We start from the raw sequence: 72,089 nt of genomic DNA, 5'->3' as shown, positions 1-72,089 counted from the left end.
TATCTACATAAAGGGTATGGCCTTTTCCTAGATGCGGTTTCATAAAGGTTTCCACTATTGCTCCAGATTTTTCAATATCTACCTTGGTAGATGATCCGGCATAAATTATTAAATCTTGCACGAACCCTGTTTTACAGTCGCTCAAAATAAACGATTTTATACCAAATCTGCTTTTCTTTGATGGTATGTATTGCTTAAAAGAAAGCCGCCCTTTATACAAAAACAGACTTTCGTCAATGCATAGCCGTTGATGAGGCTGAAATGTTTCATTAAATGTTTTTCGTAATATTTCAACGACATTTTGTATTTTGTACAAACGATCATTAATACAAGCAACATCATCGGAGAAATGTAGCATTTGTAGTAATTTGAAATAACGGTCTCTCGTCATTCTCCAATGATATCGCTACGTAGAAGTTTATCTTTACTCCAGTACTCTGCTAAAATGATAATTTCTTGTTGCGTGTCATCAATAATGACACAGCAAGAAAACAATATAATTCGGCTAGTCCTGTTCCATCTGACATATTTATGTTATTATTATTTTTTCAAGACCAATATCGATTAGTTTCCCTCGCAATCAACCCTACGAGTTCTTCAGAAAGTAAAAGTCTAAAAACGTCTAAAATTTTTTCGGATCTATTAATATTTCTTTTAACACGTTCACGCTGGCGCGTACCACCGGTGGCCCGCACTATACTGTCTTATCAGGCGGTGCGTACCACCGTTGGTACGCATTCGATTGTGCTATTAAAAAAAGAAAATAATGAAAATTTAACGTTTATTCATTAAAAACATTTATTTTTAATAACAATTATAATTAATAACGTATTATAAACATAACTTTTGTTTAACATTAGAAAGACGGGAGTTTAGTATATACCTATATTGCCTGAAAGCAGTCAAAATGACTGCATTGTGAAAAAATAACTAATGCGCAAAGAAATTTTTTTGACAGTAATTTTTAATATATTTTATATCACTAACAGTCATATAACAAGTTATTAATAAGTATTAACAATAAAAAAAATGTATTTCTGTTCGAAAAAAAATAATTTATACAATATCTGGACATTTTAAGCAAATGAAAGTGCAAATCTTTTTAGATGTACATCTTTCGCAAACATACTTTTTATATTTTTGACAAATATTATTTGTTTTGTTATTGTGGCAAAGTCGTATTTGACAAATTTTTCGTTTGGTAGAATCTGTTTTATTTGAAGATGTTGCAGTTGATACTTGTGGGTCTTCCTATTGCGATGAATGTTTCTCTCTTTTAGTTGTGTAATCGGCGGAAAGCTGTTCTGCTAATTGAAACAGGAACTGTTTTCGTTCTATTTGTATTCCGGTCACTTCTTTTTAAAGGATCCAAGCATTTATTGCAGCCAAATCTAAAATGTTAAAAAATATTTGAAGGGACCATCTACGAGAACTAGATTTTTCACCGTATATTTTCTGGCCATTTGATCTGTCATATCAACTCCAAATTTTGTTTTATTATAAAACTGAATAGAATCTGGTGACATTTTTCTATTACTTTTATAAATTTTAACAAATTTATGCCTGGAACTTAGAACAGCCACTCTTTTCTTCGATTTGCTTTTATATATTGTAAGGACACAATTTTCTGATCTATATAGGAAAGTGGAAAAACAAGGCATGTTATCCTTCGATTGTTTAGCTGCTTTGGGTAATTCTCTTTTATTTCCTCTAATAGTTCCAACTAATGTAATTTTTTTGGCCAATAATTTCGTCGCTAGTGACATGCTCGTAAAAAGTTGTCGGTCGTGACACTTCTTCCACAGCCTGTATATGGTTCGTCAAGTTTCAGAACAACGTATTCGCTTAGAAGCATTGACGATGGTCGTTGTTCATCTTTCCCCAAGTAAGCAAAACCATTCAACACGTACTTGCTAGTAACGTCTGATGCAAGCCAGAATTTGATGCCAAATTTATTCGGTTTATTAGGCATATATTGTATAAACTTGCATCTAGCTTTTGTTGGAAATAATTGTTCGTCAACTATTATGTTTTGCCCTGGTTGATAGCAAGCTTGACTGTTTTCAATAAACTTGTCCTATATTTCCGAAACCAAGACAAATTTATTTGTTCGGATGCGTGTACTTCTTTCAGTCCCTTTGTCAAAACGAATAAATCATAGAATTTGCTTGAACTTATCTGGGGACATAGTTCTTCTGAAAAATTCAGTACCCCACTTGACTGACCATAAATTACTTAGTTTTAAATTTTTTACCTCGTAGGCTCCACGACCATATAAAATGCCAATAAATGCACGTATTTCCGGCAGTGTAGTTGTCCAATGGTAATCCAAAATTCGGCGGACTTCTTCTTCTGTGTACTTTTTTTATATGTTTAATAATATAATCATTTATTATCAACGAGAATGCACTGACAAGATTATTTGCCATAACGTTTCTTCTTGCGTAGCCTCAACAGGCCAACGCCCTGTCACACCCTTGAAAATATACGTAGATGGTAGCCTTCCGGGAATACCGCTTTCGTCAAATTTCGACCACACAGTACCATCTGCAGCTGTTTCGGTCTCCTGAGAGGTATTTTTAGGTTCTTCATCTGAACTAATTAGCACCCTACGCCTTTTCCTGGGCACATTGATGACATCTTCTTTTTCATCGTTGGTGATCGCCTCTTCATCGCTCTCTTCAGCATCAGATGTCTCACTTTGAATATGATCCGATTCATCTTCAGATGATAGTTCCCATCTCGTTGCATTTGATTTTATATCGGAATACTCTTCACCTATATCTCTTAGCTTTTCTAATAGTTCTCTTCTGTTGGACATTTCTTTTATGAACTTAAGGCGCGAAAGAAATCAACTGAACAACGTGTTAGAACGACTGGCAGTGCGTAAAGCAGGCCTGACCAAAGTCGACACGTGCGCAGCCATATCGATTACAGTATGAGATCATACACTCAGTGATCCTCCTTCTCATCTGAATTACGTTACAGCGTGTTCAAAGGGAACAAAGCGCGTGGCCAGGCCTGGCATAAAGATTCGAATAACAAGTACGAATAACAATAATAATAACTTTAGTTATTGAAATACTGCAACTTATCAAGTATATGTCGAAATCGACAATTTATCATGAACTTGTATGTTATCATGTTATTCCAATCAAGAGCCGAACTGGTCTTTTCCAAGCAGTCAAAATGACTGCTTTTCGGCAATATAGGTATAACACACATATATATACCGGAAGTGAAGGAGGGGGGCAAAAACAATGATTAATTAACCCATTTATATGTTGTAGAAAAAGTCACAAAATTATAAGAAGCTGTGTAATTATTTAATTATAAATAATTATTTTTTTAATTGAAATTCAAAAGCAGTCAAAATGACTTGCTTAGGCAATCTAGTGTTAATAACATAAATATAATAATTAAGTATTACAAATATAACTCAAATTCGATAAAATTAACATAAAAATTCAATATTATTTTATTTATAACTTCATTATTTATTGTTTTGTGTGTAGTTTGTTAAAAAATTTCAAGCAAAGTGCTGGCTGACCCTTGTAATGCCCACAATACGTCATAACTCTTGTAGTTTTGTTAGTGTCATAATCTCTGCCCTTTTTCTTGGACAATTTTTTATAGCATTCTTTGCATCGTTTACAGGACTCTTTTGCAGATCCCTCATATGATTGAAGAACATGATTATGTGATGGTATATGACGGTATATTTCTTTATTGGCCAAAAAGTAATCAATAATAACTTCCCTAAATTGTAACAAATTCATATTTTTAGTGCCCCATCTTTTATGAATATACCAGGCATTTACGAGGGAAGTTCCGCATATTAATCGTATTATTACTTTTCGGTACCATTTAATGGTTTTTCGTAAACAACTGTAATACCCCGATAGTTGATCTCATAAGTCAATACCTTTTTTTGCAATATTATAATCAAACACAGCATCGGGGTTTACTTTGCCATTTGTTTCTTGCACAAATTTACACTGGTGATTCTTTGAGGTAGTTAACATGCAAACTGGTCTTTTGTCAGTCCATTTCAGAAATTTTACACCGCTACGATTTTCGAAAGTCATAATTGCACCACGTTTTTGTTTTTGTTTTGCCTGCAGTGCTAGAAATTTTTTGTTTATTTTTACAGTACCACAAATAAATGTATTTTTTTCTAAAGGCTCTTCACCCAAAGGGGACACTTGTATAATAACTATCAATAAATATTATGCGGCCCTCAAATAATAAGCCATTTAGTAATTTCATTACTACATCATGAGAATGTGATTTTTCAATGATCGTTTCATTTTTCCCGGCATAAATTTCGATATTATAAGTGTAACAGTCAGGCAAACACAATTTGTATAATTTTACGCCATACTTAAGTCGCTTGCCCTAGGATATATTGACGAAAACCCAGACGTCCTCTCCATGGAACCATACTTTCATCGATGACAATATTATTGCCAGGTTTAACCTTTCGCGGTCAGAAAACGCCTCTCTGGCGCCACTGCTATTCGTGCCGCAGGTCGGATGGCGCCTGGGCGGCGACAACATAGGCTAGTCAAAAACAAGCCAAACTAGAACTTTTTGGACTACAATCTGATTTTTAGATCTAAGGGTAATTTGACGACGCTAAATCGAATATTGCTAATTTTTTTGCAATCTGATTTCGGCGTCTTAAGAAAAAGGGTAAAAAATGGCTTTATCTTAGAATCTAGGCATTTAATAGAAAAAAGTTTCAAACAAAAGTTGTAGAGAATTTAAAAATACATAAAAATGTTTTAAAGTTCATCTTTGTATTTGCAAAAATAAGCGAAAAAGATAGTAAAAGATAATTGTAAGAGTGGGGACAAGTCCCGCCTCTCCGTCGGTTTTTACACGCGAGCGGGCTAGGTGCGTGCGAGCGCTGTGTGTACTACTACACAAACGAAGGATCTTCGGCAATTTTCGAGTTTCTCGGTTATGAATGCGAGTAAGAGTGAGAGAAGAAACCGATATTTCTTTCTTTCTATTGTTTAGACGATAGCGAGTATTTTTTGTCTTGGCATAGATCGTTGAGTGTTCTGTATACGAGTGCGAGTGGGACAAGAAACCGATATTTCTCTCTTTCTTGATGTTTATGGCTCGCCGCTTTTTTATTTTTTGTCAAAAATAGTTAACTTTGATTAAAAGAAAAACAATAATTTATTTTAACAGAAACTATTATTATCTAGTCGCGAGTAAATTAACATCGACATAAAATTAATTAGTATAATTAATTGATATAAATTTTTTGCCTTACAAAAAATTATTTGTATATCTAATTGAATACGTATCCTTTTTAAGATGAAATTGAAAATTTAAATATTTTTCCTATTGAATTATGTATTTTATAAAAATACTCTCTATCGCATGAACAAATAGAAAGAGAGAAGTATCGTTATCTTCTCTCACTCTCACTCACACTCGTATACAGAAAGCTCAACAATCGATGGCCAAGAAAAAAATACTCTCTTTTGCATGAATAAATAGAAAGAGAGAAATATCAGTTTCTTCTCTCATTCGCACTCGCATTCATAACCAAAAAACCCAAAAATTGCCGAACATCCTTCTTTTGTGATTAGTACACACGGACGCTCGCTCGCACACTAGCCCGCTCGCGTGTAAAAACCGACGGAGAGGCGGGACTTGTCCCCACTCTTACTATTATCTTTTACCATCTTTTTTCGCTTATTTTTGCAAATACAAAGATGAACTTTAAAACGTTTTTATGTATTTTTCAATTCTCTACAACTTTTGTTTGAAACTTTTTTCTATTAAATGCCTATATTCTAAGATAAAGCCATTTTTTACCCTTTTTCTTAAGACGCCGAAATCAGATTGCAAAAAAATTAGCACCATTCGATTCAGCGTCATTAATTTACCCTTAAATCAAAAAATCAGATTGTAGCCCAAAAAAATTCTAATTTAACTATTTTTGATTTGCCTAAACGGTGTTTATGTTTGATTGCCTTATTTATAAACAATAGGAATGCCGTATAGGTATTTGAGAATGTTCCTTAACTGTTGATACCCTTTCGTATCAAGTGTCAAATAACACATCTTAACAGAGATAAGATTAGAATTAGTAAACGGTTCTTTTGAGTCTTGGACAATGTTCTTTAAATTATCATACAAAACTAAAATACAGAGATTAAAATTACATAATTATATTCTTAATGGTATAAATATAGATAAACTATCAAAATATAACAATTTTATAAGATAATTTATGTAGAAGGTAATTTTATTGTACCTATAACGGGCCCGACACATGCGCGAAAATCGCGTCGACCTGCTACTCATCCGGCCGAAAATGTCGCCGACCGCAAAAGGTTAATATGATCAGACGTTAAACTAACGTTACAGCAGCTACTATCACGCCTCGAATCAGGCTTTTTTATGTTACTACTTTTTTGCTCTACCGAATAACGATGACCCTGTGGCTTTTTGTTACCATTGTTGTGTTCCATCTGCAGGATTTGCTGCTGTAGTGCTGGAGGTTCTACACTATTAAGAACTGAAGAAGTGCCGCTGCTGGTACAGCTCTGCAAACTGTTAATGACTTCTTGTTGTTGGATGAGCTTTTTTTCTAATTGGCAAACAGTTCTTTTCTCTTTTGAAATAGCTGTTAATAAAATTTTTTTCTTCGGGCTTATCACGACTTTCTTCAGACCAACTTGATCCATTATTGACAGATGAGTATTACGTTCCACAGAATCTAAATCAGAAAACTGTTTTTTATTTACTTCATTAATTAATTAAAGTTGTATGTACAATCAATACAAGTAACTATAATTACAAAATATACAAATAAAGTACTATAACGCACACTCTTGCAAAAAATCTTTATTAGTATTTTTTTATAATAGTTATTTGGTTACTGTTTAAATATTATATCAAGATTTTATTTTCAATCTTTTACATTTTCTTAGGGCCTATTTTCAGATTTATAGAATTATGCATTAAAATATACAATTTCATAATTTACAAAATAAAAATATTATAAACAATTACTCTTATATATTTTTTCTTTTCTTTATAATATACTTCAATCTTTCAAAGTATATGAGTCTATAATTTTATTTAACCTAAAAAGACTTCTCTCGCTGCTAACCATTGTACCTGTGAAATATTTTTTCAACTTTACAACAAATAAAGTGTACATCTCACTCGGATTAATCCTGTCATGACTTCTACTTTTATTTGATATGTTTTCTTTGAAGATCATCATCGTGTCGTTAGTAGATGCAACAGTGGAATTGTATTTCCTTACCAATAGTGCATATCCCCCTACATTCATTAATTTATCCCTCGTATTCCATTTCTCATGACGAATTTTGGTAAACAGTTTTAAAAAAATCAGCTTTGATTTTTATTCATGCATTTACAATTTTTAAATTGCAGATTTCATTTACATGAAGCTTTCAACATTTCTTTACACGAGCGCAGTTTAATAGTTTATATTATAAAAAGCAAGTAACACATGTCGAAAGACAATGAATAAAGAATAAGTTTAAGGTTACAAATAAAAATATTATTACCTGAATAGCGAATGATTCGTTTTTTATCTGCTGACGGCGAGCTTAACGTAAACGAGCCCTCAATATCCTGCAAAATGTATGTAATTAATTACTTCTTCTATTTAAATAAAGTTTATATTTCAACAAGAATATTATAATTTACCGTTGCTGAATAAGATCTTTTTCACGAATGATGTTCAAAGGACTTTTGATTGCTGAAGGAAGGTTGTGGTGAACCTCTGCTGGCTGCGATAAAACGTAACTTCTCTGTTAATACAATCATTACAGTTTTACAGTGATTTCCAATTTAACATTCCTAATTATGATAAGAAATGTTATATAGTATTAATTTCACTATCGATCATGTTTAAATTAAAGCTTTTCAGATAATTACTCTTAATAAATAAGGTTCCGCTTCATGGATAACTAGTTCTGTTAAAACTAAAAGATTATTTTCTTTAAGCTGGTGTAAACTTTAACATTTCAGCAGGCTCTTCAGTTCTAATTTGTTTGAACATATTATAGTATGAATATTTGTTCGAATTCATTAAGTTGTAAACTGGCACTTGTAGCGCTACAAAATTAATATAAAATTAACAAGATTTCCTAATAACATATGTGGGGTTTTGAATTATCTAAAAGTATAGATATAAATATGTAATGGTATGAGTGTGAGAAAGGAATGAAAGAACGCATCGGGCGAGAATAAAGATAGGGACCGTTGCGTTAGGATATTTGCTTAGGATATTTGTTTAGGTTCAGGGTCACATCATCTGGACTTTGTCGCCTTCGTATAGCTACATCGAGGCCTCTTAGCCCAGTCAACGCGGGCCCACCACGGAACTTTCTTACTAACAGCTTCAAAATTTGATCTAAGGGTAAGTTGACGACGCTGAATCGAATGGTGCTAATTATAATAAAGTCAGCAACCGTGATCTTGGGGAAAAAGGGTAAAAAAGGGTAAAATATAGCCATATCTTAGAATCTAGGCATTTAATCGAAAAAAGTTGCAAACAAAAGTTGTAGAGAATTGAAAAATACATAAAAAATGTTCTATGAGTTATCTTCGTATTTTCAAAAATAAGCGCATAAAATTGGATTGAAGATGGGAACAAAATTGTAAGAGTGGGAGAAAGCAAGCTTATCCCTCCGTCGCGTTTTACACGCGAGCGAGCTAGTATGCGTGCGAGCGTCCGTGTGCACTAATACACAAACGAAGGATCTTCGGCAATCTTCGGGACTCTCGGTCTTGAATGCAAGTGAGAGTGAGAGAAGAAACCAATACTTCTCTCTTTTTATTTATCATGCGATAACGAGTATTATTGTCCTTGGGAGCGTTCTAATATTTCTCTTTTTATATTTTTTCTTTCGGTAGTAAGAATTTTACGTCTTGGCCATCGAGCGTCGTGCGTTTTGTATACGAGTGCGAGTGAGAAAGAAAACCGATATTTCTCTCTTTCTATTTTTTCTTTCGGTAGCGAGAATTTTTCGTTTTGGCCATCGTGCGTCGAGCGTTCTATATATCTATATATATCGGCGTATAAGCGCGGCACTTTTAAATCGAATCTTGATGCTTATGGCACGCCATTTCTTTATTTATTGTCAAAAATAATGAACCTTGAGTAAAAAAAAAATAATTCATTTTAACAGAAACTATTATTATTTAGTTGAGAGTAAAAATAATGAATTAATTTTGTGTCTCGCCATAAAATTAATTAGAATAATTAATTGATATAAATTCGTTGCCTCACAAAAATTTTTGTATATCAAATTGAATACGTATTCTCTTTAAGACGAAATTTAAAATTTAAATATTTTTCCTATTAAATTATGTATTTTATAAAATTTTAAATTACTGACTTTTTGTCTCGTAAAAATTTATTAGTTTATCAAATTAAATACATATTTGAAAAAGAAGAATTTTATAACCACACATAAAATTAATTCAAGATATATATGAAAGGATATTCTAAAAACGTGGAATTTATTTTTTGTCTATACATAATTTTAATTCATTTTTATTATGTTATAAGAAAACAGTAATGCATTCTGATTCATCTTCGAAGTCTTAAGAATTGTACGAAATAAATTGAGCTATTATCAATTGGGGCGTTAGCGTAAGTAGTAACGTCTTCGCTTCTCGCGCTGGGTATTTAACGTTCGATTCTTCGTGGGGGAATTATTTTTTTTATAAGTTTTTCTATCCTTAGGTTATATAAATTGTTTTTACATTTCCTAATTTCTAATTATATATAGAAAACAATTAAAATTATTACAAAAAAATTAAAAGCAATAAATTTTTTTACATCTTGCACAAATAAAGGAAGATTTATTATTAAATTACAAATTCATCCTGTAAATATCATCCTAAAAAATGTCTCGTTTCGGCACGTTAAAAATTAATTTTTGTTATTTATTGGATATTATTTAATTTATAATTAGTAACTTTATTACTCGCGTAATAATGTTGATTTCTTAATAAATTTTATATCGTTAGTGCAAAATTTGAAAAAAATCTGAGGTTGGACTCACTGACCGTCTCCTTGTTAAGGATAGAAAAACTTATAAAAAAAATAATTCCCCCACGAAGAATCGAAGGTTAAATACCCAGCGCGAGAAGCGAAGACGTTACTACTTACGCTAACGCCCCAATTGATAATAGCTCAATTTATTTCGTACAATTCTTAAGACTTCGAAGATGAATCAGAATGCATTACTGTTTTCTTATAACATAATAAAAATGAATTAAAATTATGTATAGACAAAAAATAAATTCCACGTTTTTAGAATATCCTTTCATATATATCTTGAATTAATTTTATGTGTGGTTATAAAATTCTTCTTTTTCAAATATGTATTTAATTTGATAAACTAATAAATTTTTACGAGACAAAAAGTCAGTAATTTAAAATTTTATAAAATACATAATTTAATAGGAAAAATATTTAAATTTTAAATTTCGTCTTAAAGAGAATACGTATTCAATTTGATATACAAATATTTTTGTGAGGCAAAGAATTTATATCAATTAATTATTCTAATTAATTTTATGGCGAGACACAAAATTAATTCATTATTTTTACTCTCAACTAAATAATAATAGTTTCTGTTAAAATGAATTATTTTTTTTTTACTCAAGGTTCATTATTTTTGACAATAAATAAAGAAATGGCGTGCCATAAGCATCAAGATTCGATTTAAAAGTGCCGCGCTTATACGCCGATATATATAGATATATAGAACGCTCGACGCACGATGGCCAAAACGAAAAATTCTCGCTACCGAAAGAAAAAATAGAAAGAGAGAAATATCGGTTTTCTTTCTCACTCGCACTCGTATACAAAACGCACGACGCTCGATGGCCAAGACGTAAAATTCTTACTACCGAAAGAAAAAATATAAAAAGAGAAATATTAGAACGCTCCCAAGGACAATAATACTCGTTATCGCATGATAAATAAAAAGAGAGAAGTATTGGTTTCTTCTCTCACTCTCACTTGCATTCAAGACCGAGAGTCCCGAAGATTGCCGAAGATCCTTCGTTTGTGTATTAGTGCACACGGACGCTCGCACGCATACTAGCTCGCTCGCGTGTAAAACGCGACGGAGGGATAAGCTTGCTTTCTCCCACTCTTACAATTTTGTTCCCATCTTCAATCCAATTTTATGCGCTTATTTTTGAAAATACGAAGATAACTCATAGAACATTTTTATGTATTTTTCAATTCTCTACAACTTTTGTTTGCAACTTTTTTCGATTAAATGCCTAGATTCTAAGATATGGCTATATTTTACCCTTTTTTACCCTTTTTCCCCAAGATCACGGTTGCTGACTTTATTATAATTAGCACCATTCGATTCAGCGTCATCAACTTACCCTTAGATCAAATTTTGAAGCTGTTAGTAAGAAAGTTCCGTGGTGGGCCCGCGTTGACTGGGCTATCTTGAGCGTTCTCGATTTTAAAGTGAAGAAAAGGCCGTTATTCATGATGGTGAATCATCGGGAAATTTCTAGAAGAAGCAACGAGAGACGATGGAGGGGATGTAGGGTATAAGTAGGCGACGGAAAGGACTGGTGGTGCGTTCTGTGGTAGTTTTTTGATTGAGACGACGAGGGAAAAGTGTAACGTGAGGTACGGAAGACAACGGGGAACGGCGAAGGATTACGATAGGCGACGACGAGTCGGATTCGGGTGTTCCTTGTGGTTGTTTGCGGACGTAGAGAGTTACACTTAGTATATCGTAGCATTAGTTTAGATTATAGATACTTACCATTCTATCTCTTAAAAACATTATACCTTGTTAAGTATTTATTAATAAATACTACCTTATTATTATCATTAAATATATATCACCATTATACATAAATCTTACATATATATATATATATATATATATATATATAAGAAAGAATAAAAAATATCAAAATATGGATATCAGTCCACACTAAATATAAGGGAGATATATCGAATTACTTTATGCGTCAACGACCATGGCGCGGTGATAGAACTACTTCCCGCTCGATCATTTAAGTCAAGCAGTGCTGAGTACGACTAGTACTTGGTGGATGGGTGACACCCGCTTGAGAAAAAAAAAGAGGAAGAAGAAGAGAAAAGACGACTCCATGCCGTAAATTTGAAATCGCTTTGCCGCGCATCGTAAATACCGACAAACTTCGTGGTGTCGTTTTCACTGACGCTCGGAAAAATATCATTCCCATCACATTTTCCCAAACGCGCCACAAAAAGTATAACTTCAAAAACTTTTTAAATTCCCAATAAACAAAATTATTATTAATTCTTCTCAGCAGCAAAAATGCGATTACAATTTGTCGACACGTGTTTTACTTAAATTATTTTTCAGCAAATTAAAAAGTAATAATATATTAAATATATAGGACAATTTTTTCACTTTTAAATGCCTAAAGAGTATAGTATTTATATAAAGGAACAACTTTGTTTCAAACACAATCATTACTTTGAAAACTTTTAGCGCCTAGAATTAGGCATAAAATTTATACTTTTTTACTTCAACTTTACTATACTTGTTAAATTTAATAATATAACAAATTATTGTACGAAGTAAAGGGTGGACGGAGCAATTTCATATATTATTATTAACAAAATTACTATTATTTCTTCACAGTAGCAAAAAAACGATCACAATTGGTCGTCACGTGTTTCACTTAAATTTCTTTTCAGTAGAATCACAAGTAATAATAAAAAAACAATTTGGTGCTATTTTTTAATTTTTAAACGCCTGAAGTCTACAGAATCATAATTAAATGCAAAATTTTGTTTTAAACACAAGCATTCATTTAATATTTACATGCACCTGTTGTAGGCTAAAAAATGACTCAATAATATCCATACGTTTATGTAAATGGTTGCTTTTATAATTAAACGAATTATTATACGATGCAAGTATTGAGCTGAAAAATTTCTTATATTCCCAAAAAGCACATTACCTCTTAATTTTATTAGTAGTAAAAAAGCGTTCATAATTAGTAGTTTCGTGTGTCATTTAAATTATTTTACCTGCAGCCTTACAAGTATTACTATAAAAAAAAAATTTTTTTTATAATTTTTTTACTTTTAAAGTCCTAAAAAGTATTTTATTTAAAAGCACAATTCAGTTTTAAGCAAAAGCATTACTTAGAAAACTTATTGCGTCTAGAAGTAGGACTAAATTTATACTTTTTTATTTCAACGTCATTATACTTCTTAGATTTATTAATATAACAAATTAATATACCAAGCAAAGAGTGGACTGAGCAGTTATATATATATCCCTAATAAACCAAATTACTATTGTTTCTTTTCACATTCAGTATTAAAAAAGCGATGAGAGAGATTAGGTCGTTACGTGTTTCATTTAAATTATTTTTCTTTCTGCTTTACAAGTGATTACAGATAAATGAATGAAGGGCAATTTCTTAACTTTTAAAGGCTTAAAGTGTATAGTATTTTATTTAAAAGCACAATTTATTATTATATCCATTGACATGACCAAGTCAAATATTTCAAATGTAACAGCTGTCTAACGACCTTATTCTGACTAATTTGAATGTATATAAATACTAAGATAAGAGATTAAGGCCGCTAGTGTAATTGGATAATTTGAAACATACAGTTCTTTAGAAAAGTTGATCCGGTATAAAGAAGCTACTTATTACTTGATCTTACTACGAATTCATTGAAACAGCACTCTTTATAGTACTTTTAAAATATTAAATATATTAAAAATATTAAATATAATTCTTATATATCAATTTTTTGTTGAAAATGTGGAAAAATACTTTTATTAGTTTTAGTGAAGATAATTCTTCAGTTCTTTTTGACAGCAATGATTGTATAACATCTACAAGTATAAGACAAGATATTATTATTGATAGTAGTTTCAAAGATGAATCCATTTCAATAGAATGGTGTGTATATAAGTATTAATCTTCTTCTCTCTTCTTCTTCTTCTTCTTCTTCTTCTTCTTCTTCTTCTTCTTCTTCTTCTTCTTCTTCTTCTTTGTTCCGTCATTTATCGGAACAGTAGGAGTAAGATTATACAACGGAGGATTTGGATAAGATACGCATTTACAAAGATGCCCGACCGAGGACTATGCAAAGAAATAGAGAGTATTTGTTTAGGACCTTTGGGTTTTATTGCGTCGGCATCTATTCATAGAGTATAAAGAACAAATATAGCAATCACATAAGGCATCTTATCTCGAATTCCTAGAAACTGTAACGCAGTATATTTGATCAGATATCCCCACTCCAAGGTCGCATCGGAGCCCTTTGGTGGGATGTATCGTGGAGGGGGGGGGAAGAGGGCATGTACGATCGGAATCGATCATAGCCGAAAATCGATTGTAACTAAAATACGAGATTTACTATGCGCCCACTAAATCGATAGAGAGTTACTAGTAACTAGCATCCATAACCCCACCACTCGACCGTCGAGTGAGGGCACCCTGCAGGGCACAATACGAAAGACACGCATTCTATTCAACCGCTGGACGCCTACGAGGACACTTGGAGACAAATTAATCGGAGACAACGAGCGAGAGGATCATAGAAAGACAAGGAGTTTATCTGTTAAGCGAATGTATCTTACAGATATTATAAATACGATAGAAAGACAAGGAGTTTATCTGTTAAGCGAATATATCTTACAGATATTATAAATACGATAGAGAGACGTAGAGGCGGCAATTAACGGTGAGAGATATAATTTCTATTTCTTTCAACGAGATTGACCATCAAGGTTAATCATGACGAGAAGTTGATCACGGACACAATCCGTGATCCATCGTCGTCCATTGTATTAATAACAACCAGGGTTTTTTGCCGCAAGGCTTTTTCCCTGACGAGCCAATAAAGCATTGCACTTATTGGCTCAACCACGTGTTTAATTTAATTCTAATTCACCTTTTCACCCTCCTCATAATTAAGCTTAATCCAATCGCCGGAGGACTCCATGTTGGAGGAATTTTGGCAAATACATTTTGGTGCCTCCTGTGAGGTGTGAATTTCTGATTCCTGGTTTGAGTGAAGCTGCGTATACGGAATCGCCACTGAGAAAATCTAGTTCCTGAACATACACGCTGCCACGTCGAGCTAGTCATCACAAAGGATTCGAAAAGGAGATAAGTAGATTGCATCATTTGTGCATACGTTTATGCGTATCCACTTTAAATATTATAAAATATTCTATAGGAAATTACGTCTTCGAACCCCGTAGAAGTTCGTAATTTCTAATATAAATTTTATTATTTTCTCTCATCTTTCTTACTAAATTGGTATATTAAAATCGGAAACAACTCATTCGAATCCACTTCAAATTTTAACCGAAGTAACGTATATTAATAGAATTTGAAAATCGGTTTGTTCACGGACAAAGGGCAAGAATAGTTTCGACGGTTACATCGCTCAGCAACGGTACGTTTGTTCAAACATAAGATTAGGCGACAAAGAAATCGTGACGTCAGTAGGACCCTACGTTCGGTAAACATACCACCACCCTTCACTAACTCACAGCTCAGGACCGTAACCGCGTGATCGGAAACTAGTCAAGTAAACGCGGGCCATCTCCTTCGAATCTCAGGAAAGAAGGTGGAAACTTGATATAAGGGTAAATAGACGACGCTGAATCGAATGGTGCTAATTTTTTTGAGGTGGAAAGTGCCGTTTTTGAGAAAAAGGGTAAAAAAGGGTCAAAAATAACTTTATCCTAGAATCTAGGCATTTAATCGAAAAAAGTTTCAAACAAAAGTTGTAGAGAATTGAAAAATACTAAAAAAATGTTCTATGAGTTATCTTCGTATTTTCAAAAATAAGCGCATAAAATTGGATTGAAGATGGGAAAAAAATTGTAAGAGTGGGAGAAAGCAAGCTTATCCCTCCGTCGCGTTTTACACGCGAGCGAGCTAGTGTGCGTGCGAGCGTCCGTGTGCACTAATACACAAACGAAGGATCTTCGGCAATCTTCGGGACTCTCGGTCTTGAATGCAAGTGAGAGTGAGAGAAGAAACCGATATTTCCCTTTTCTATTTGTTTAGGCGATAACGAGTATTATTGTCCTTGGGAGCGTTCTAATATTTCTCTTTTTATATTTTTTCTTTCGGTAGCAAGAATTTTACGTCTTGGCCATCGAGCGTCGAGCGTTTTGTATACGAGTGCGAGTGAGAAAGAAAACCGATATTTCTCTCTTTCTATTTTTTCATTTGGTAGCCAGAATTTTACGTCTTGGACATCGAGCGTCGAGCGTTCTATATATCTATATATATCGGCGTATAAGCGCGGCACTTTTAAATCGTATCTTGATGCTTATGGCACGCCGTTTCTTTATTTATTGTCAAAAATAATGAACCTTGAGTAAAAAAAAAATAATTCATTTTAACAGAAACTATTATTATTTAGTTGAGAGTAAAAATAATGAATTAATTTTGTGTCTCGCCATAAAATTAATTAGAATAAATAATTGATATAAATTCTTTGCCTCACAAAAATTTATTTGTATATCAAATTGAATACGTATTCTCTTTAAGACGAAATTTAAAATTTAAATATTTTTCCTATTAAATTATGTATTTTATAAAATTTTAAATTACTGACTTTTTGTCTCGTAAAAATTTATTAGTATATTTTTGTATAATATAATGAAAGCAAAGTTAGTCGCGAACGGTGTAAATAGCAATTAATTTTGATATTTCTGAAATTGTAAAGAAATTAAATGGTTTTATTTTTCCAAGTGTACTAAGTCACTTTTTTTTTAAATGAAAACTATGTTTCACTCAAGAATGGGTCGAACATTTAACGAAAATAAGATGAGACGGAGTTTTTATGAAACACAAAATCTATTTTTTTATATACATCGCTTCAAAGAGTATTCGATTTTTATTCATCGTCTTCCTGCTCATTTTCTTGAAACTCTTCGTAATTATAAACCTCGGGAGGGTCTTCTACTTTTTGAGTATTATCAAGAAATTCATTTCTTGACATATCTTCGTCATCATCGTCGTTTTCTTCTCCTGGAATCTCTGCCGTATTTTCGACTGTCTTGTCTGAAATGTTGGAGCATGATTCTCCTCCACAATATTTACAAAATTTGGTGCAAAGTAGCCCACTTCTTCGGCAGCTGCACCTTAAGGTTCTGCAATTACCTAAACAGGCACATTGTACCTAAACATAGACATGTAGGAAACATGTAAGGAAAAAGATTAAGAATTTGCGTGCTCAGAGAATGTATATGATTTTTTGTATAGTTCGTTCAAAATTCGCGAAACATTAGTCGAACGGTATAGATTTTAAAAATTCGTGAATTTTTTGAAAAATCATTGAGTCTAATTTTTGGTTCTTTATCGAATAAAGTATAACAAAGATAATGTTGGTATTCAATTTATAAGAGAAACGCTATATGGTTCACATTTAACAAAATTATAGGATTTTTTATTTTCAAGAATTAACTCATTCGACTTGTTTCACCATTAAATTATTTAATCTATTCAAATTTTTTTGAGAACCTACCATTTTTAACAAATCGTCAGGCGCTGAATCTTTACTATTCATGACGGGAGTTCACATTACGTATCTCGGTTTGCAAAAGTCTAGTGCTATGTAAGTTTTGTATGCTGTTTCTACACACTTCGAATGTGTTTTTTTGAATAATATATCTGAAGGGAATATATTCTCTTTAAACTTCGCGCGCAAAGTATGATCTACGCGCCTCTATGACGGTATATAAGGCAATGAAAAGTGATAACGTATTTAGTTTCTAAAAGTTCGTTAAAGAGAATTTAATAATTTAATACAGAGAAGAAAAGTTTGTATAAGAGAAATTATATTAATCATATTATAATAATATATATAAATAATTATATTATATATATTGAGGTAAGTTCAATTTTCACAAATTTTTTTAATATACAATTATAATAGTACTGTTAATAATAATACTGTTATAAAAAGGATACAGGACACAAAGGGAATAGAAATACTCTTTGTGTAGCGGTACATTGTTTATTTCCAACGAACTTTTCGAATCACACTTTTCGAACTTCCTTTGTGTCTCTATTTACCTGTAATGCCCTAACGTCTCTTTGTTTCTTCTTTGAAAAATTAACCGCTTTTCCCTCTCCTTATCTACGTTTGTTTAGACTCACACGACATTGTTCGAGACGTCGCGTGCTTTAAATTCATAACAACAACTTTCTCATATAGTCCTACACTAAGCACAGTTTGTGGTCTTTTAGCATTCAAACAGTAAACATTAAACATTAAAATATTCTCTTTCGAACATTTATACAGCCCAAATCAAGTATTAAAATAATTGTATCATAGTCGTCAAGACTTAAATAATAAAATAAATTGTTGACTAGTGAACTATTCATGGATGCGGACAAGGTATGCAACATATGCGATGAAGCACTGGAGTGTGCAACGTCGAAAGTCGACACCGTTGGAGAAAAAGGTCTGAGGTCATTAATTAAGAAAAGTAAAGAACTTGGCGATGGAAAATGTGAGGTTTTTAGCAGTCGTACCCCGCTTGTCGTGCATAACTCGTGCCGCAAACGGTACTTAAAGGCGACAATCAAAAGTGTGGTCGCAAGAGTAGCAAAATTGAAAGCTTCATCAACATCTTCTGCGGAAACACCTAGTACGTCAGCGAGTCTTTCTGAATCGGCTCCCACGGAAAATGAATTCAATTTCCGTGACTTGTGCTTAATATGCGCACATCCATGGAAAGCAAAGGGCAAACAAGGCTCCGTGATACAGAACGACTTTATGAAGGAAAAGATTCTCAATATAGCTGAACAGCGAGACGATGACATGAGCATTGATGTGCAACATCGATTGAAAGATGTCGATTCTGTAGTTGCTGTAGGCGCACGATATCACTTAAAATGTTACTTGCTGTTTACGAAAATACCAACCGACACGCCGAAATGTAATTTAAGATTTGAAAAAATAGAGTCTGATTTTCAATACATTGCGGAATACATACAAAATTCGCAAAAAGGAAAATTCACAACGAATGAATTACTCAATCTTCAGGGCAGCATATGTATTCCAAGAGATGTTTTATATCGAAAATTGGCGGAATTTTTCGGAGAAGATATCTACATCGATCGGCTCAAAGGCCGGGAAACAATGATATTTTATAAATGCTTCAGTGCAGCCAAGTATTGTGAAGACTGGTATCGTAATCCGCATTCCCTCACTTTCAAACAGCGAGAAGCAATTGTAAGCATGGCAGCACAGATCGTCCGAGAAGATGTCGAGAATTACGATTACGAGACCAATTCTTATCAGCCAGCTGGAAAATTTCTCAATTCAGTTCAACGAGACATTCCTCCACTTCTTCGTGTACTTATTGATCAACTTATTGCACCGAATTCGATGGAAAATGTCGACGACGATGAAGACCGATATTTCGTTCAACGAAGTGCAGTAGCCCATTCTATTGTAGCTCTCATCCGACGTTCCGGTTTCATATCGCATCTACAGCTGGCACTCGGAATTTACATTCATCGCAAATGCGGATCAAAGTTGATTATCGATATCCTTAATAAATTAGGCTACTGCGTGTCATATTATCAACTGCAACAATACGAGGCATCGATCATCATGGATCCACCGAAATTCGAACGTGAAGACGAAGTTTGTGTGCAGCATGTCTTTGATAATACTGATCACAACGTTGGAACGTTAGATGGTTACAATACGTACCACTGCTTAGGTGGAATAGCTATCTACACGCCGGAGGAGAAAATAAGCTATGAAGGTCGGACGAAAAAATTGACAAGAGCCACAAAAATATCAGCAGCAACGATAGCTTCACAGACCGTAGTGAGAACCATACCATGGACAGGACATTCAAACGGATTGGAAAATATCCAGTACGCTGACACAAAGAAACTCTTTTCCATAGATTCGCCCGTATTGCCAGCCGCATACTCGACATATCTATGGGCAAAGCACTGCAACATAGAAAATGTACCGAGTTGGAGAGGTTATATGGAGGTTTTAACGACTGATAACACTTATGATGTTTCCAAAGTTGTTTGTCTGCCTTTCATCAATCAGCCTCCTTCCAATATGAGCACTATCAACACAGCTTTACGCACCGCTCTAGTTGAGGCTCGTAAAATTAATCAGAAAACGTGTTTTGTTACATTCGACCAACCATTGTACTATAAAGCTCGTGCGATTGTTGCTGCATCACAGGATACACTGAAAGACGTTGTGGTTCGCTTAGGTGGGTTCCACTTGCTCATGTCCTACTTGGGCTCAATCGGTCACATTATGAATGGCAGCGGACTTGAAGACATCTGGGCAGTAACATACGCTCCAGCATCAGTGAAAAAGATGTTGACGGGGCATGCTTATGCTCGTGCGATGCGTGCTCATATCTTGACATTTACCGCTTTGGGAGTAATGATGATCCGAGAAGTCGAAGGTGAAATAAGTAAACAATACGATACAGACATTAAAGCTTTTTTCCAAAGTTGGGGTACAGAACCTCCGACTATCGGCGATTGTCAAGCGAAAACTTCGATTACTTCGATGACTATGGACTTGATTGCACAATTGGCTATTTTAAAAAATCGAGGACCTACAGCACAACTATGGGTGCAATACTTTGAGTGCGTCGTAATTGCGTTGCAGTTTATGGAGGCCGAACGCTCAGGCAACTGGCAATTACACCTTCAAAGTATTCGTAAAATGTTGCCAATTTTCCATGCAGCAGGCCATTTCAACTACGCTAAAAGCGCTCAAATATATCTTCAAGATATGGTCAACATAGAGCTAACAATGACCGACGATGAATACCGAAGGTTCACAACGGAGGGGTATTTTACCGTGCGAAGGTCTGACAAAGCTTGGTGCGGTGTCTGGACAGACATGACGATTGAGCAAACTTTAAACAGGTTCTTCAGTACAGATCTAAAACATGGGAGAGGTGTTACACCTAGTGTTATCACGAGATTTTTATCTGTGATGCCATCGTCCTTCTCAATTATTGAGTGCTTAGAAGATTATTGTGGCGTCGTATCATCTACGAGCGAACAACATAAAGATCTCGCCAACCATCGACTGAAACGAGATGATGATGACCTACAAAAGTTCATTTTTTGGTTAGAGGAACACCGTCCGTTTGAACCTCGAACTATTTTGTGTTCCTTGTCTACAGGGATTGTCGGTGTGGTTACTACAGATTGTCATCTAGCATTCGAGAAAGGGAAAAGAAGTATGGAATCCATGGTGGGGAAAACTGCAGCTGAAATTTCATTATCTGCAGTAACTAGTAAAGTTAAAAATCTGACGGCGGCCCAAATACAGACACATGTAAATGACGATACGTATTTAGTAGATTCGTCTGTACTCTTCAAACGAATTTTGATTCTGTTCCATGGTGATAAAGAAGAAACACGAAAAGCGTTTGAGTTTGAGCTTTCACCATATCCGTTATCTTTATTTGACGAATTTGGTCTCATGAGGAAGACATCGAAATCCGAATTGTACAAAGTTATGAAGCCATACATTTTGCAAGAACAATCTTTGATCTGTAATACAACTTTTGTCATCGATGGCGGATTCCTCCTGCACAACATCTGTTGGCCACACGGAGTATCTTTAAAAATGATATGTGAATTGTATTACTCTAATATTATCGAGAACTATGGAGAAAATACTTTAGTCGTCTTTGACGGATATACCGAAGAATACTTGGGAATAAAATCGTACGAGAGATACCGCCGAGGACAGCGGAAAATGGCACCGGATATTGAGTTGAAAGAAACCACCATTATAACTTTGAATCAAAAAAAATTTCTTTCAAATTTAAAAAACAAAATGGGACTTGTGAGGATGTTGTCAGACTATTTTCGAATGAAAGGTCTCAACATCAAAAATGCGGAAGAAGATGCGGACGCGCTAATAGTAAAGACAGCAATAGAGATTAAACAAAGTACGGGCCGCAATATTGCTGTTGTTGGAACAGACACCGACCTGCTAGTTCTGTTAATAGGCCTATCAGATGCCAGTCCTCTGTATTTTTACAAAATATCGCCATGTGGTAAGAAAAATACTTTTTATTATACAGAAGACCACGCACATATGAAGCCGTATATTTTGTTTGCCCACGCATTCGCTGGATGTGACACGACGAGTGCCATGTACGGCCATGGAAAGAAAAACCTCTTCTCCATTCTGCAAAAGAATAGCAATCTGCAAAATGCAGTAAGAATATTCTACAACGCAACGAGTACAATAGAGAGTCTGTGTGAATGTGCAGAACAAATAATTGCACATTTATACAACTTCAAAAATCCTAATCAGTCGCTCAGTGATGCTCGATACGAAAAATTTGCATCGCTGGCCGTGCACACCAGCGTGGAAATTCGCTTGGCGACTTTACCTCCAACGCAACCCGTCCTGCGAGAACACGTGAAACGAACGTTTTACCAAATCCAATCTTGGTTGGGAAATAAACTAGACGCACGGGATTGGGGCTGGAAGCGAACTGCTACAATCATGATTCCAGTCATGAATACCAAGGGTTCAGCGCCTGAAAATTTATTGAAAGTGGTAGGTTCTCAAAAAAATTTGAATAGATTAAATAATTTAATGGTGAAACAAGTCGAATGAGTTAATTCTTGAAAATAAAAAATCCTATAATTTTGTTAAATGTGAACCATATAGCGTTTCTCTTATAAATTGAATACCAACATTATCTTTGTTATACTTGATTCGATAAAGAACCAAAAATTAGACTCAATGATTTTTCAAAAAATTCACGAATTTTTAAAATCTATACCGTTCGACTAATGTTTCGCGAATTTTGAACGAACTATACAAAAAATCATATACATTCTCTGCGCACGCAAATTCTTAATCATTTTCCCTACATGTTTCCTACATGTCTATGTTTAGGTACAATGTGCCTGTTTAGGTAATTGCAGAACCTTAAGGTGCAGCTGCCGAAGAAGTGGGCTACTTTGCACCAAATTTTGTAAATATTGTGGAGGAGAATCATGCTCCAACATTTCAGACAAGACAGTCGAAAATACGGCAGAGATTCCAGGAGAAGAAAACGACGATGATGACGAAGATATGTCAAGAAATGAATTTCTTGATAATACTCAAAAAGTAGAAGACCCTCCCGAGGTTTATAATTACGAAGAGTTTCAAGAAAATGAGCAGGAAGACGATGAATAAAAATCGAATACTCTTTGAAGCGATGTATATAAAAAAATAGATTTTGTGTTTCATAAAAACTCCGTCTCATCTTATTTTCGTTAAATGTTCGACCCATTCTTGAGTGAAACATAGTTTTCATTTAAAAAAAAAGTGACTTAGTACACTTGGAAAAATAAAACCATTTAATTTCTTTACAATTTCAGAAATATCAAAATTAATTGCTATTTACACCGTTCGCGACTAACTTTGCTTTCATTATATTATACAAAAATATACTAATAAATTTTTACGAGACAAAAAGTCAGTAATTTAAAATTTTATAAAATACATAATTTAATAGGAAAAATATTTAAATTTTAAATTTCGTCTTAAAGAGAATACGTATTCAATTTGATATACAAATAAATTTTTGTGAGGCAAAGAATTTATATCAATTATTTATTCTAATTAATTTTATGGCGAGACACAAAATTAATTCATTATTTTTACTCTCAACTAAATAATAATAGTTTCTGTTAAAATGAATTATTTTTTTTTTACTCAAGGTTCATTATTTTTGACAATAAATAAAGAAACGGCGTGCCATAAGCATCAAGATACGATTTAAAAGTGCCGCGCTTATACGCCGATATATATAGATATAGAACGCTCGACGCTCGATGTCCAAGACGTAAAATTCTGGCTACCAAATGAAAAAATAGAAAGAGAGAAATATCGGTTTTCTTTCTCACTCGCACTCGTATACAAAACGCTCGACGCTCGATGGCCAAGACGTAAAATTCTTGCTACCGAAAGAAAAAATATAAAAAGAGAAATATTAGAACGCTCCCAAGGACAATAATACTCGTTATCGCCTAAACAAATAGAAAAGGGAAATATCGGTTTCTTCTCTCACTCTCACTTGCATTCAAGACCGAGAGTCCCGAAGATTGCCGAAGATCCTTCGTTTGTGTATTAGTGCACACGGACGCTCGCACGCACACTAGCTCGCTCGCGTGTAAAACGCGACGGAGGGATAAGCTTGCTTTCTCCCACTCTTACAATTTTTTTCCCATCTTCAATCCAATTTTATGCGCTTATTTTTGAAAATACGAAGATAATTTATAGAACATTTTTTTAGTATTTTTCAATTCTCTACAACTTTTGTTTGAAACTTTTTTCGATTAAATGCCTAGATTCTAAGATAAAGTTATTTTTGACCCTTTTTTACCCTTTTTCTCAAAAACGGCACTTTCCACCTCAAAAAAATTAGCACCATTCGATTCAGCGTCGTCTATTTACCCTTATATCAAGTTTCCACCTTCTTTCCTGAGATTCGAAGGAGATGGCCCGCGTTGACTGGACTAAACCCGACGCATCATAACAAAAAATTTATATATTAAAATCTTCGCACTCAACATAATTTATATTAATCCATCTTCGAAAAGTAAGATAATTAACGTCGAGACAAAATGGAATCGGTAAAACGTCTTAGACGGGAACGAAAGATTTTAAAGGGCCGATTAACTTATTTAGAAAACTTAGTCAGGAAAGAGAATTCAGAGACGGACGAATTAGTAGATCGCTATGAACGTCTTACTGAACAAATAAACGAATACGAACGATCGCATCGAGAGTGTATAGATTTAGGCCCCGAAGAGGACGAGGAATTTGACGATTTAGAAGATCTTTTTAACCGATATCATTCAATCGGATCTACAATTAAGAAAAGGAGAACATCCGCGGCTAACATTGCGAACGATAACAGCATAACGTCAAATCAGACTAGTACGACCGAACGACCGATTAAATTAAAACGAATTGAGATACCTAAATTTGATGGAAGATTAGAAAAATGGTTAGAATTTAAGAAAAGTTTTTTAACTCTGATAGACGCGCGGACCGACATATCCGATCTAGAAAAATACGCCTATCTTCGAGATGCATTGCAGGGCCGTGCACTCGAAGTGATTACACTATATTCAGGGGACGGGTCGAATTACAAACTCGCGTGGGAAGCATTATTAGAAAAATACGATAGAAAACGCGTACTGCTAGCAAGACTTCTCGACGCGATTCTGGATTTAACACACTCCGAGGATGATTCGGCAAGAGGGATTCAGAAACTCATAAGAGATACGGAGGCATATCTCAACATGATTGATTCGTTTAACGAGCCTCATGCCCTAACAGTGCGCATTATCGAGCGCCTTTTACCTCGTCGCGTTCGGGAAGAATGGGATCGACAACTTAATTCGGACGATTACCCTACTCGTAAGGAACTTTATAAATTTTTAAAGGAAATAGACCACCGATATAGTGCTTCAGAGAAGCTAACGACGGATATTAAGGACGAACCCCGCGAAAAACGTAAACATATCCAAACGAACACATTACAATCGCGAAAACGGCAGGACACTTATCTTACGCATTCGGTCCCCATTAGTACATCGCACACCTGCATCCTTTGCGAACGAGTCGAACACCCGTTGTACCGCTGTCCTAAATATAACGACATGACGATAACCAACAAATGGGAGGTAATTCGAAATTATAAAATATGTCAATACTGTTTGCGAAAGCATCGAGGTGCATGCATATCATCGAATTGTCGAATATGTCATCAACCACATCACACATCCTTACACCGAACCGATAATAAGAACATACCTTCGACGTGTGACCCCACATCTTCAAAACAGGAAACACTCGCGTCGACATCCCAACAAACCTCGAATCCACATAACTAACTCCTATAGTCCGCGTCGTCACGCTAAATACACCGAATCCACTACTTATAATCGCGACGTACTGCATTTAAAAGAGGTGATAGAACTTTGAGACAATAGATATAAACGGAATTTTTCTTAATAGTACATTACTAGTCGAGCACATCATACAGGATACATTGGTAGAGCATTTACTACGATCTCATAACGGACGGATACATACATTGAACTCAACTCGATCACATCCGGTGCAGCATCAGTATCTTTTACCATCATCCGGAACTTAAAACAGTTCGCGAAAGACGAAAGCGCCAATCACCCGTTCAAAGCCAAAATTCTAATTAGAGATTTGCACATAAATAACTTTATCACGAACATCTAACCTATTCAATCACGCCGATATATCTTCGCGAAAGAGTTACGAAACATCATATTTTGTCGGAAATCGCGAGATCGAACCAGAGAACATGTTTCTGCAGTTTTTACTATACGCGACTTTGAAAACTATAACACGGTGCAGAGGATGGATTGACCCTTTGAGTACAGAATACTTTCTCGAACAGTATAGATCTCGTTTACGATGAATAACACATTATAATATAGAAGACCATCTAGTTGATATTTCATTATCTATTCGGCATTGAATAAAACATTTTTTATTTTCAATATATATTGTTTATTCACCTGCTAGAATTTGAAATCACTGTAATTTGATAATTATAATATATTTGGATATTCACAACCAGAAATTTAAACGAATCATAAAAAGGATTATAGAATCATGGAAAGGCTTCAGTACATATTTTTACGAAATTAACATTTAACACATTGATATTGAAGAAAATAATAGTCAACCCAATATCTCATTTGTATACGATAAATCTCAAACAATTATCAACATATAATCCGATGTCATATTTTTTACGTTCAGATGGTGTATCATTCTTTCTTTGCCGTCTTCTAAAGACAACCCAAAAGAAATAATTGCCGAAAATATACGTTTGATCATAGCACTCAAAGGGTTAAGACGCATTCGTATCGGAGAGAAGACTTGACCGCGGAAAAAATAGGACGTGTATTAAAAATTAGTCCAAGACGAATAAATTTGCGCCGAAAGGGAAAGATTAACCGATTCGGGGGGAGCGGTTATCAATGAATTAGATTTGATTTCAGTTGGGGACCGATTAAGAAACGCGAAATTAACTTTCCAGAAGAAATGTCTAACATCTTTACCATTTCGCAACCTCAATGACCAATTTCATCATTTAAAATACCCACACCGATATTCGGACCACCATTTATACGATATGATAACGATATTAATTTCAACGAAATAAGTTATCAATAAAAAGATTTGTAGACTTAATCAACTCTGTTAAATGCAAACGAAAATACACAACTTCATAACAGGTAGGAGAAATATTCGACATATCAATCCTCCGCTTTCATCCCAGCTAGGATGGCTGCGGGAACTATCATTCATCTATCAAAAACCATCCCAAATAAGTCGTATAAGAACTTTGTTCACTTATGAAGAATTAATTACACGAACGATTGAAATCAAAACAATATTAAACTTACAAACCTCAACGATTCCATAACACTAACTCCAACCTATTTTTTAGTGGCAAACCATTTTCAATGATACTTAAAGTGAGACGACAGCGGGAATTTCCTGGATGCACACTCTACAACCGATAAGGAGACTCGAATCGAAACCGTGAAAACCATACGAGAAAACAATCAAGCGCAGCGATTGTTTATATTTTATTCAATAATTTTAAATGTACTCTGTTGTATATGTTAACTGCAAACTCGACACCTCAGATAAATTCATAACTATCATTCTTGTACGTACAAGACGATTAGATCGCCTGGCCAGCGATATGCAATTCTATCAAACAATCTATGACCAAACTTCGTAAACTTTAGCGTAAGACATCACGATACACTTACTCGAATAAGAATATTATTGATCGGTACCCTCTCAACGGGGGGAGTATGTACGATCGGAATCGATCATAGCCGAAAATCGATTGTAACTAAAATACGAGATTTACTATGCGCCCACTAAATCGATAGAGAGTTACTAGTAACTAGCATCCATAACCCCACCACTCGACCGTCGAGTGAGGGCACCCTGCAGGGCACAATACGAAAGACACGCATTCTATTCAACCGCTGGACGCCTACGAGGACACTTGGAGACAAATTAATCGGAGACAACGAGCGAGAGGATCATAGAAAGACAAGGAGTTTATCTGTTAAGCGAATGTATCTTACAGATATTATAAATACGATAGAAAGACAAGGAGTTTATCTGTTAAGCGAATGTATCTTACAGATATTATAAATACGATAGAGAGACGTAGAGGCGGCAATTAACGGTGAGAGATATAATTTCTATTTCTTTCAACGAGATTGACCATCAAGGTTAATCATGACGAGAAGTTGATCACGGACACAATCCGTGATCCATCGTCGTCCATTGTATTAATAACAACCAGGGTTTTTTGCCGCAAGGCTTTTTCCCTGACGAGCCAATAAAGCATTGCACTTATTGGCTCAACCACGTGTTTAATTTAATTCTAATTCACCTTTTCACCCTCCTCATAATTAAGCTTAATCCAATCGCCGGAGGACTCCATGTTGGAGGAATTTTGGCAAATACAGGGCAGTTACATTTTAGACCAAAAAGAGTTAGTTGTCCATACTCGTTAGGCGGAATCACATCCAAGTGATCCGAGCAGCATTCAATACATTACACAAATACAACTAGTCAGTAACCCGAGGTTATTGCTAGTACTAAGCATCAAAATTAGCATAGATCAGTATACAAGGCCCAAGCACCATACTGATCTCTTGAAAACGAGTATTAATAAATATTCACATTTCATTACAAGTTGAAGTGTATTATTTGGATCAACTCCTTCCGTCCTTACAACGCGGAAGTGGAAAGAGACAGCAGTCTTTTTCCTAGCAAAGTAAGAAAGCGCGTGCACGAAAGCGTGCACAGTACGGGAGTGGGAACCAGCACTACCGTACAACTGTACATTTGGTTCTGCGAGTTGGATCAATCGCATTAAATGGTCCTTCGAGCCGGATCAATCGTACATTAAATGGTCCTTCGAGCCGGATTGCTCTACGAAAGGTCGCGAACGATCAGCAAGCAAGTTCGTGAATTCAATCAACGAGAGCAGCAATAGCATCAACGCCGAGGAAGAATAGGAAAACGCAGGAAGAGGCAATACACGGTATCCAGCCACGCAGCATCAACACGAGCATCTGCCGTCGGACGGTATCGTTATCAGTAACAGGTCAGTCTCTTTTCCTTCTTAGCCTATCCTTCTCCTTCATTTAATATTGCTACTATCTCGGTACAAACATGGCTGAGCAATTAAGAGATTTACACATTAAACGGGGTCAGATTAAGGCATATATGACTAGGGCAAAGAGTCATATTGATAAACTAGCACAAACGCGTAGTACACCCCGCCTCAGGTTTCGTCGCGATGAGATCTTGGTCAAATTGCGTGAATTCGAAGAAGTGCAAACCAAAATCGAACTAATTGATGATACATCCGATCACAGTGTGGAACGTGAATCTTTTGAAGACGCGCTTTTTACAATCATCGGCAACATCGACGAATTATTGGAAGATTGGTCGAATTCAGCGCATTCCGCGTCGACGAATGCACCTTCAATCACAATTATCCGCGGGTTCTAACGGGCATATCAGGTTGCCGAAAATAGAATTACCACAATTCGGTGGATCGTACGAAGAGTGGTATTCATTTCGCGATACTTTTAAGTCACTAATACATGAAAACTCGTCGTTATCGTCGATCCAAAAGTTCCATTATCTTCGCTCGTCACTAAAAGGCGAGGCGGCGGACATAACGCGGGCATTAACGATTTCGGACGTAAATTACGAAGAAGCGTGGAAATTGCTACAAAATAGGTACGACAACAAACGTAGGATAGTGCATACTCATATAAGGGGTATCATGGATATACCTAAGATTCAAAAGGAAAATAGCGTTGCGCTGCGCCAATTAGTTGACGCTGCCTCAAAAAACACAAGGGCACTTAGTGCACTGCAAAGGCCGGTCAATCAGTCGGATGACTTACTGGTATGCACGGTGGTAGACAAGTTAGACGCGAAAACGAACGAAGAGTGGGAAAGCAAGCTTTCACCGTCGGAAGTGCCCACCTTCGCACAATTAATGGAATTTCTGACGCACCGGTGTCAGGTATTAGAAGCAATCGCAAAACCACCAATGCCGCTCGTGACGAATTACAACCGACCGAAACCGCGCCAAGCATTGTCTCGCAGGTAACTACAAACATACCCGCGTGTCCGATATGCAAGGAAAGCCACCAGCTTTACAAATGCGAAAGGTTCAGGAAGATGCCAGTTAGGAATCGCGTCTCCGAGGCAAGGAAAAAAGGGTTATGCCTTAATTGCTTGCGGTCGACGAATCATTTTGCCATCGAATGCAATGCGAGTCGGTGTAAGGTGTGCAACTGGAAACATAACACCTTACTACATACCCAGTCAGAACCGTCGCAGGATTCCACGGCCGTCGCTAACGAACGCGGTGAGTCAGACAGCGAAGCGGCGGTTGCAAACATAGGTCGCGGGTTAAAGGCAGCATCTCATCGGGAGGCGTTGCTTTTAACAGCCAAGGTTAGACGTAAATGGAAAACCAATAACCGTTCGGGCATTATTGGATTCGGGGTCCCAAGTAAACATAATAACGCGTAACTTAGCGCAGCGTCTAAGGTTGCAATCAAAGGAATTCCGAGCGCCGATCGCCGGAATTGGTCAAATGACGACACAACCGCTACATCAAATGGAGGTTGTGCTCAAGTCCAACTACAATAACTACCGGAGAAAAATAGATTGTGTGATATTAAATTCAATTACAAAAAAATTACCAGCCGTATCTATGGACGGGAATAAACTTGCGATTCCCGGTAATATAAGATTAGCGGACCCCGCATTCTACGAAAGTGCGAATATCGACGTTTTATTGGGAATAGAGGTCTATCTAGAGATCTTATGTACGGGCCAAATAAAGGCAACGCGTTCGCATCCAACGTTGCAAAAAACGCAGTTGGGATGGATGGTAGGCGGCTGTTTGCGTGATGTAAAGGGCAGCCCCAAGGAGGTAGCATGTAACATCGCTACGCAAGTACAGGATGTTGACCAGTTGGTGTCGCGGTTTTGGGAACTGGATAACGTCGCGGATGTTCATCCGTTAACAGAGCAGGAACGGTACTGCGAAGAGCATTTCAAGAGAACGTACAGACGTGACGCGGACGGTCGATTCGTGGTGCGCCTCCCCATCATAGAAGAAAAGATAGTAAGTCTCCAGGATAATAGGACCGCGGCGTTGAATCGGTTTTTCTCCCTAGAGCGCAAGTTAGCTAAAAATCCAACATTGCGAGATGCGTACTCAAGCTTTATAAAAGAATACAGGGATTTAGAGCACTTGCGGACGTTACCAGAAGATAAAGCAACTCTGCTAAGTACTTACTACATACCACATCATGCAATTTTAAACGAGAAAAGTGCAACGACAAAGTTGCGTGTGGTATTTGACGCGTCGGCCAAGTCGAAGTCAGGCATGTCGTTAAACGACGCATTGGCCATAGGACCAAATATACAGGATGATTTATTTTCGATAATAGCGAGGTTTAGAACATACGCGTACGTGATAACAGCGGACATTCAGAAAATGTATAGACAGATCCGTGTCGACGAATCGCAGGTTAGCCTACAGAAGATATTCTGGCGTGATGATGTGCGAAACCCAGTGAGCACGTGTGAGCTACTAACTCTAACGTACGGTACGGCGTCGGCGTCATTTTTGGCTACGCGGTGTCTAAAAGAGATAGCGGATTTGGAGGAGGGAAATCATCCGATAGGCGCGCAGGTCATACGACGCGATTTTTATGTGGACGACTTGCTGACCGGAGCAGATTCGATTGCAGAGATTAGAGAAATACGCGATCAGGTAAACCAGGTATTAGCCAAGGCAGGGTTTAAATTGCATAAATGGGCGGCTAATTCGGGGAAAATATTACCGCACATTCCCGAAAAGATCGATTCCAATATATATTCGGACAATGGGACGAACTTCGTTGGGGCAAATCGGGCGTTAGGAGAGTTAAGAACGCAGGTTTTCAATGATATAGCAAAGGCCAAAATTAGCGATCAACTAAGTGTTGAGGGAGTGGCCTGGCATTACATTCCGCCAGGCGCTCCAAATTTCGGTGGCTTGTGGGAAGCGGCAGTGAAGGCTGCGAAATATCACCTGAGGCGCGTGGTAGGGAATGCTTCCTTAACGTTCCAAGAGTTAAGTACCGTACTTACCCAGATAGAAGCAATATTGAACTCCCGCCCTCTATTACCTATATCCGCCGATCCTAGAGACCTAAACGCCCTTACTCCTGCACATTTCCTTATCAGAGACTCCCTGCTGTCGGTATCGGAACCGGACATAAGGGAGATAGCAATTAATAGACTATCACGGCTACAACTAATCGAGCAGCTGCGCCAGCATTTTTGGAAACGCTGGTCGAAGGAATATTTAAATCTACTCAACCAGAGGCCAGCGAGATCTATACGAACACGTGATCCACTACAGGAAGGCCACTTGGTTGTCATTCGAGATGACAATTTACCCCCACTACGATGGCTATTAGGCAGGGTAGAGCAGCTAATACCAGGCGCAGACGGAATAGTGAGGACAGCAATGATTCGAACATCTAAGGGAACCATCAAGCGGGCTGCAACAAAGCTGTGTGTTCTGCCAATAGAGCAACCGTAGGCAGTCATAAAAAGTGTTGTATTTAAATATGTTCAATGTATCTTTAAGGTGGTGCTTGGAAGCTTTGATTAGTCTTAGAATATACTGTATATAAGGTTCACTACATTCCAATCGTATGTTGAAAGGCAGGCCATTCAAGGGGGCCGGCATGTTCCGTCATTTATCGGAACAGTAGGAGTAAGATTATACAACGGAGGATTTGGATAAGATACGCATTTACAAAGATGCCCGACCGAGGACTATGCAAAGAAATAGAGAGTATTTGTTTAGGACCTTTGGGTTTTATTGCGTCGGCATCTATTCATAGAGTATAAAGAACAAATATAGCAATCACATAGGGCATCTTATCTCGAATTCCTAGAAACTGTAACGCAGTATATTTGATCAGATATCCCCACTCCAAGGTCGCATCGGAGCCCTTTGGTGGGATGTATCGTGGAGGGGGGGGGGAAGAGGGCAGTTACATTTTAGACCAAAAAGAGTTAGTTGCCCATACTCGTTAGGCGGAATCACATCCAAGTGATCCGAGCAGCATTCAATACATTACACAAATACAACTAGTCAGTAACCCGAGATTATTGCTAGTACTAAGCATCAAAGTTAGCATAGATCAGTATACAAGGCCCAAGCACCATACTGATCTCTTGAAAACGAGTATTAATAAATATTCACATTTCATTACAAGTTGAAGTGTATTATTTGGATCAACTCCTTCCGTCCTTACAACGCGGAAGTGGAAAGAGACAGCAGTCTTTTTCCTAGCAAAGTAAGAAAGTGCGTGCACGAAAGCGTGCACAGTACGGGAGTGGGAACCAGCACTACCGTACAACTGTACATTTGGTTCTGCGAGTTGGATCAATCGCATTAAATGGTCCTTCGAGCCGGATCAATCGTACATTCTTCTTCCTCTTTTTATTAGGATTTTGTCCTGTTATAATAGCTTTTTTTTTTATTACTATTTCTAGGAGCGATTTATTGTTTTTATCGAGGATAGGTTGTTAGCCACACCCCTCTAATCCTCTCCTTTTTATCTGGGCTTGGGACCAACTCTAGATGTTAACTAGACGGAGAATTTAGGCGTCAACGGCACATCGGTTTCCTCAAGCAATTCATCCATCCAACTACTAATCGTATTCAGCGCCGCTTGACTTAATGATTGAGCAAGAACTAGTGCTGTTACCGCACCATGGCCGTTGACATAAATATTAATAATAACCATTTGCGGTCGGCGACATTTTCGGCCGGGTGAGTAGCAGGTCGATGCGATTTTCGCGCATGTGTCGGGCACGTTATAGGTACAATAAAATTACCTTCTACATAAATTATCTTATAAAATTGTTATATTTTGATAGTTTATCTATATTTATACCATTAAGAATATAATTGTGTAATTTTAATCTCTGTATTTTAGTTTTGTATAATAATTTACAAAACATTGTCCAAGACTCAAAAGAACCGTTTACTAATTCTAATCTTATCTCCGTTAAGATGTGTCATTTGACACTTGATACGAAAGGGTATCAACAGTTTAGGAACATTCTCAAATACCTATACGGCATTCCTATTGTTTATAAATAACGCAATCAAACATAAATACCGTTTAGGCAAGTCAAAAATAGCTACACTAGAACTTTTTTGGGCTACAATCTGATTTTTTGATCTAAGGGTAAATTAATGACGCTGAATCGAATAGTGCTAATTTTAATAAAATCTGATACCGGGTTCTTGAGAAAAAGGGTAAAAAATTGCTTTATCTTAGAATCTAGGCATTTAATCGAAAAATGTTTTAAGCAAAAGTTGTGAAAAATTGAAAAATAAATAAAAAATGTTCTAAGGGTTATCTTCGTATCTGCAAAAATCAGCGAGAAATATTGAAAAAAAATAATTGTAAGAGTGTGCGTGCGAGCGTCCGTGTGTACTAATCACAAACGAAGGATCTTCGGCAATCTTCGGGTCTCTCGGCTATGAATGCGAGTGCGAGTAAGAGAAGAAACCGATATTTCTCTCTTTCTATTTATTCATGCAAAAGCGAGTATTTTTTTCTTAGCCATCGATTGTTGAGCGTTCTGTATACGAGTGCGAGTGAAAGTGAGAGAAGAAAACGATACTTTTCTCTTTCTATTTGTTCATGCGATAGCGAGTATTTTTATAAAATACATAATTCAATAGGAAAAATATTTAAATTTTCGATTTTGTCTTAAAAAAAATACGTATTCAATTTAATATACAAATAAATTGTTGTGAGGCAAAAAATTTATATCAATTAATTATACTAATTAATTTTATGTCGATGTTAATTTACTCGCGACTAGATAATAATAGTTTCTGTTAAAATGAATTATTGTTTTTCTTTTAATCAAAGTTCACTATTGTGGGATGCGAGCACCTCCAAGCCAAACACTTAAGTAGGCGTTCGTGAGGAAATTGGACGGTGGGCCCTGGATAGCTCAATTGGTTAAAGAGCAGTCGCCCGGAAAGCGGAAGATCCGGGTTCGAGTCCCGGTCCAGTCTGTCCAACGGCCCAATGTTTTCACGAATCCTACACTATTTTTGACAATAAGTAAAAGAACGGCGTGCCATAAGCATCAAGAAAGAGAGAAATATCGGTTTCTTGTCCCACTCGCACTAGTTATGTTACAGTGTACGAAGTATGAATTCACACACGTAAGTAATAACGAATGATTTATTTTGTTCAGGTAAGTGAGTAAATAATCAAACTAAAAGAAGTTGGTTAAAATGCTTTTACTGATTAATACGTCGTTACAGATTGAATGCCCGACAGAGAGTGATTCGTCGCCGGTACGAGAGAAGTGATGGTAAGCACCTTCCCCGTGCCCCTATCGCATTCCAATTGCACGGCCCTTTATCTCAAGCCGCCTTGCTCGGGCATCGAGGATGTTTAGTCTACCTATGATGATAAGGACGTTGACCGCTCGGCAACCAGATACCCAGAGACCGAATCATATAACTCCTCCCTGCCGAAGTTCAAGGACGTCCTCGTCCTTGACATCTGGGGTATGTTGTTTCGTATGTTGTCTCCTCCTATTCTTGCATTTATACAATAAGTAAATAAGCATAACGGATATCAGTAATAGAACTAATGCGATTGAGGTTATTGATGTATGAAATTCTAGTCCGAATGATTTATTAGGAGTTGTGAATTTTGGTGTAGTTATTGTTGGTATGACTAAGGTTTTTAGCGGTTCAAAATTCAGTTGGTGGTTCTTGATTATAAGAGATTGTAAAAGACTGACTTGCTCTATTTCCCCCAGATCCTCGTCGGATTTGTATCCTTGAATTTGTAGGTTACTCTCTCGTATCAGGTGTGTTCCTTTGATTATCGTTTCGTTGCCACCATGTCTAATCTTTTTTAGGTAGTTACTCGATATTAATGTCGAATCTCCAGACAACTTGTAAATAAGCATCAGCAACGAATCCACATACACAACGACCGACCCTGTTTCGGCCGTCGTTATCTGTCTGCATAAATATACTCCCTTATCAATGAATGGACAGTCCCTTGCAAATAGCCTTATTGTAGGTCCCATTAAAGTCTAAGGCGTAGTAATAATTTCCGTTTGATTATTATTGTTGATAGTAGCAAGTCTTTGGATCAAAGTGAATTCGATAGGGTTTAGGATAGGAATTTTAAGGGTGTATATGATATGGTCTTGGGTAAATACGATTGTTCCTTTAGTAAAGCGAAAATCTAACAAGCTATGATAATGTAACATAAGTTCTTTATAAGAATAAATTTCTAAAAGGTGTGCTCGAATATTTGACACTTGTTCATATGTGAGTATTTCCAGATCGAATAATTGTTCTGAAAAAATAAAGGATCTTTTTATTTTGCCTAACATATCGAGAAAGTGCTGTCCCTGTATAATAAGAGTGGTTATTCCTTCAAAAATATTAAATTTGATGTTTTGATCAATCAAAGCCTTTGATATGTTTGACAAACTTCCGTTAATAATTTCTGTGTTAGCGTTTATATCTTTGCCAATTTTGTATATTATACTTATTGATTTATTTAATGTTATAATATCCTCCTGTTGTTGATGATTAAGTAAATCCAGATTACTATTGATTTTTCTTAGATCTTCCGCGTCCGGGTTTCCGAAAAAATATTTAATCGCTGTGTCTAATTTCGTCTACCAAGCCTTTCTTGCTTCTTTTATTAAGGGGTGCTATCTGATCGAGATTCTAGCGTATCTCATCGCACATGATTGCCGCCTGCTTTAGTAATCCCGACTCTTTAAGTTCCCGTCTTAGGGATAGCATGTGATAATTTGTAAAGATTTGTGTGTATGTGCCTCGGAGATTGTGGATGTTTAGATTAAAATGTATATAGTGATATCCCGATATGATTCTCCTAATTCCCTGTCGGAAATCGTAGTGAGTCGAATTAATTTCTTCTTCGCCGTCACCCCTTTACGAGCATTTTCGCGAGTAGTAGAATCCGCACAATCTTCATGGTCCTGTGAATAAAAGATTTTTCTTAATTTCTTGGCACTTCTTAGATTATAACGTCGGGGCTGACCATGTACATAGCATTTTAACGCGGGGCCCTTCTGTTTGTTTACAAGCACTTTGTGATAACGAGCTGCCGTTTTGTCTCGCTGCTGTTTATGCGTTTTAATATAGATTTCCTTATTTTCTAATGTTTTATCAGAGTCGTTAGGTAAATTTTGTTTATCCATCTTCTTATTATATAAGATATTATAGAAAGGAAAAATTTCATTTTTTCGTATTTCATTATATTTTTCGATTGTGTCAGCTTCCGGTTCGATTACATGTTTATGCAACTCTTCGTATGGTCCGTATAAAAGAGCAAAAGGTGTAAAGTTTGTGGCTGAATGGATACTTTGATTATAAATTAAAATTGCCGTAGTCATATGGTTTTTGATCGCTTCTCTGGGATTTTGTTCCATTAAGATACCCAACTTTTCTTTTAAAGTGGAATGCAAACGTTCTATGGGTCCATTCGATGTATGACGATTAATGGTAGTTTGGTGGTAGTCTATTTTATGTATGTGACAAAATTCCTTGAACACAGCCGAATTAAATTCACTGCCGTTATCCGTAGTGATTTTGTCCGGAAAATTATGGTGTGAAGCGATATGTCTTAATTTATTTAAGATGGTTGTGGCGTTTCCATCCATCAAGTGATAGGCCTGAGCATATTTGGAAAATATGTCTATGATGGTTAAGAACTTTTCTTTCCCAATATGAAAAATATCCATATGTATGTGTTGTAGTGGTCTATTGGCAATTATGGGGCCATAGGACTCCGTTTCATAAGGTTTTCTTTCGTATTTATTCTCCAAGCATAATTCACATTGATTTATGAAATTTTGAATGATACGGTCCATATTTATGGTATAGAATTTTCTTTTAAAGTGAGCTATAGTTTCCTGTATGCCGTTATGGTTTTGGTTATGATACTCCTCTAGTTTTTCCACGAAGTTTTTCCGGTCTATTACAGGCGTATAGATGTTGGTTTAATCAATTTCAATCTCCCGTTGAAGTGTTCCCAATAACCTATACGTGATGGTTTCCAGATTTCCGTCCGCGAAATAAATCCCATATTGTTTATCAGTGTGGATGTTTTCCCTGAAAAATTTGAGCAACTGTGTCTCTGCGTCATTTTCATTAATTTTTACCGTGTATTGTATTTTAAGTTTATCCTTGGTCGTCTTTATTCCATAATCTCTTCCTGATTTAATTATTATACTGTAATTAAACATGTGAATGTTTTTTTCCGTTATGGGCAAAGAGAAGGCCGAGTCTTCGCCCGATGTGTAAACGGTTGCCATGTCCTCGTCCGGTGTCTCGTCCGGCGTCTCGTCCAATTCCTCCTGAGCATTGAGTTCTATCCTGCTTAAAGCATCTGCTACACTATTTTCACGACCTTTTTTATATTTGATTTCGAAGTCATATTCCTCCAACTTAATTCTCCATCGAATTAAGCGAGAATTGGGTGTTTTTAAGGACCAAAGCCAGGTAAGCGGTTTATGGTCAGTTTCGATAGTAAATCTTCTCCCGTAGATGTAGGGCCGAAAATGCCTACATGCTTCTACGATCGCTAACAGTTCCTTCTCTATGGTGGAATAATTTTGTTCTGCAGAATTTAACGTTCTCGAATAGCATGATATAAGATGCCTATCCTGAGACAACTCGGCTCCGATTCCAACATTCGATGCATCCGTAGTAATGATAAAAGGCTTCGAGAAATCCGGGTATGCTAAAACAGGTGCATTTGTAATTAACTCTTTTAATTTATTAAATGCTTCTACGTAATTCGAATTTTGACAATCTATCTGTTCGCCCTTAGTAAGCACCCTTGTGAGTGGCCTGGATATTGTGGCGTAATCTTTTATAAATTTGCGATAATATCCGGTGAGTCCCAGAAATGATTTCACCTCCCTTTGCGTTTTCGGAATGGGATATCTTACTATAGAATCGATTTTATCGGGATTTGTCTTTATCCCCTCTGATGTTATTATGTGGCCTAAAAATGGAACCTCCTTCCTTAAAAATTCACTTTTGTCTATCTGAATCTTCAACTCATATTTTCTTAATTCTTCAAATATGAGTTTCAAATGTTGTAAGTGTTCCTGTAGTGATTTCGAAAATATTACTATGTCATCCATATATACGAAACAAAATCGGTGTAAATATTTCATCAGTATTCTGTCCATCATTCGCTGGAACGTAGCAGGAGCATTTTTCAGTCCGAATGGCATTCGGACATACTCGAAGTGTCCATTCTCGACGGAAAAGGCTGTTTTCTCTATTGAATCTCTATCCACGGGTATTTGGTGAAATCCCTGTGCCAGATCCAGTGTGCTAAAGTAAGCGCATTTGCCCAAATTTTCCAAGATTTCCTCCATTCTTGGTAGTGGGTATTTATCCTCAATAGTTTTGTCATTTAATTTTCTGTAATCGATGACCATGCGCCATTTCTTTTTTCCGCTGGCGTCCGATTTTTTCGGAACGACCCAAACTGGTGACGAATAAGGTGAGTTACTTGGCTGAATTATTTTGTCGTTCAACAATTTTCTGATTTGTTCTTGTATAATCTCTTTTAAGTGGTACGGATATCTAAAACCTTTGACATAGATCGGATATTCATCTTTCGTTCTAATATTATGTGTCACTGCGGTGGTCGCCGATAGCTTTTCGTTATCCTTATAAAAACAATCCTGATATTTCCGGCATAGTGTTACGATCTTTTCTTTCTCCTCGCAGTTCATATGATCTGTTCTTATCAACATTCCCACCTCTTGATGGTGATTCACAAAGACGGGCTTGCATAGCTCCGGTATATTATCCAAATAATCTATCTCAAATTTTCCTGTACTGAATGTTTTGTTTTATAATTTATACTTGCTTGTAAATTCTGTAAATCTTTATTTCCAATTAAACAGTCATATGTCGAATGCCAAGGTGCTATCAAAAATGTAATAGGAGTATCGTCTCCAAATTCCTGTAAAATTGGAAACGTGAGAGCATGCGTACCCTGTGTTACCTTGTGCACAGACTTTATCTCAAACCTATATGGGAAAATACGTTCTGAAAATAATTCGTATGCTATTTTGGGGTTTATGACAGATGACGATGCTCCAGTATCTATGAGAATTTTTAATGATGGGTTGGTAGTTACGAGGTGTGGTAATTCAGGCGAATTTCCAATATTGTTTAAATTGATTATGTGCCTTCGGCGAAATTGCGGTCTCCCTGAAAATTTTCAGCGTCAGTTATTTCCCCATTCCCCTGATCGTCTACATTATCACTAATAAAAGGCAGTTCCTCCTGACATTCTGGTGTTTCTTCCTGTTCTTCCTGATTATATAGTTCCTCCGAAATAAAATGAGAAGGTCCCGTATTCCTAAAGAAATTACTTCCTCTTGGTACGAAGTTATTCGGTTTAGCTACGTTGTTATTTGATGTCGGTAAATTATTCGATCTACCAACCAGATTCCCCTTTAGCCCACTGGTATCTCCAGCGCCCATCGACATGGGTGTAAATCTATAGTTCTGTTGCCCAGGTTGATTATTAGCACCTTTTCCAAAATTATTTTCAAAATTTGTTATGGCTCTGGGTGGTGCCCGTGCAGTTACTGGCTGTGGCTGAAATGGTCGAAATAAATTTCCATTTCCCGATGTTCCGGGTACGTTGAAGAGATTAGAATTCCTTGATTGATTGCCTGTACCGAAACCGTTAGGTTTTGGTTTGATCTCTCGTTGTTTTGTAAAATTGAGGAATGCCGCTTGTTGCTCATAGCTTTCCAGTCTCCTACATTTCGCTAGACAGGCTTCGATATCTCCTAATTCGAAGTGCGTAAGATGTGTATGATAGGGTTCTCTAATACCACTAATGAATACATTTTTTGCAACATTTTCATAAAACGTAAATTTCATGATGATTAATTGTGCGTCTTGAATATTTAATTGAACATGCTCCTTCAGTTTGTTCAATCGCTGTTTGATCTCATCAGCATAACTTTCGTAGCTTTGATTCGGTAATTGGTAACATGTGTTAAGTTTGCTAAATAATAATTCCTCTGAACTAGCGTCGCTATATCTATTTATTAGAAGCGTTTTACACGCGGCCCAATTTTCCGGGCTATTTGAGACTATTAAATCCAATGCTTCCCCCCCGTATTTTTGACTTGATAAGCGCAAATAATGATGTATTTATAGCGTCGTCGTCGTCATCAAATTCTCGACAAACTTATCACATGTTTGTAAAAAGTGCGATAAAAACCTTGTTCCTCCCTCATAAATGGGAATCGCGTCCCGCCATATTTCTAGTCTTAGTTTAAATTGTTCTAAACTAATTTGTGCATTTTGATTTTGAGCCATTTTATATTTTAATTATATAACGTAAGTATTAAATAATAAAAGACACGCTGTATATTCGTAATGCTTATTTGATTCTTTTGATTTTCGCTTTCTCTATATGTACGTATGTATCACTTTTATAGTAATTGCTTTTACGTAACAATCGTATTTGAGGTAGGGTTATAATGAAATGGAGTGAAAGGAATTCCGAAGACTTACTACTTTTCTTTGGTGATTCCAGATGACACTCTGCTTGCAGGTGGGCCTCAGAGCTCGACGTGGTGGACTGTGACAATGGGGTTAAAACACCTGCTGCCTCCTCTTTGATGATTTCCGTCAAAGGTCTGGCGGAGAATCCGGATTTGTCAGCCTCACAGTATCCTACCGGCTGCGCCAGTTATGTTACAGTGTACGAGGTATGAATTCACACACGTAAGTAATAACGAATGATTTATTTTGTTCAGGTAAGTGAGTAAATAATCAAACTAAAAGAAGTTGGTTAAAATGCTTTTACTGATTAATACGTCGTTACAGATTGAATGCCCGACAGAGAGTGATTCGTCGCCGGTACGAGAGAAGTGATGGTAAGCACCTTCCCCGTGCCCCTATCGCATTCCAATTGCACGGCCCTTTATCTCAAGCCGCCTTGCTCGGGCATCAAGGATGTTTAGTCTACCTATGATGATAAGGACGTTGGCCGCTCGGCAACCAGATGCCCAGAGACCGAATCATATAACTCACTCGTATACAGAACGCTCAACAATCGATGGCCAAGACAAAAAATACTCGCTATCGCCTAAACAAATAGAAAGAAAGAAATATCGATTTCTTCTTTCAGTCGCACTTGTATTCAAGGCCAAGAGACCCGGAGATTGCCGAAGATCCTTCGTTTGTGTATTAGTACACACGGACACTCGCACGCACACTAGCCCGCTCGCGTGTAAAATCCCAATGGAGAGGCGAGACTTGTCCCCACTCTTACAATTATTTTCACCATCTTTTTTCGAATATTTCTCGCTTATTTTTGCAGATACGAAAATAACCCTTAGAACATTTTTTATGTATATTTTAATTCTCTACAACTTTTGTTTAAAACTTTTTTCGATTAAATTCCTAGATTCTAAGATAAGGCCATTTTTTATCCATTTTTACCCTTTTTCTCAAAAAACGGCACATTTTATTGCAAAAAAATTAGCACCATTCGATTCAGCGTCGTCTATTTACCCTTAGATCAAATTTTAAAATTCTTACCTAAAACTGAGAAGTTTGGATCTTTTTGACTGGCCTATATATAGTATCATATATATATATAAGAAAGTATAAAAAAATATCAAAATATAGATATCAGTCAACACTAAATATAAGGGAGATATATCGAATTACTTCATGTTTCAACGGCCATGGCTCGGTGCCAGCAGTAGCTCCTGCTTCGATCATTTAAGTCAATCAGCGTTGAGTACGATTAGTACTACTTGGATAGGTGAACCGCTCGAGAAAAAAAAAGAAGAAGAAGAAAAGACTTTTCCATGCCGTAAATTTGAAATCGCTTTGGCTGCGCATCGTAAATACCGACAAACTTTGTAATGTCGATTTTTCGGATCGCTTGTAAAAATTTCACTCTCATCACATTTTCCCCAACGTGCCAAAAAAAGTATTAATTCAAAAACTCTGTGTAATCAGTTGTATAAAACAAACTTTATTATAATAAAAAAGAAATTATTGTGTGTGCAAAGAAGAAACTTTCCAAACCAACGAGAATCATGTCGCTTGATTTAACACGTTCACCACCGGTTATAAGAACAATTGGACGGAACGATGATCTCGCCAACGAGGAAGAGAAAACGAGACAAGCACCACGTCATACACCTACGTTCCCTCAAACGTCCGATGGAGCAGGACCCGCTTGTTACACTTCGCCTGCAGCCACTGAAAGCTATGTAAACGAAGTCACTGTGAAACTCCTAACATTCATGGGGAATATTCCCGACATATGGTTCCAGCAGATCGAGTCAATATTTAAGAAGCGACGCATCACTTCTGACACGAGGAAGTATGATCTCGTCTTTGAAGCCTTAACGCCCGAAACCATGGAGAACATATCAGACTTTTTCCGCAAACCGCTAGAAACAGATAAGTACAACTCCATTAAAAAACTATTAGTACAAAGACTAACAGATTCTAAACAAAGACAGATCCAAAAATTCCTCAATGAGTTCCAACTCAGCGACAAACGCCCGTCCCAACTTCTACGGGAAATGCGTAACCTGGGCGGTGACCTCGTTCACAAAGAATTTCTTCGCACCAGATTCCTACAGTGCATGCCCACAAACATCCGCACATATTTGGTTGATTGCTCTGAAGCCTCGCTGGGAAAGCTGAATGACATGGCAGATGCAATGTTGGAGAGTTGTGGAGGATCCTGCGTAATGGAAATTGCAAGGACGTTGACAATGTTGCGCATCGTTTCCAAATTTGCGATGGTAGAAACAGATACCGTCCCTGGAATACGATCGACTGCAGGAGCGTTGTTTTCGGTATAACAAACGGCTGAGGTTGCACTATTACCACTGCAACACCTGTGAGAATTATTGTTATAACTTATATAACTTTGTCGGAATTCACCGTTTATGGCATCGAGTTTAGCCAGTATTCCGTTCAATCGTTCTTCGGAGTCCATTCGAGTTTCTATGGCCTGTAACCTTTGATTTTCAGTGGAGGTGTTTCAGTGCGGGACGGCCATTACGCTTGTCTCGTTTTCTCTTCCTCTTTGGCGAAATCATCGTTCCGTCTAATTGTTCTTGTAGCCGGTGGTGAACTTGTTAAATCAAGCGACATGATTCTTCTTGGTTTGGAAAGTTTCCTTTTTGCACACTCAGTTATACACGCGGTGATAATACGATCTTTTATAGATCACTTCGGTTATCACGCGGCGATAACTCGATCTTTATAGTCGTGTCGATCACATTGGTTGGCACGCGGTTTGGTGTAATCTTATCGATCACGTTGGTTAACAGGCGGTTGCACGAGGTTTTGGTAATCTTTAAGATCACGTCGTAGTCACCAATTGTAGCGTGTTCAATGATATTAAAATATAATAAATGTAGGAAATATTATTTTTACTCCCTACAGATACTCTGACTTACTTTATTATCTCTTACTATACTCTTTTAACTCTTAATCTATTCTTCTAACTCTTATTTTACTCGTCGATACTCTTTCACACACTCGTTAATACTCTTTACTCTTAATATGCTCTTAGACTCTGATACTCGTCGATACTCTTTCACACACACGTTAATCTCACTCTTTAAACTCTTTTTTCTCATATGCTCGTGGACTCTTCACACTCGTTAAGACTCTTTACTCTTTACTCTTAATATAAAACTCTTGATATAAAACTCTTTACATAAAACTCTTGCCCCTCTGCCCCTTCTCTCACCTTATATACTATTTTCCTATTGTCCTCCACGCATCCACGCTAAGCACATCCACACACACATACTCTCTCATTCCCTAACTGAAAAACAACTTTTTACTTATATTAGATCGTTCTCGAACATTCTCATTTCAACGTTTCTCGCTTCTATATTTATCCTACCATAATAAAGGAAGACATTTCTTATACTTCTGCCTAATAGAAAAACAATTTCACTTATACTCGATTGTTCTTGAATATTCGTATTTCAACGTTTCTCGCTTCTATGTTTATTCTACAATAATTATTACTTATTCTCGATTATTCTTGAATATTCAAATTTCAACGTTTCTTACTTCTATATTTATTCTACAATAATTATTACTTATTCTCTATTATTCTTGAATGTTCAAATGTTAACGTCTTTTGCTTCTAAATTTATTCCAATCCCACATAAATTCACTGGGAAAAAATATTATTTGAATATTTTTTATTTTAAACGTATCAGAAAAGACTTATATAAAAATATATTACAATCTTAACAAGAATCTCAAAAGGGAAAAGGAAGTAGGAACTAGTGTTCATGTTTCTGTCGCTGCTATTGAGTATGCATGTGACTCGCTCGGTGGTTGAGAAAGAAGAGAGCGAATAGCATCGGTTATTCATGTACGTGGGTTTTTTTTAGTATACAGTTTCGTCACCAGAGGCGTGATGGTAGAAGTGCCGAAGGCACCAAGCTTTGGCAGCGTAAAAAAGTTGGCACAGAACGTCCAGAACTAAGAAAAATGAAGATATACATTTAATTGCTGGCTAGAAGCTTATTCGAAATCCATATTTTTTTAAATTTTTTATTAATTATTTTATTAGTTATTGATAATTAAAAATTTGAAAATTTTTTTTTGTTATTTCTCAGTAAAGCAACGTAGTTAGCCACAGCAGAAAAACATGAATAAGTGCACTAATTTGCTAATAAAATGTTTATTTAAAATACATAACTTTTAACTTTATTAATTAATTATTTAATTAGTTATTAATAATTAAAAATCAAAAAACGTCATGAAGAGGTTATATGTTATGCGCATGCGCAACCACAAATTCAAGGTGCAAGCGCACTTTGCAAAAATAAAAGTAAAGTTGGTAAAAACCTGCAGGGGATATATTTAAAGTTGATTTCCAAAGGAACAACCACGGAGACTATACAAGGAACACGAACTCCATGTATAGAAATAGGATATAAAAATAAGAGGACGCCCATGTTCTATTTTGTTTTTATATCAAAACATACCCATCATATAGGTTAAAAGAAGTGTTCCTTTTTTTTAATAAACATACTTATATGACTTCAAAAATATAGTTTTGAATTCTGTCTTAAAAAATAACTAAGAAAAGCTGTCATACCTTAACTAATAATAGATTGCCTTTTATAATGGTCTCAAAAATGTTATAAGGTTAAATAAACACGTATATCATTGATAACTGATTGGTATAAATTTTGTTCTAAGCGATAATTGTCGCTAAATAAATTGTAAACAAATTCAATTCAAATATCATTTTGTTACTTTTTTTTATGATACAATTCTGTTATTTTGAAGTAACAATGGCCTATAAGAGACATTTCTGTATATTTAGCATAAAGCTTGTGTGTTCTGTCAAATGTCAGAGCAAGTTAAGGAATTTATTGCAGCGAACAATTTCTGACCATGTTAACCAGTTTTATTGCGGAAGAGTAGAATGATATAATTCGTAATCTAAAATATCTTTAAGTATTAATCAATTTTAAATATATCCCCTGCAGGTTTACCAACTTTACTTTTATTTTTTTCAAAGTGCGCTTGCACCTTGAATTTGTGGTTGCGCATACGCATAACATATAATCTCTTCATGACGTTTTTTGATTTTTAATTATTAATAACTAATTAAATAATTAATTAATAAAGTTAAAAGTTATGTATTTTAAATAAACATTTTATTAGCAAATTAGTGCACTTATTCATGTTTTTCTGCTGTGGCCAACTACGTTGCTTTACTGAGAAATAACACAAAAAAATTTTCAAATTTTTAATTATCAATAACTAATAAAATAATTAATAAAAAATTTTTTAAAATATATCCTTTTTTTAGTTTACGGCCTCATTTAAATAAAAGATCTTCTCATTTTTAAGACAAAATATTTAGTATTTGCAAAGAGAATCCTAAAAATAGTTTCAATATACTTTCATAAAATAAAATTTACAAGAATACATAACCTATAAATGACAATCTATAACTAATCAATATTTAAAAAATTTGTGTATGGTATCAATTTGTATAAATATTTAAAGACTCAAGTTATTCAATTATAATTGAAACTTTGCTTGTAATATTTTCATGCATATATTTTAATAGTTAAACTTATATCTATATTATACTTATAAATAAACGAAATATAAATCTTGCAAGAGAAAAGTAACATCAATCCCAGGTGTCATCCGAAGTTAACTGTATGGTACTGTCTACATCACATAAATAAGATATTGTATCTTGATGTGGATAATGCGGATGCCACCAATCTAAAACTTCATAATCAATTACATCATTAAGTATAACTTGATTAGTAAATGCATTTGGAAGATCTGATGTTCCAAATCCAAGCTGCAATCGCAGGTATTTAAGACCAGGCATCAAAGTTACTGATACTTTCTGTAGAATTAGTCCAATTACCAAAGGCAATTTGCTATATTTTAGACATCTTACCTTCAATTTAATTCAAATTAATATTCGACATTAGATGCAAACTTTGAGTAAATTTAATGTGTGCATTTAATGAAAAAGTTTCACATACCTGTAAAAGTTTACATTTTTCTTCGGAGTTTGCATTTATCTTTTCTGTTGTTTCAATATCATCATCTATGCTTTTATTTTGTTGTATTAAAGTACCATTACATGTTCCTGATATTTCTTTTAATTTAAAAAAGAAATACCACCGATTAGTTCCTTTCTAGAATAATTAAATAATAATTATGCTTTTCTATTTTTCCTTATCATTTTCTTTTACTATTCTTAATAAGCTCTATAAAAGTCAAATATACAGAGAGTGATTCACTAACTCTTGCCGTCAAAATAGCTCCGAAAGTTTGATATCTGCAGAAAATTTTATAGAACAATTCGAGAGTATAATATAACGTCGGTTTTTTTTTGTTAGGTTTAGTCGCTTCTGAGATTTAAAGGTCAAGTTTGTTTCTTTAAATGAAATACTATGTTTTGGTACTTATTTTGATAGCAGCTGTCATGGCGAATCCAACAATGTGGAACATTAAGGTATTTGAAGGTCAAAAAAGGTTAAGTCTGGCGAACCAGCCAGCCACGATACAGCTCCTCCGCGTCATGCTTGCGTCTTGTGTGTGCCATTGTTGCATCATCCTTTAATACCTGTCCGGTAAAAGACGGAATAATCGGATATAGGTTTGATGAATCCCTTCATATTTAATAAATATTTACTATATTTAATGTTGCACATCGTTGGATTCACCACGACAGCCATTATCAGAAAATAAGTACCAAAACATAGAATTCCATTTAAAAAAACAAACTTGATCCTTAAATCTCGAAAGCAATTAAATCTAGCAAAAAAAACCTGACGTCATATTATACTCCCGACTTTTTCGTGAAACTTTTGTTCTATAAACTTTTCTGCTGCTATCATACTTTCGGAGCTATTTTGGTAACAAGAGTTAGTGAATTACCTTCTTTTTTCTTTTATATGTAATTTCTTCTTTTATATGTAATTTTGTAAAAAAATAAATAGATAGTATGTAAAATAATTGAAATATGAAAATAACAACATACTTTGTGCCACATGAGAGAACATTGCCTTTTAACAAGAGAATGTGGTTCCTTTTGCTGTATCCGTGATATATAGCTCAATGCTCTTCTCTCAGCAAAGTAAGTATAATGCAGTGTCCTGATAACGCAAAGACGCAATTCATGGCGTAGTATCATCCAATGTGGCTGCAAACGTTCTGGGATACCAGGAACAAACTTGTAATAACTGTGATAATAATCATTATAAAAACATAGTATTCTAAAAATCAAAATTATATTCAGACGTACGTCTTATATAGATGAAACCAAAATTTTGCAGTCGTAGTCACATAATAGGAAGATTTACAAATACAAGCAAATTTTCCTACAGTTTCTGGTTTAATATATTCTGATATTATAAACCATATGTCCAATGGATAATCAATACCTACAAAAGAAAAATACTTTAATCCATGAGTTTGCTATAAAAAGGAATACATAATCATGATTATGGAAAGTAATATTCGATCACATCAAATATCTCTGAAATCTTCTATTTAGTATAATAAAAGGCATCTCAACCTTTTTCGCTTAACGACCCTTGTAACCCGAACAAATATTTTTTTTACGACCCTGAGTACATAAGTACATAAATTAAAACATTTGCTGATAATAAATCATAAAGGAACTTTATTTTAAAACATTTCTTTGGTATATATAGGATGAATCAGAATTAACCAGATATCTAAATATCTTTGTTGGATTTAAAGTTATAAAATATGTCTACATCAGAATCAAAATTGTTTTGAAGAACGCACATGGTCATCAAAAAATCACGTTTTTAATGTCATTTTTTTAGGTGTTTTTTAGATTACTAATGTTTTTTTAAATGAAATTGCACTTTTTTCCTATATGTTATTATAGCCGTCACTTAGATGAATTTAACAATGTACAATATGACCTTCAAACAACTTTTAATCCAGAAATATAGAATAAATAAAAGTCAGCATGTAAGGATTATTTGCTTTATTTATGTTATGCAAAATGTTCAAAATAATTCTATTTAGCTGCGATAAGCTTATTTAATCTCAAAGAATAAGAATCTAATGCTCTGTGATTCATTTCTGAGGGAATCGACGCACAAACCCTCATGATTCTTTCTTTTATATTCTCTGCAGTGGTAGGTTCTTTGAAATAAACTTTATTTTATAGGTATTCTTACAGATAAAAATCTAAAATTGATTGGTGTACAAATACTTTCTACATCTACTATACATACGAATGTAATTTTTGCCATGTATTAAAGACAAAACCAAATATTTATACTCATTTATTAGTTTCGATAAAATTTCTACGATTCCATACAGGATCGTAACCAACACTTTGAAAAACCTTGATATAATATACATACTAAAATACTTACCATTATGTTCAGTAATCTCTTCATTTGATATTTTCTTCTGATTTCTCAATTGTTTCTTAGGTAATAAATCTAATAAAATAGAAAGTTCGACAAGGTTATTGCAAAGAGTATGTTTCTAATCTATAAATATATATATATATAAATATAAATATGTTATAAATATGTCTAAGGCCGTAATAATACGTTTAAATATAATAATTTTGTTATTTTTTAATAACATCTATAATACTTCACCTTTGACAAGAGTTTTGTGTTGGATTTGGCTCATTTTGTCAAACTGATATTCCAATTGTAAGAAAGAACTGAGTAATTGTCAGAATTGCAGTTGAAAGTAGCAATATTTATTAATTTCTCGTCTTTTTATGATATTTATAATAAAGAATAAATCAAATAAATATAGATTTTATTATATCTTATTTAAGAGAATTTATTATACTTATTATAGATCGTTTCATGTATTACGATTTAACGTCTAAATAAATTTTAGTTTGAAAAGTTAATCTAAAAAATGTTATTTACTACTTTTCAATAAACTTGTGCTGACTAGACTAACAAAAAGAAAATAACAGAGAACAAATTAAATCGTTTTCTTACGAAGGTATATGTAACTTGAAAACCCTTGGATAAATATATACTGAAAATTCATGTAGGATACGGCGACCATGTGATACCAGAATAGTGACGATTAGCCAGTACATTCCACAGTTATTAGAGAGTAGTTCGAACGCCAAAGTTGTCCAAAACAGCTACCAATAGGATTGGCCGTTAGCAGCGCCATTCAAGGGCTTAAAGGCCAAAGGCACTGCCATTCTTAGTTTCTCTTCTTACCAAGTTTTAAATAAGAAAACAGTAATGCATTCTTATTCAGCTTAAAAATCATAAAAATATTTTAGGAAAAAATTGAATATTTGTGAAGTGGCACGATACCGTAAGTAGTATCGTCCTCACTTCTCACGTCGGTTATTAAATTTTCGATTCTTCGCGGGGGAAGTTTTTTTTTATAAGTTTTTCTATCCTTAAGTTATACAAATTCTTTTTAAATTTCTTAATTTTTAATTATATACAGGAAAGAAAATTAAAATTATTACAAAAAAATTAAAAAACAATAAATTTTTTAACATCTTGCGCATATAAAGAAAGATTTATTACTTGAATTACAGTTAATATTTTATTTTTTAATAGGTATATAAAAATATATAAATCTTTCAATATAGTAACAAATAACAATGACATATTCTAATCATTAATAATTTCATGTATATATAATATTAATATCATGCCTTCTCACAGATCAAGATTTATTAAATTTTATTATAACTACATTGATACTAGCACCCTGAAAAATGGACATAATGTTATCCATTATGGACATAAGTTAAATAGAACAGATAAGTGTAAAATTAAAATAGGAGATAATTTTGGGATTTTTTGTAATAATATTTTTTTTATTTGCACAAGATGTTAAAAAATTTATTGTTTTGAATGTTTTTACGATAACTATGACTCTGGAACCTGCGTTTAATAAATATTAATCAATGTACAATAAATGTTAAAACTCATAGATATAAAAAAATTATAAATGATATAATGATGAGAGTGAATTTTTACGATGCGTGCGCATCCCGACCATAACAAACTTCCGAAAGCGATCAACGTCTTCCGGTATTTATGATGCGCGGGCAAAGCGACTTCAAATTTACGGCATGAAGTAATTCGATATATCTACCTTACATTTAGTGTGGACTGATATCTATATTTTGATATTTGTTCAATAATAAATAACGAGCGTGGCCTGACGAGGATTTCCTTAAGAATTCGTGTGGCACTGAACGTGTTAACGATCTATGTACGATCCGTAAAGATTGTAGATTCTTAGAGTATATTCGAAATACGCACCTCAATCATTTTGAGAATATCGAAATGTTGTTAGCGCGCCTCCCCACTCTTCAAACCGTTGCTAAGCACGCCCTGCTGGATCCATTAACAAAGATACTCATCCTATGCTTTCACTGGTTTATTATAATTATTACATACGATGGTGATTGATATTAAAAAAACTGTGAATATTTTTAAAAATATCTTAAAAAACATTGATTATTTAAGAATATTAGTAATAAAAATCTTTTTTGAGGTTAATTGAGGTATGTATTATTATTTGTTAGTTTTGTGAGGTTAACTGAGGTATGTATTATTATTTATTAGTTTTAATTCGTTTCATTTCTTCTCTATAGTGATTATCAATTTAGGTTAAAAATTAATAAACTGGATAACATGCTGTACAATTGTTTTTATGCCTTAACTATACGATGATAATTTTCTGATTTTAATCTAATTGTAAGTATACCGATGAATTCTAAATTGACATTATAAGAGACAATAGTAAATAGAATAGTAATATTCTATTCAGTTAAAATACTTTACCAAGTATATATTATATATATATTATATTGTTTTTTAATTCAGTTTATGGTACTCTGTTTCTATTTTTATATATTTATATTTCATACATAAACTACTTTCTTGAATAGTTTTAGCTAAATATGCGGCTCTACATTTTTTGTTCCAATCAAAGACTGTAAAACACCCAAGAAAAAGACTCCATTCCAACATTGAATCTATGCATATAAATTTCATTTTCTAATGGTTAATGATATAAAAATTTCTTTTAACTAATGTCTTCATTGTAGAGATTTCATGTGAATTATTATACGAATAGAATGAAGCCACAGTTACAAGTAATAAGCAAGACATGAATCTGTTAAAAGGTAAAAATAATAAACTTGCTTCTGAAAGAAACAAATATTATAATTCTCTTGAAAAATATTTATTCAAACCAGTAGAAAATTTATTCTCTCCGCATAGATGATCAACCATTTTACTGGAAGAGAGAGCACATATTATTTTCAACAACTATAAGAAGAAGCCGACGATACTGAAATAATGAAATATTTTGGAAGACACTGTCTTCTTTTTATTCACACTGGGAAGAAACCATGTGCATTAATATTGTATCAAAAGAATTGAAAAATGAATACATCTTATTGTTAGTTCTTTATAAGTTATTTTCTACAATAATTCTTATAAAACTATAATCTCTTGCAGCTTTTTGACCAGTATCAGTATACATTTAAATTCTTGTTTCAGTTTTCGAGATTTCTAAAACTAATTCAGAGAAGTGTAATACCTATTACTATCGTTATAAAAATGTATCTAAAAGAAGGTATCCATCACAAAAAAACGCGGAACGTTCTAAGAAGTATAGGCTGTGAAAAAAATATTTTTCTACGCAGAAGAAGTATAACTTCTTACGTGCGTACATAAGTACACACACCAGATTTTTTTTAATTTATCATTGATTGTCTAATTTTGTTGTTTAATTCGTTTCAAAAATTTTCGTTTGGATTAAAGTCTGGAGATTATGAAGGGTAGAGGTAAAACTTTTGAACAATTACGTAATAAATATTCTTATAGCTTTATGCTTTAGATCGTTGCTCTGGTAAAATTTGAAAGAATTTTGTATATTCATCTTAGTTAGACTTTTGTGTAAATTTTTCTTCAGAAGATCTAAATATTTGTTCTTATCTGAGATCTCATTAATGAACATCAACTTATCAAATCCAGCATTCAAAATCTTTACACAACCGCAGAACCACGCCTGTGCTTAACAATAGATTTTAAATTTGTTGATTTCAAACTTTTATTTAGTTTTTATCATTCTTTATTTGTTCCGTCTGAAGTAAAAGTATAATATTTACTTTAACCAGCAAAAATAACATCTTTCCATTAATCTTGCGCTTTCTGAATAGACTTTTTAGAATCAGCAGCCATTAGTATACGGTTTTTTTTTCTATGTGACTGTTATACCCATTGTTTCTCTTTATTTTACGCACTGTTTCAGCACTAATCGTCTTCCCACTTTCATTATAAACTTCAGAAACTAATTTTAATGCACTATAATGCGGATTTTGTTCAATTTTTCCTATTATTTTTCTTTCTTCAGTTTCATTCAAAACTCGAGTTTGACCTTTTTATTTTATAAAATCAATGCGGTCGTCTACTAGATATCTTTTAATTATATCAGCAACTGTACTCTTCTTCATTCGTAATAATTCTGCTATTTCACGATAAGTTTTGCCTTTTTCTCTATGATAAATTACAAGTTGTCTTTTATTAAAATTCGTATTCTTTCCTTTCGTGACATTTTAAACTACAGGAGTTCACACTTCAAAACGTAATTTTACATTACAATTAGCACATAAAGTTTTTCATACATGTCTTTATTTACGTGCCTTCACGTGGGTTATTTATAAATGCTCAGCAGTAGCGAGCATCTCTTATATACCTTCTCCCTAGCGGTTGAAAACATGACTATTTTTTATAACTATGCAAGTTGGCGGGAAATTTGTTGTTTTTTTATTTAAATCTCCGTCTTTCTCAATAAAAATTACAACAAAGATTTAATACAATTGTACTCAATTGTAGAACTTAATTTTATTTTATTTTAATTGAAATGTTGAAATTCTTACATTTTAAACGTTTTATTAACCTTTATATTTAGGACATGGAAATCACTACTTTTTCGTACGTTACGTTCAATGTTTTACAAATTTCAAATAAATATCTTAAATTTAAAACTTTAGTTACATACAATATCAAATTAGATAAAAATCATTTTTAATAATAATATGTACGTTTGCGTTTAACAATTAAGTTTAAATCGTCGTGAAATATTATTATTTAAAAATATCTTATAGATTATCGGGCACGTGTAAAAAAATAAGGTTACTTCACTAAGATTCGCTTTAAAAATATCATGTTTGAACAAAATTATAAAGTTAATATAGAGGAATCTAAAAATTCGAAAACGGTAGAAGATCATGACGAATATCAGTATTTGAATTTGATCAAGAAAATAATTAAAACTGGAGTTAAAAAAAACGATAGAACTGGAGTTGGAACTTATTCGATTTTTGGAACACAGATGCGTTTCAATTTAGCAAATGGTATTGTTTCTTCCACAATGACAATTATAAGAACTAAAGTATTTAATAAGATCGAAATTAGAATAAAAGAAACAATTAGAATTTTTAAAAAGTATAAAATTAGATCAAAAAAGATAAAAACAAAAGATCCAAAAAACTCTTACGAATTTATCTACAAAAGAACGATAAGTATTAATATGAATATTATTAGAATAAGCATCATCAAACTTTAATATTTTAATCAAAATTTATCAAAAGCATCTGTTCATTATTCTCTTTATGTTATTACTTATATTGCTATAACTCATTTGACTCATGCATTTCTTTGAATTTCTATTTATGAGGATAAATAAGTTGAAGAACAAAAATAGAAACTGTATAATAATTTTTCCTATTATCTTCACAGGAATATTTCCTTTGTTGACTACAAAACGAGTCTTTTGGCGTGGAGTCATAGAAGAATTGTTATGGTTTATTAAAGGATCGACTAATGTAAAAGAATTACAAGATAAAGGAGTACATATTTGGGATTCCAATGGTTCTCGTGCTTTTCTTGATTCTTGTGGTTTTACTGATAGAGAAGAAGGTGATCTTGGCCCAGTATATGGATTTCAATGGAGACATTACGGCGTGGAATACAAAAATATGCATTCAAATTACAAAGAACAAGGCATGTTTTTGTTAGATTATTTTTAAATGTTTATAAATATATATATAAGTAAAAGGGTCTCATATTTTAAAGGCTTATAGTACTTATCAAGAGAAGTAAAAAATATCTAATTAACACGGGATCGGTCTAAAATCAATCCTTTCAATGTAAATTAACTTTTACTATTGTTGAGTGTTTGATATCGTAAGTGAGTCTAAAATTATACATTTTTTACTCCTCTTAATAAATAGTATAAGCCCTTAAAATATCGAATTCATTTTTTACCATCCTGTATATATAACTTATGTATACCATGATTAACTTAATACTTTAAATATGTTAAAATAATTAATATGGAAATGAAGGTATTGACCAGTTGAAGGAAGTCATTCATAAAATAAAACACTCACCGGATGATAGAAGAATAATAATGACTGCATGGAATCCAGTTGATATTCCAAAAATGGCTTTACCACCTTGTCACTGTTTGGTACAATTTTATGTAAGCAACGGAACGTTGTCATGTCAACTTTATCAAAGAAGTGCCGATATGGGTCTTGGTGTTCCATTTAATATAGCGTCATATTCTCTATTAACTTACATGGTGGCTCATATTACAAATTTGAAGGTATATTTCATCTCATTATATTTGCAAAATATATATTTACAACAACAATAAAATAATTCTCTTTCATTTATCACAGCCAGGTGAATTTATACACACGATGGGTGATTGTCACATATACATTAATCATATATCGGCACTTGAAGAACAAATAAAACGCACACCGAGGCCATTTCCCATATTGAAAATAATTGGTGACATTAAAGATATAGATGACTTCACATTTAATAATTTTGAACTAATAAATTATAAACCACATCCAAAAATTGATATGCAAATGGCAGTTTAATCCAATATGTTTATATATGTGTGTATATGGGTGTCTCTGCTGTGATTTTTTAAATCGAAATTTTACAAAATTAAATCATTTCAAACAAAATTTGTAAATATTTTTTAATTTTACTTATAAGAGCTAAGTACCCATTGTTTTTCATATTTTTTTGAAACTTTATACATTTATAGGGGTCCATTAGGACTATACATTGCACATTAGAAGCGAGGAAAAATACTCAATTCTTTCCATGATATTGAATGAAGAAATTTTACTAACATTAAAATTCCTCAAATCATAAAAGAGAGAGTAATAACGATACAACTATACATTATTGAAAGTTATCGATGATCAAATCTAGGGCAAGAGAAAGTTAAATAAAAAAGCTTCTGTATCTATAGTCCAAAAAGTATATAAGTACCTGTCACTGACATTTTGTGAAAGCTATATGTTAACTTGACTAGATCATTACATTTTAATCTGCATTCAGCAAAGAATTTAATAGTGCTAATATTTCATATGGTAAGTTTATATTATCATAAACATATGACATAAAATGTATCCGCAAATATAAATTTTTATAAAAATTAATTTCACACACACACACACAGACACTTTATATTTAATTTATACATATGTAATATATAAATTGTCTTTTCAGAATTACAAGAAATACATCTTTATATATCTTCTTTTAGATTCAATATGTATTATCACTTGTAATAAATGTAAGTTTAATATATTTATATTTTGTTTTAACGCATTTATTTTTAGGAACTGAAACTATTATATAAAACAAAAGTTAATTGTTTCATGTTTATGTTCAAAAATAATTTTATTTACAACCGTTCTCCTTTTAAAATTACATATTTTTTCTAACTGTAGATAATATTAATAAAGAATAAAATATAAAAATAAATATGAGTAAAAATGAAAATAATTTATAGTAATGAGGTATAGTGTATCCGTGTATAGCGTATCCGCGTGTGTGCGTATGTGTAAGAATAACTTCAATAATAAAATATCATAGCATATATATATATTTTTTTTTTCTGTTTTAGCAATATCAACTTATTTTCTATCAAAGTTAGAACAGATGAATAAATTGAGAAAACCTGTTTATACATTTGTCAAAACTGACAAGGAAGCAAACATTAAATGGGGTGTACGACATTATGTTCCCAGAGCAACAGATATAAAAAATAACTGAACAACATTCTGCTACAGCTATAATGTAGAATAAAAGTGCAATAATATGCATTTTTTATTTTAAAAATGTTAATAAATTATTTGATGTATTTATCCTTTATTGTTGTTGTTCTACCGAAATTGGAATTTGATAATATGTTATTCTTTCTTCTTAAAACGAACTATTACTTATAGAATTTATTCAATTATGGATGTGTGAACTAGGAATAATTATTTTGAAACATCTTGTATATTCTGAAGGAAAACATATGATGAATAAATTTAGATTGTGTTGAATTTATCTACTTGCAGACAATGTTTTAAATATGGATGCGTAATGTCCACGTGACCAACATAACCCCTTCCCTAAATGATGTACACGTGCTCACGCTCACGTACTACTCGTAGAGATGGGCACTCGTAGATAGAAATGGTATATAAGACTTTACAATAGGTGGAAGGGAATCTGAGAAAAGTAGAAATGTTGGACTGGAACGTCACGGTCGTGTATTACAAATAAATGGTCAATGACCGATGTCACGTATACCTACATATACATATCTATAAACCTAATCTTCGTTTCATATAATTACATTAAATATACGTTAATACGTGGATATATGCAAAATACGTGCAACATAATAAATATATTATGCATTCCTTTTGAATATTTTTGTATTAGCAATTAGGTGCAAATTCTAAAAACTGAATAAATTTCGTCTTTTTTTAGGTACATTAAAGTAGTTTTTCTCAACCAATTGTTCGCAGAAAAATATTAGTAATCCACAAAAAATATAACTTAATTTTAAGTTAAAATGAAAACTATTTACAAAATGTATAATGTTTATATTTAATGAGTCACTTTATTGGATGTTTCACGTATTCTGAAATTTGTTGCGTGTACTTACGATTAGTGGACTTAAACTATTAGCTCCTATTTGTTGCATCATTTCAGTTAAATAACAGATGATTGGCTACTACTATACTACTACATCGTTTGGTTGAGCACCACGAGACATCGTCTATGGACATAATCTCCGAGAATTCTGTTGATATCAGAAAAATGCTGAAAAAATGTATGCAGCAATCTCAACAACTTCAATACCACAGGGATTATATCAAATAAAAATGTAAAATTCTATGATTTCTTTTGTTATCATACTTATCGTTTACAGTCAAAACGATAACTTTTAGTATAAGTTTAAGTACAAATTAACGTTATCTTATATTTAAAAAAATATTAGATAACTTATCAGAAGTATAGACTATTATTTTACCTTTAGATTCAAAAAAAATTTGTTTACAAATTTTTCATATTCATTAATAGATCAAAGTATTGAAATAATTATAGGCTGTTTTTTATTGAATTAGTATTGTTTTAAATTTTGATTTGGTATTTTAAGGAAATGGTTGACATTTTTTATTAAAATATTATTATGCAATAAAACAAGCTGTAACCCTATGCAAGTCTAAGAACAATCTGATGCAATTCTGAAATTGATTTTGATACCACCCTGACGCAATTCTAGGAATGAATAAAATGCAATTTGATACTTATACTTATTGTTACTGATAACTAAATGATATTATGCTAAAATACTATAATATAACACCATATAATATAAAAAAATATTGTAATATAATATAAATATAATAAATTAACCAAATATTAAATTTATATAGAAGTATTAATTATTTCAAACACTGGAAGCAATAAATAATTATATAAAAAAAATTTAATAGCAAACAAATAGTAATAGTATTTAAAATAATCATCGTCTTTCTTAAACTATTACTTTTTATTTTAACTGTAAGAATGATTCGAAAAGAGCGAAAGAATTTGAAAATGAATTAGGGACTATGTGCTGTTGGAGTTTCTAAAAGAACAGAAAGTTGCATCAGGCTTATACCTGTGGGAGTGTGTCCATTGTCAATGGTCTACGCTTCTGAGAAATTTCTTTGCTGTTACGTGCTTTCAAGCATACGCGCCACTCGCCATACTACAAGAGTCAAAATATTTTAAAATATATTATTAAAAAAATATACGAAGATGATGAATTTGTATAAAAATCGTTAAAAAATTGCAATTACATTTAAAATTGGATAATAAACGTATTCGATTTCCGAAGATCGATATTGCTATGGCGTTAATCTTATGTATACAATTATACCCTGGCTGGTAGAGGTATAAAAAGTGGGAGACAAGGTCACCTTAAGAAACGCAACTGAAGAGAGAGTTCTGTCAGTTCAGTCAGTAGTAAACCGGTGTGCCGGCTGCTAGTATCGTTTTTAACGTTCACTTCTCCTACCTGTTCAAATCAACAATTTTTCAAAATTTCAGATCAGTGAGTCTACGATCGAAATATATTTGGAAGGTCAGTAAAAGTATTTTTTTTCTTTTAACTATTGAACTTAAAAAATAATATTCCTTTCATTTTTAACAATTAAATAATATAAACAATTGAAAATAAGTAATAAGATGGACGTGTAATAAATTATGCGTGATATAACAGTAAAATTTGTATTTTTTATTTCTTCTACAATTTTATTGATTTCTTTTTGTAAAAAAAGAATTTAATCTCTTGAGGAATAAATGCTGAATTGAATTATCGTTCTTGGATTTTCGTTACTTTTACTTTTACTTTTCTTTTTATAACACAATGAAATGTCATTAATTTCAAAATGTAGATATTTAGTTGATTTCTTTCTTATTGCAATGTTCACTACATGAATTTTTTAGTAGAGTTCTATTAATAAATAATAAATTTATTATTATAAATATATTTATTTGTAATTACATTTAAGTAGTGGGGTGTTAGAATTACAGAGTGTTCTAAAAGTTGTTTTCCTAAACCCAAAAATTAGAAATTTATTATATATTAAAATTTTTGTGCGTACGATGTCTTGCAAGATTACGTCAGGGTTATGTCAGAAACCTTTTTTTTTTATAAAATACTTTTAAAACACCGTGTATATTAAATATCAGCTTTAATATACTGATTAAGCTCGTGTCTCTAATGCATTTTTAACGATTATCGTGATGCCACTTTACGGCTTCGTTTTATTACAATGTCAGTTTTTCTTCCACGAAAATGTGGTTTGTGTGGGTGGGTAAATGGAATTGTGTTAGTTTGAGTTCCTTCCCTTTTGGACGATTCGATTCAAAATAAGATACGCCACGCTCTCCAGCTGTGATTCTTATATTGACTACTGAAAATGACTATTGACGTTAGTCGAAAAAAAATTATAATTAAAATTCTTTTACATATGGTAACGAAATATTTTTCTACACTTTTGGAGACTAAGAATTATTTCTTTAATGTTAGCCAAATAAAATATTCTATACAAATTATTCGTATTTACATAAAAAAAAAAAATATATTCGCGCAGATCATATTTTTCCATAGTAATAATAAATTTAAAAAAGAAAAATAAAGGTAATAAAGAATCATATTTTTTCAGATTTATACGATTTGATTTGTTTGCCACTTGATAGATTTATACTAACAATTTTTCATAAATTTGAAACTGATGTTAATTTTAAGATTTAATCTTTACTGATTTAAAATAAATTTTTATCTAAATTAATAAATCTGAGAATTTAAATAAATTTTCAAATTTATGATTAAATAGAATGATTCTTTAATTAATTTTTATGTGAAATATATTTTTCGAATATAAAGTTTGACGATTTTTAATTTTTCTACTGATAAATAAAATTCATTTCAACATTTATTTTATTTTATTGTTTTTGTGAATAAAATCCAAGGGGAATTTGATAAAATTTGACTTTTAATTATGTCGGATTAAATGGGTTTAAAAAAAAACTTTGCTTTTAATTCTTTAAAATATTATCGTATTTAAAAATTGATTTTAAACATTTCTTATTATTTAGTTTTTATTATAAATCAATTTAACTTTATATTTAAAAAATATATTTTACAGAAAAAATATTAAACAAAAAATCATATATTTTTGGTAAATTTATAGAATATTTAATAAGAAAATTTAGCTGGTGCTAATACTATTTTCATTCAACACTGCATGTATGCTTTATGCTATACGTGATTTTTTATAAAACATTTTTCATTTCACATTCGATTGATACAAAATATTAATTTTTATTTTTACAAAAGCTTCTTCGAATATTTTTTTCTCGAATATTTTCTAATTTTCCAACCAATCACGTTCATCTTCTTCGTTTCTAAAATACGGAAGCATAATAAAATTTGTTAAAAATAGCCATTTGCTTCGACCATCGGTATCATCTCGAATAGGCAGGAAACATAAACGTGTAAACGTGAAGATATTTGACCTCTTTGACCTTCCGAGTGGGATGACCTTGAGGAAATTTTTACACTTCCAAAATGTTTGTTCGTACTTTTACACGTCATAAAAACATTTGAACTTTTTGGTAACAAGATATCTACATACTGTCCTTTGTTACATACATCGATATAGAATGACAATCGATAATAACGCGCATAGAAATAATCTAAAAATTTAATCAACTGTATATTTAAACACAATAATCTGTTTTGAAAATGTCAGTGCGATTATCAATGCTATTATTAATAATTTTTTTTTGGGAATATCCCGAAGTCATGATATAAATAAATGATAACTTTTGATTATTAAAAAATATTAAAAATTCAATAAAAAAATGAAATATTAAAATAATAGTGAATAAATAATAGGATATATACTAAAATATATCTTTGCTGACGTTTTATTTATCTTTTCCAGGAAAATGTCGTCGTTGAACGAAAAATTGTTGACCAATGTCGTAGAGCCCACTTCCAATGGAAAAAATAAAGTTACTGTTGTTGGCGTTGGTCAGGTTGGAATGGCATGTGCCTTCAGTATTTTGACGAACGTAAGTAAATTATTTATTTTTTTAATATAAAAAAAAATTAATAACAAATTGAGAAAAAAATCATCAAAATAGTCTAATTTTGACGTTAATGTGTTATTCTTATAAATACAAAAATAATACGCATATTTTTTTAATCAATCTAAACTACTTTATTTATTTACTTATTTTCATTTACAGAACGTGTCGAATGATCTCGTACTCGTCGATGTGATGGCGGACAAGTTGAAAGGAGAAATGATGGATCTCCAACATGGTAGTGCATTTTTGAAGAACGCAAGGATCAATGCCAGTACTGATTATGCAGCCACAGCAAATTCGACTTTGTGTATCGTGACTGCTGGTGCTCGTCAACGAGAAGGTGAAAGCAGACTCGATCTCGTTCAAAGAAACATTGAGATCTTCAAAGGAATCATTCCTCAGCTCGTCAAATATAGCCCTAATACGATCTTATTGATTGTATCTAATCCTGTTGACATTTTAACTTACGTCGCATGGAAACTATCCGGTTTACCGCAGAACCGCGTTATCGGTAGTGGAACCAATTTGGATTCTACGCGTTTCCGTTTCCTGCTTTCTCAAAAGCTCAACGTAGCACCAACCTCTTGTCATGCTTGGGTAATAGGAGAACATGGTGATAGTAGCGGTAAGTTGGTTATCAAAATTTTTTTTTTGAAAAAGGATTTTCATTAATTTGGTTTAAAAATTACAATTATTTGAAGAATTTCTTTCTTAGAACATAATAAAAATACAAAATTTAAATTTGAGTCTAATACTTATTGACTTTTTTAGAGCATTTCAATATTAATTTTTATTGAAAAATATTTATAATCGTGGAAATGAAAACCGTTTGAATCCTGTATCGCTAAACACGTGTGTTGATGATATTTACAATTTTATTTCTTTTCACACACACACACAGTATCCAGAAAAGGATATAAATAAATATAATTAAATTACAAAAGAATATATTTCTTTGAATAGATTGATAATATCCTTTTATTTTAAAATAAATTCCCTAAAATTATCATAGTTTTTATCTTTTTAGTACCACTCTGGTCCAGTGTGAATGTCGCTGGTGTACGTTTCCGTGAGCTTAAACCTAACATTGGTACTAGCACAGACGAAGAACATTGGGATGATGTGCATAAACAAGTCGTCCAAAGTGCATATGAAGTTATCAAGCTCAAAGGTTATACTTCTTGGGCAATCGGGCTTAACGTATCGAGTCTTGCAGCAACGATATTGCGAAACACTCATCAAGTGCACGCTGTTACCGTCAAAGTTACTGTGAGTCGATAAAGTAAAACTCTTTATATACTACATAAGATAATTTCTGTAATATCATCTATCAATAGAATCTATTTTTTATTCATATATATTTTCACAATATCTACACTGACATTAAAAATTGACTTTTAAACATTAAATAATATTTATGATATTTTAGGGTCATCATGGAATTACTGAGGAAGTTTTCTTATCTTTACCATCAATGTTGGGTGAAAACGGTGTCACATCTATTGTTAATCAAATATTGACGGAGGAAGAACGGAAACTGCTTCAAAAATCAGCTCAGACAATACACGAAGTCCAGAAAAATTTGGACCTTTGAAGCAACAGTATTGCGTGCATATAATTATATTAGCATTTTTTTTGTCTTTTACGTGTCGTGCATGTTTAATGTATATTTATTTTCATTAGGCTTCAACTACTCTTAAGCGCAAGTGTAAATTCGGTGATTACTTCCGATATTTTCACTTATATCATGTCGTTGTATTTATTTAACTTTTATTTATATAATTCTACAAAAGCTTAAGTTATTATAATTTGTTAATTGTTTTTGATGAATACTAAAGGTTTTAATACGATATTATTTATTTTATAATTTACAAATTGCATTCATTTTTACTTTTCTTCTTTATTTCATGATAAGTTCATACAAATGTAGCAATTATGTTTTGGAAGCAACTAAAAAAGTATGAGCTCCAGTATTAACATTGTAGTTTAATTATCATTGATGTTGTGATATCATTATAGTAGTTTATGTCTTTATAAAACATCGTAGATCTAAATTCATTACTACAATCATGACAAAAATTTGTATCTACTGCATACATATAAATGACAAAAAAGATGTAAATCAGCCAATTATATATTTTACAAAAAAAAACTATAAACTATCGTACCACAAGCTTCTTGCGTTTTTATATGAGTCTTTATATTTTTATTATAAAAAACAAATATTTATAATATAAGTTTTATAATTACTTGACAAAAAGAAAAAGAAAAACTATTTTACTTCAAGTATCTAACCTATTTAACAATCAATAATAACCTGTCGATTAAGCCGTTCAAAAACCAAACCGAATAATTTCAATTTTTAAAAATTTTAAATTTTAATGACAGAACACTAGATTGATTTTACAAACTTTTTATATACAAAATAAATTTATTGTGTTATAATAATTAATAATTTAATTATTTAATAAAGTTAGCAACGCATAGAATAATTTAGTTTCACTTCAATTGCATGTGGATACCACGCATATATTTCTTTTTTAGCCTAACGGTGATATTGCATTTCTCATAGTTAAAAATACAATTAACGATACCCCTTATAAAAATTGGAACAAAATTAAAATTTTTTAAATATTTGTATTTTCAAACAAATTATGAACAATAATATGTTTTTTTCGAACAGAATATTGACAATAATGATAAATATTATCTCTTGTTAAATCTTAATAATACTCGTTTCACTGGTTTTAAGGATATGCCGAATTTTAGGTCAATGTCTTCAACTTTTCATCTATTTGAAGGGACTAGTTATGAAAAAGGAAGAAGGCACCGAAAGGCGTTCCGAGCGAGGAAGGGCGCAAAGGAGACTAGCTCCCTTGCGTCCGCCTTAGGCTAGGATTAAAACTACCCGTAGTTAGTAAGAATTATACATATTTTTTAATGTACATAAACGGGAGAGAACTGGGTAAATTCCGTCTCAGTTGAACGGGGGTGGGTACGGGATGTATTTGTAATCCGTCCGTCGCGGGGTTTCATCTACCCACCCTTTGTGTGTTAGAATTAAGGTTATCGGGAGGTTTTTTAGTCGGTAGGCAGCCCGATCCTAAGGTATATCCTCACGCGAGCTGAATCTGACACTCCCCTGGGTACTGGACCCAGGGGCCTATGAAGGTTTTTCCTCCTGATGAAACAAAAAAAAAAGGATTAAAAGTACCCCAGCAGCACGCGTTTCGTAATAGCATAAACGCTGCCTTTGTTTCGTTGTCGTACGTTGTTATAAGTTTGCATATGGTGCGTGCAGTATGAGTATATAGGATGGAATGGACCCGGTCAGCACGTCAAAAAGCGAATGACTGAGTCAATGCAATATAGTATGTGCATGAGCCTTTGAATGAGTGATTACCACTGTAAGTGTGTCCAAAAAGCTATATATGTGCTAAAAGCTAAAGTATGTGCGTCTGCGTTTTGTGCGATATGGTATGAGTATGAGAGCGGAGGGAAATCTCTCCTGGCTTATCGAAGGATGCGCAGGGTGTATAACTTATCCGTCGGTCTGGGGTTCTACCTTTCTCTCTGGTATGTCAGTATCATACATTAGGAGATTTTTTAGTCCGTAGGCGGCCCGTATTGGAACTGATCTAGCCAGGCTTCTCTTGGCTAGGACGGAATCCCGGACGGATTGAATCCGACACTATCTCAGATAACGGGCCCGAAATGCCTTTTTCCTCCTGTCGTAACAAAAAAAGGCTTACTCTAATAAGGGCACCTCATGTCCCTGATGTCACTGGATCGAATACGCGATGGGGAGGAAATGTTTTTCCTAGATTTTTATTTTTATTCATCCTTATTTTCGTTATTGTATTATAAAATATGTTTAATTCGCTTTATCTGTTTGTTTTTTTTTATTTTTTTAGAAAATGTTATATTAATTTTATAGGGGACATAGTCAAAAAAATAGGTGCATTTATATTTAGAGCGTATTAAGTTTTTTATATTTGCAAATGTTTTTATTTTATTATAAAATAAACATTACTCAAGTAATATAATAAGTAATTGTAAATAAAATAACACGCAAAAACTAACATAAATTAATTTCTTGGCATGCCTGGCACGATACATTGTTCAGGATGATATTCGTCGTACAGATTAAAAATGATGAATGAAATAATGAAAAAAGAAATCAAACAAAAAATTTCTCCCCGTCGAGGACTTGATGATCCAGTAACATCAGGGACATAAAACCGCGTTGCTACCCGTTACGTTACCGAAGCAAACGACATAATGTAAATAAGAATTTTTATGAAATTTTTACCCAGCTTTTTTCGCAAATTGTTGGCTATAAGTAAATTTTCACGAATGCAATGTATAGTCCTCATGGATCACTACAAGTGTACAAAGTTTGAAAAAATCTGAGATTGCAAATGATGAAAGTGTCTTTGTAAGCCCAGCTATTTGGAAATGAAAAACAAATATATATAGAAAATTAAAAATCCACATTTTTATTAACCTTATAACTAATATATTATAAAGGTAGTTTTTAAAATAAATTTAATAATTCCGCAGGTTACGATATTTTTAAAAGCAATTTCTTTTATGCAAACATACAACACAAAAATTACAGAGAAAAAAGATAAAAACTAGAAAACTCGTTGCCGGTCCTTTATGTCTTATAATTAGCATTAAAATACGAGAAATCTCGTGAGCGGTCTTTAAGTGTTAATAAAAGACTTAGGATTATATAACTTCATTTTGCATACTAGTCTAATTGCGACAATTAATTTTATTAATTCGAAAGAAAATAGAAGATTTTTCCTATCCTATTGAAATGATAAATTGAAGTGCGAAAAAAGAGACGTCTTATCACATGGTTTTTTTTCTCCGGTAGTTTATGTATCCCTATTACATGCCTTATTATCTCGTCTGTTTAGGATTCGTAATTAATAAGTGGAAAAATACTTTCTAACGCGTATTTATTTTTTTTATAACAATTATATTGAAATCTGAATTTAAATTTGAGTTATTTAAATTTGTCTAATAATGATATAGTAGTAAAAGGGTTAGTTACAAATGTCGGCCTAGGATTATAGTCCTATACTTAAGGATCATTTGGTCATATAATTTTTATAAACTATTTTTTCAACGAAAACAATGAATAATGGTTTTACATTTTTTGACGCGTATAAACGCATAAAATGTATATTATTCATTTCTAAATAAAATAAAATATTTTGTTCACAATCAAATTGGTTAAAATCTCATTCTAGTATATTAGAATATAATATATGTTTTTTTTAAAGCGGTCATTTGACCGTTCATGGTAGAAATATGTATACACAAAGTGTCGATAGGTTTAGTATTAATTAATTCAACCCCAATGTATATCCGTCACTGTTAAATTAGTTACAAGTGCAGTAACCATGGATTCGTATAATAATTGACAAACTGCGGTAATGGCAGTATATCTAAGTTTCTACGAATGTCGCTCGAAAATGTCTGGCCCGATACGACACGAGCGAGGGTAAAGGACTGTCGAAAAACACGTGAAAAATCAAGGGGAATCGCGTGATTAGAGCAATGGTACTTACCCTACAATTCTCTTCTTCATTTTTACGTGTCTGTTTGAAAAATTGGGAATATGTAACGTCGAAAAGAAATCTTGGTATAAATCGAGGTCTTCGAAATTTGCCACCGACAATATTTAAGAATATCTTAAACGGTAAAAATAATGGGAAGAGAATCGAATCGGCGTCATTCACAGAGGATGCTTCTTGTGGTTCTGATAAACAACGAACAGATTTACAGTAAGAATTGTGAATCACCGTTTGCATTAAGAAATTTTTTTATTCTTTTCCTTTTTTTCCCTGAAATGCAATTGTTTATTCAACGTTATCCTATTTGATGTTATTTGTTCTTATCATTTAGACCGATGTGTCTGCGTGAAGAACTTTTATGCAAGGTTTCCGAGCCTGTAAGAGATTGTTGTCATAAAGTATCTATCGTTGGGGCTGGTATGGTCGGAATTGGTGTTGCCACTGCACTTCTATTTCAGGTATAAGTTTCTTTCTCTCTTTTTCTTTATTTTGACTTTCTTCTTTTCCTCTCCATTCACAATTTATATCGAAGTAAAGTGAAATTTCATATGTCATACGAGAAAATCGTATTACTGCATACGAAATCTTACATATAAGGGTGAATCTCTTAACACGACGACCTTAAATAACTCATAAGTTATTCGTTATACGAAAAAATGTTTCAAAAAAAAGTTTAATGGTTCCTAGGGGATATACAGTGCTTTAATCTGTTTTTTATTACCTTAGTTTTTTATTGAGATATAAAGGCCTTTCTTAGACAAAATATGATAATTTATTCGAATTCGAAAAAAAATATTAGCCATTTCATGTAAAAAACTGAAGGTAATCCTAATATCTAGATAAAAAGGTAAGATAATATAAAACAGATTAGAATACTGTATGTCCCTTTAGACACCATTAAACTTTTGTTTGAAACATTTTTTCGTACAACGTATAACTTACAAATTATTTAAAGTTTTCATATTAGTAAACTCATCTTGTATAATCAGTAATCTCGGAGTGTACAAGAAATTCATAATATCATAATAGTTATTTAATAATCGTTGAACGCGTATTTTTAATATTAGAAAATTACATCTCATATTGCTATCGTGGATGCATTTCCGAAAAAACTCGAAGGAGAGGGCATGGATATTTCTCATGGCTCAGTTCTTATAGGAGATCCACGAATTGATTTTGATACAGGTAATACAATGTTTTCATTCATTTTTACAAATAGGACGCTCTATATGTCAAAGTATACAGGGTAGTAAAAAAAGGATCCAAAATTGTAAGGACTTATAGTACTTACTAACTAAGAGGAATAAACAATTTATAATTAACATGGGTCCTAAAATCAATAACTTATATCCTTTAGATATAAATAAATTGTTATTATTCATGAGCGTAATGTATATCTAAATAAATTCTTTTGTGTAAATTTAAAATCTGGCCAAAAGACTCGTTTACATTATCGAACGCACATAAATAATAAAAGTTAATTTATAACAAAAGGATTGATTTTAGGACTTATATTAATTAGACATTTTTCATTCGTCTCGGTGAGTACTATAAGCTTTTAAAATACTGAACCCTTTTTTTACCATCCCTTGTATACTTATTAATTTGTGAATACTTTTTCGTAGATTTCTGTATCACGAGCAACTCCAAGGTGGTGATAGTTTGTGCTGGGGTGAGACAAGAAAAGGGTGAAAGCCGTTTGGATTTAACGAAGCGTAACACTGACATAATCAAAACAATAATACCTTCTTTATTAAGTTTTAGTCCCAACGCAGTTTTCGTTGTTGCCAGTAATCCAGGTTAATACGAATTTGATTGATCGTAAATTCCAATTTACAAAAATTTAATTGTGAGCATAACAAATATATGTATTTATTTCTTATATTGCAGTCGATATTCTTTCATGGGTAACATGGAAAGCGAGCGGTTTGCCATTCCATCGTATTATCGGTAGCGGAACTTACATAGATACTTGCAGATTTCGATACTTAATTTCCGATCGTTTAGGTATCGCTCCAAGTTCCGTTAATGCTTATATTATAGGCGAGCATGGAGATTCTCAAGGTCAGTTGCATTCTTTATATATGTATAAATTGTTTCCTCAGTTTTCATTAATTTTTTCCTACATTTCTATAAAGAAAAAAATATATGGATATATTATACGCATATGTATGTGTAGGTAATTGTAACAGTGAACTAACAATAAATAAAAAAAAAATTGATTTTATAATTTAATTTTATATTTTACAATTATTTATATTATAAAATAAATTATGATGATTCATTTTTTCAAATTCTTTTTACTCAGATCAGTCCATTGTCAAAATTATTGATCTATACACAAGGCGTCATGTAAACTAGTGGTATACGGCGATATCGTAAATTATTCATTCATACGCCTTTTTTTTTTATGAGCCTTTTCTTAAGCAAATTTACAATAAATATTATACTGTAAACATATACAAATTATTTATTTGAACTAATGATAATTAAAATTTTTAACTTTATATCAATTCCTCTTAACAAGTTTCAATAATTGCTAATAGTTTCTCATATACTTACTATTAGTTATACCATTTCTTATAGTTCCACTTTGGTCGGGAGTAAATGTCGCAGGTGTGCAATTTCGTGATATTATTCCGAATATTGGTTTGGAAACTGACGAAGAGAAATGGCACGAACTTTCCAAAGAAGTTATTGGCTTGTAAGTTAAACTTTTTAAAAATCAAAATTACATTATTAAAAAGTTATAAAATTCGTACGCAAAAAGAAAAAATAATTTATACGAGTACGTAATAATTGATTTTCTTGTATTTTAGAGGTGCGACCGTCAGATGTTTGAAAGGATATACGAACATTGGTATAGGACTTTGTGTAGCTGATATTGTAAATGCAATATTGGGGAATGCACAACGCGTCATAACAGTGTCGACTATGATTCAAGTACTATCATACAAATACTCGTATTATTATTTCAATGTATTCCCTCATTTAACAAGTTTTTTTTACTTTTATTTAATAAGTATTATATGAAAGACAAAAATTGTGTATCGTTGGTTCCAAAAATCTGTTTTTTATTTTATTTTATAAAAATTATTATACAAAATGAGATTTACAGTGAATAATTATTGAGGTATTTATAAAACAAGTTTTATTTCAAGTGATTTTTTAAAGATGAATTTGACTTGAAAAAGGGTGAATTTGAAGTGCAAAACTTATATATATATTTTGGCTTTCGTTTTGTTTTCTTAGGGACATTTCGACATTTGTCACGAAATGTATTTGTCACTACCCTGCGTAATTGGAGAACATGGCGTCACAAAGATAGTAAGACAACGTATGACCGAATTCGAGAAGAAGTTATTTCAAAGCTCTGCAAATATCGTGTATAATGTTCAAAAGGATATCAAGTTATAGTCGACTTCGAATTGGTCGAACGAGAACGTCATTCATTTTCGTACTACGTTTAACTTGACATTTAAAAAAAAGTATTGTTGGTTTTAATAAATCACATGTCGTCTTTTGATTCTTTTCGCGCGTGACTTATCTCTATAATAATACGAAACTCTAAAGAATTTATAATTTCAGATTTCCGAGAAACGTTCGGTTCTTATTCTGCATATTATTCACTT

General features: G+C 33.4%; 6 protein-coding genes, 1 long non-coding RNA gene and 1 pseudogene across 10 annotated transcripts; 6 read left to right on the top strand and 2 right to left on the bottom strand.

Annotated features, from left to right (window-relative positions):
* Positions 1-3,497: 3,497 nt before the first annotated feature.
* On the bottom strand, positions 3,498-4,269 carry LOC122522822 (annotated as a pseudogene).
* Positions 4,270-22,488: 18,219 nt separating this feature from the next.
* On the top strand, positions 22,489-23,476 carry LOC122523246. Its single transcript, XM_043644905.1, has 2 exons — positions 22,489-22,633; positions 22,979-23,476. The coding sequence occupies exons 1-2, from the start codon at positions 22,580-22,582 to the stop codon at positions 23,261-23,263; spliced, it is 339 nt and encodes a 112-aa protein (XP_043500840.1). The 5' UTR covers positions 22,489-22,579; the 3' UTR covers positions 23,264-23,476.
* Positions 23,477-24,696: 1,220 nt separating this feature from the next.
* LOC122523277 lies at positions 24,697-26,161 on the top strand. Its single transcript, XM_043644939.1, has 2 exons — positions 24,697-25,764; positions 26,099-26,161. Exons 1-2 carry the CDS (start codon positions 24,697-24,699, stop codon positions 26,159-26,161), a joined length of 1,131 nt encoding a protein of 376 aa, XP_043500874.1.
* A 21,270-nt stretch (positions 26,162-47,431) lies between these two features.
* LOC122523214 (transmembrane protein 183B-like) lies at positions 47,432-50,958 on the bottom strand. The gene is made up of 6 exons (XM_043644868.1): positions 50,492-50,958; positions 50,258-50,326; positions 49,144-49,282; positions 48,880-49,081; positions 47,876-48,031; positions 47,432-47,787 (listed from the first exon to the last, which is right to left on the bottom strand). Exons 1-6 carry the CDS (start codon positions 50,523-50,525, stop codon positions 47,506-47,508), a joined length of 882 nt encoding a protein of 293 aa, XP_043500803.1. The 5' UTR covers positions 50,526-50,958; the 3' UTR covers positions 47,432-47,505.
* Positions 50,959-52,356: 1,398 nt separating this feature from the next.
* Positions 52,357-53,576, top strand: LOC122523127. The gene is made up of 5 exons (XR_006305256.1): positions 52,357-52,398; positions 52,489-52,591; positions 52,945-53,022; positions 53,120-53,300; positions 53,402-53,576. It is a non-coding gene; the product is annotated as an uncharacterized LOC122523127 (long non-coding RNA).
* A 1,271-nt stretch (positions 53,577-54,847) lies between these two features.
* Positions 54,848-58,273, top strand: LOC122523126 (thymidylate synthase). 4 transcript variants are annotated; one of them, XM_043644736.1, is made up of 8 exons: positions 54,850-54,944; positions 55,012-55,260; positions 55,646-55,909; positions 56,254-56,516; positions 56,593-56,895; positions 56,976-57,306; positions 57,446-57,512; positions 57,846-58,273. In XM_043644736.1, the coding sequence occupies exons 2-5, from the start codon at positions 55,071-55,073 to the stop codon at positions 56,800-56,802; spliced, it is 927 nt and encodes a 308-aa protein (XP_043500671.1). In that variant the 5' UTR covers positions 54,850-54,944; positions 55,012-55,070; the 3' UTR covers positions 56,803-56,895; positions 56,976-57,306; positions 57,446-57,512; positions 57,846-58,273. The 4 variants fall into 4 exon arrangements, with proteins under 4 accessions (XP_043500670.1, XP_043500668.1, XP_043500669.1 ...); XM_043644735.1 differs by having other exon boundaries at positions 54,848-55,260; positions 56,987-57,306; XM_043644733.1 differs by having other exon boundaries at positions 54,848-55,260.
* A 1,974-nt stretch (positions 58,274-60,247) lies between these two features.
* LOC122523412 (L-lactate dehydrogenase-like) lies at positions 60,248-64,714 on the top strand. Its single transcript, XM_043645133.1, has 5 exons — positions 60,248-60,347; positions 62,719-62,848; positions 63,026-63,491; positions 63,894-64,135; positions 64,296-64,714. The coding sequence occupies exons 2-5, from the start codon at positions 62,723-62,725 to the stop codon at positions 64,458-64,460; spliced, it is 999 nt and encodes a 332-aa protein (XP_043501068.1). The 5' UTR covers positions 60,248-60,347; positions 62,719-62,722; the 3' UTR covers positions 64,461-64,714.
* A 3,726-nt stretch (positions 64,715-68,440) lies between these two features.
* On the top strand, positions 68,441-71,874 carry LOC122523276 (L-lactate dehydrogenase-like). The gene is made up of 8 exons (XM_043644938.1): positions 68,441-68,667; positions 68,789-68,915; positions 69,525-69,642; positions 70,083-70,256; positions 70,348-70,521; positions 71,044-71,161; positions 71,277-71,400; positions 71,710-71,874. Exons 1-8 carry the CDS (start codon positions 68,441-68,443, stop codon positions 71,872-71,874), a joined length of 1,227 nt encoding a protein of 408 aa, XP_043500873.1.
* The last annotated feature ends 215 nt before the right edge of the window (positions 71,875-72,089 follow it).

The sequence above is a fragment of the Polistes fuscatus genome, unplaced genomic scaffold, assembly GCF_010416935.1.
Source record: "Polistes fuscatus isolate 324 unplaced genomic scaffold, CU_Pfus_HIC Scaffold6, whole genome shotgun sequence".
Lineage (NCBI taxonomy): Eukaryota > Metazoa > Arthropoda > Insecta > Hymenoptera > Vespidae > Polistes > Polistes fuscatus.
Note: the sequence above shows the minus strand (reverse complement) of the source record. Positions and strands in the feature narration are given on the sequence as shown.

What these genes read in the sequence shown, in the direction of transcription:
- LOC122523412 (XM_043645133.1), top strand. Translation starts at nt 62,723, where the DNA reads ATGTCGTCGTTGAACGAAAAATTGTTGACCAATGTCGTAGAGCCCACT. An exon ending in CCTTCAGTATTTTGACGAAC is followed by an intron (nt 62,849 to 63,025) that starts GTAAGTAAATTA and finishes TTTCATTTACAG; the next exon opens with AACGTGTCGAATGATCTCGT. An exon ending in CTGTTACCGTCAAAGTTACT is followed by an intron (nt 64,136 to 64,295) that starts GTGAGTCGATAA and finishes ATGATATTTTAG; the next exon opens with GGTCATCATGGAATTACTGA.
- LOC122523277 (XM_043644939.1), top strand. Translation starts at nt 24,697, where the DNA reads ATGGAATCGGTAAAACGTCTTAGACGGGAACGAAAGATTTTAAAGGGC. An exon ending in CGATAACCAACAAATGGGAG is followed by an intron (nt 25,765 to 26,098) that starts GTAATTCGAAAT and finishes TTTTCTTAATAG; the next exon opens with TACATTACTAGTCGAGCACA.
- LOC122523126 (XM_043644735.1), top strand. Translation starts at nt 55,071, where the DNA reads ATGTTTGAACAAAATTATAAAGTTAATATAGAGGAATCTAAAAATTCG. An exon ending in GCGTTTCAATTTAGCAAATG is followed by an intron (nt 55,261 to 55,645) that starts GTATTGTTTCTT and finishes TTATCTTCACAG; the next exon opens with GAATATTTCCTTTGTTGACT. An exon ending in CTCATATTACAAATTTGAAG is followed by an intron (nt 56,517 to 56,592) that starts GTATATTTCATC and finishes CATTTATCACAG; the next exon opens with CCAGGTGAATTTATACACAC.
- LOC122523276 (XM_043644938.1), top strand. Translation starts at nt 68,441, where the DNA reads ATGGTACTTACCCTACAATTCTCTTCTTCATTTTTACGTGTCTGTTTG. An exon ending in CCACTGCACTTCTATTTCAG is followed by an intron (nt 68,916 to 69,524) that starts GTATAAGTTTCT and finishes TTTTAATATTAG; the next exon opens with AAAATTACATCTCATATTGC. An exon ending in ACGAATTGATTTTGATACAG is followed by an intron (nt 69,643 to 70,082) that starts GTAATACAATGT and finishes ACTTTTTCGTAG; the next exon opens with ATTTCTGTATCACGAGCAAC.
- LOC122523246 (XM_043644905.1), top strand. Translation starts at nt 22,580, where the DNA reads ATGATTCCAGTCATGAATACCAAGGGTTCAGCGCCTGAAAATTTATTG. An exon ending in CTGAAAATTTATTGAAAGTG is followed by an intron (nt 22,634 to 22,978) that starts GTAGGTTCTCAA and finishes GTCTATGTTTAG; the next exon opens with GTACAATGTGCCTGTTTAGG.
- LOC122523214 (XM_043644868.1), bottom strand. Translation starts at nt 50,525, where the DNA reads ATGAGCCAAATCCAACACAAAACTCTTGTCAAAG. An exon ending in ACACAAAACTCTTGTCAAAG is followed by an intron (nt 50,327 to 50,491) that starts GTGAAGTATTAT and finishes CTATTTTATTAG; the next exon opens with ATTTATTACCTAAGAAACAA. An exon ending in GTTCTCTCATGTGGCACAAA is followed by an intron (nt 48,032 to 48,879) that starts GTATGTTGTTAT and finishes TAATTATTCTAG; the next exon opens with AAAGGAACTAATCGGTGGTA.